Source organism: Zingiber officinale, chromosome 1B (genome assembly GCF_018446385.1).
Source record: "Zingiber officinale cultivar Zhangliang chromosome 1B, Zo_v1.1, whole genome shotgun sequence".
Lineage (NCBI taxonomy): Eukaryota > Viridiplantae > Streptophyta > Magnoliopsida > Zingiberales > Zingiberaceae > Zingiber > Zingiber officinale.
This window is the reverse complement of record NC_055986.1, coordinates 136,531,670-136,603,579: the sequence shown is the minus strand read 5'-3', so window position 1 is coordinate 136,603,579 and position 71,910 is coordinate 136,531,670. Positions and strand designations below refer to the sequence as shown.

Sequence of the window (71,910 nt, the reverse complement as noted above, 5' to 3'; positions counted from 1 at the left end):
TTATCAAAAATCTGCATTAATGCTTAACAGAAATCTGCATACTAGCTTATCAAAAATCTGCATAGTAGCTTAACAGAAATCTGCATACTAAGCTTATCAAAAATCTGCATCTTAATACTTTATAAAATCTACATTGATCAACATGTAAATCTCTTTTCTCATCTTCTAAACTAAACTTCTATTCTGAACTTTTTACTTGAATAACTAAATCACCCACATACTTCTCACCTTTAGACTAAACTAATCTCAATAATCAGTACAGGAATTATCTTCCTAAATATAGACTCCAAACTCACATCAATTGAAAGATTCAGAGAAGACTTCATACAGATTATTCTCATGGTATCACTTAACAGTTCATTTAAAATTCAAATAACTCTATCATCAAAGCATGTACTATTACTAATGCATCAATTCAACTCCTTCATCCAGATGTACATCAAGGACCACAAAGGACCACATAGAAGGGCAGCAATACGAATCTAGTAAGTTCCACTGCCAAGTTCAACTTCACCCTTATAACTCATGAACAACTCACAGGAAGGAAGGCAGGCTACCCCACTACATCACTACTGAACCTCACTGTTACAAAACTGAAATCACCAAACTACCTAGCTTAATTTAGCACACATTGGAAAACATCAACAACAAGATGTAGTATCAAATCCGGATTCTACTACAAACTGTCTAGCTTAAGCTATCACACATTGGAAAGAAAAGCATCAACAACCAAAACATAGAGTCAAATATAGGTTCAGCTACCACATCCCTCTTCCTTAACATAAATCAAACTAGAACTCGCTGAAATCATGGAACCGATATAACTTGTTTCGTTTGTTCAAAGCTATTACTTCTATTTTCTTTCAACTGCTATACCCAAAACTTAAAATTTCCTAGCAGCAAGCTTTAAAAATGCTAATACAGCAACAAGTCTCGGAGATCAACAGCAAGCTTCAAAAAACTCAATACAACAGCAAGCTTCGAAAATCAACAGCAAGCTTCAAAAAACTCAATACAACAGCAAGCTTCGGAAATCATGAACACAAAAAGATCCGAAAACTGAAACCACAAGAAAATTCATGCAAAGCTTCGGAAACAAGAAAAGAACACGGAATAAAACCTCGGAGCTATCCTACTGCAGGTGAGTGGCAACTTACATCGGATTCTTGGTCTTACAGCCGGAAGAGAGCCTTCTAGGGCTCGGAGAAGTGAAGATCTCGGCGGCTTCTTGGTGTTCCCGAGCTCCCCTCGTCGAGGTGGTTCACACACGGGTGGAGACCGGCCGGAAAAACCCTTCGCCGGCGCTGGAGATCGAGCCCTAACGCCTTCTTCTTCGTTTCCGCCGTGAGAGGAGAACGGCGTCGCGCCGCGAGAAGGAGGAAAAGGTTTCGGGTCGGGAGAAATTTAGGGCTCGGGATTTTACCTCCTCAACTTATCCCTCTTTATAATCTCCATATTCTGTTAACTTGTTAAATAAATTTTCCTACCTTTTCTAAACGGAACCATCCGCTAGAACAGTTGGTCAGCCAGGTTTTGACCAAATCACAGGTCTGGGCTTCGAATCCCTCAGCCGCGCACCTTTTTCCCAATTTATTTTAAATGTTCCAACTTCTGCTTAAATGGAATTCTTCTCCTTCTTTAATAAGAAACGATCGCTCGATCAGTTGGTTGGCCGCGTTCGGCTTAAGGCGCAACTCATGGGTTCGAATCCCGGTTGCAACTTATTTTCTTCCTATTATTTCTCGCTATTAACTTCTATTACTTAAATAAAATTCTTCCTTTATTAGATCAATTAATAACTGCTAGCCCAGTTGGTTAGTTGGGTTTTGCTCAGGTCAGGGGTTGCCGGTTCAAACCTCAGCTTGGATATTTTTTGTCGAAACTTCTTTCGTTTAGTAAAAATACCAAACGACCTCCAAAAATTGCATAAAAATATTCTATAAATTCCTAAAAATCTCTAGAATTTTTCTAAAGCATTTCTAGATTTTAATAAGGTCCTTTAGGACTCCAAATCGTGAAATTTGGGGTGTTACAAGGCAGGCACGTAGTAGAATGAAATCCAATATCATATCAAAAATCCATCAAAAAGGTATCACTCCATACAATATCCATAGGAAAAATCCAAAGACAATACTAAAACAAAGTCTGATATAAAAAAAGGCCAAATAAAAACAAATAACGAACTAGTAGAGAACTGGCTCTACGTGCAGATGGGGGGCCAGCAACTGGAACTGCTCCGGACAGCCTCAACCTGAAAATATCAACAATGGAGACGGGGTGAGTCCAACACTCAGCAGGTACAACTGATATGCATAATAAAATAAATAACAGACAACACTAATTATGCATACAGTCTCCTGAATACGAGAAGGAATAAATGCAACTGAAACGAAATCAGGAGATAACTGTACTAACCGGAATCAAGGTACAAAGGTAACAGGTCGTCAGACCGAAGAAATCATAATCCTGTATGCATGTCAATCAAATGCATCCATACAAATGCAGCATATAAGTGCAGCAATCACAACAATAAAATGCAATAAATGCATATGGTGACCGTGCACTCGGACATCACTGCTCCTGACAGTGACTGAGTGGACGGAATGCTGTCGGAGTACTCCTGTCCTTTGGCCCCAAATCATAAATGGGGGAGCTCAATGCTCTCATCTCCCGGTACACAATGACGGGGAGGAAAAATCTCTGTACCACGCTGAGTCTCCCGACCAACGGAGCCAAACAGAGTCCACCATCTGCCTACGCTGCTACACTAAATGCCAACGAGGCCAAACAGAATCGCTACCGGCTACCACGCCGAGTCACCCACCAATGAGCGGAACCGCCACACACCTGCCTGATATACCACTAATCCATGGGTGGTGGTGGTGTGTGCAGTACATGTAACTGGCGATGGGCTCAACCATAGTGGAGCCGACAATCGCACAGCATGCAAACATGATGCATGATACTAAGCATGGCAATCTCATGAATAGCATAGCAAGATCCATACATAAATAAAAGGTGTACCCCAAGTCAATGTATCGGATGGAAGGTACACAAACAGATAGGGTATCATATAAACCCTAGGTCCTGAACATGATGTATCACATGGTTGGGTCACTACCGAAAGCATGTATGGTCAGATAAATAATAACATGCAGTGCATAATAAATAAACAAACAACATGTAACAGATCATGTAGTGACCAACCGAATCAAATGGTAACACAATTCTTGCTATATGTTAGACACTTTATCATGCATATCAAAAGACATAAGTCAAAGTACCCGCCTCCAATAAAGTGGTCCAATCCGGTAATCAAGATACTCGTCGAGATACCGTCTCGCGTCAAAGTCCTGTGTCATAATATTTAGTTTAGTTAATTCTATCATGCATTCATTAACTAAACTAAATCCTAATCCATTGATCAATTAGGGTTAATGAAATTAACCCTAATCGTTCCACCTTCTAATTAGGACTTACTATAACATAATCCATCACAGATTCAACACAAAAACACATCTAAATCTGTATTTACCCACTGCTAGGGAAGGCTGCTGCCGGACCAAGAACACTCCACAGTAAAACAAACCCTATAACTCTTCGGTGGCAATACAACAGCGTGATCACCGCCCAAAAACCCTAGCAGCAGTGTTTCTTCCCTGCTCCAACAGTAAGACAACAAAATCAGTGACTTACCAAAATGAATTGTAAATCGGTTCATCACAGGAGCCCAAATCAAAATCCTACAGTGAACAACCCTACCCAAAATCTGCCTTACCTAATTCGGAGTTAGGCCACAGAAGGGAGGATTCCAACTAGGGCAGAGGGATCTGTGGTGTGTCTGTGCTGCTCCGTGCAATGACGATCTAGGGCAGAAGAGTTTGGTCGGTTGCCGACGCTCAACAAATGAGAAGGCCGACGGTAGGGCTGAGGAAGAGGTGATTGGCTTCGGGCAGAGAAGGCATCGGGAAGGAGTCGGCTAGGGCTCGCAGTAGCATGCAATCTGCGTTGGCGCGCAGGAAAGGAGGAGCCAGCGGTGGTGGCTTCGGTGTCGCGGCAGGGGAGAAGTGGTGCTCTTCCGTGGGGAGGAAGGGAGGCTCGGTCGCCGGCACAGAGAATCGGAGAGGTGCGGTGGCGCTAGGTTAAACCTAGTGGTCGGCGAGGTCTCGGGAAGAAGAAAGGAGGCGGCTAGGGTCGGCGTAGAGGAGATTAGGGCAAGGAGAGGCGCGGCGGTTTCGTGGAGAAGAAATGGAGGAAAACGGCGGAAAATAAAATAAAGAAAAAAAATAATAACAAAAAGAAAAGGAAAAAGGAAAAGAAAATAAATCTTTTCCTCATTAAAACAGGGTAACCTAAACAGGCTTTTCCGGACCCCGTTTTTATCCCCGTCAACTCGTCCGTACGAGCTCCGAAAAATTCCCGAAAAATCTCCAAAAATTCCGAAAAATTCCCTTATTAATATTTGCCTATTTTCCGGTATTTTACACTATGCATCTCACACCAATCTAAATTTTTGAATACACAAGCAAGGTAATCCTAGTGTGCTTGTGAGATGCTGGCTACCTAAAACTATAGGTGCATGCTTTCTAAGGGGAAAGCCTAGGCTAAGTCCATAAAAGTTTAAGTTTAAAAGCATAGCTTTAATCAAAAATAAGTTTTATAAAACATATGTTTTGAAATAGGAAGAAAAATGATTTTGAAAATATAGCAAGTTCTAGTCTATCATGCACATTCCTAATTTTCTTCATAAATTACTAAACCCAGATTTTGGTAGTGGTTTAGTGAAGATATTAGACTGGTTTAACTTGAACTCAATATAGTTGAGTTCAATGTCTCCTCTGACTATATGGTCTTCTGACAAAATTCCTAATTTCAATATGTTTTATTCATGAATGATGCACTAGATTTTTGATTTCATTCATGCTTGAAGTGACCCTTCTTGTTACATCCGAAGCACATGATGTTTGCCTTTGGGTTGTTGGAAGTTGACTTGATTATCTTCTGTAGGTTTTTCTTGATGAAGACCTTCTTTCTTCTAGTGAACATTCTTCTTACCATATTCACTAATTGTTCTTCATTTGATTCTAAATCTGACTCAAATTTTGTCTTGAGTTTGGTTTTGGTTTTTTTCTTTACCTCCTTGGTAGAGCCTACAAGAAATGTTATGTCTTTCTTGACTTGTTTTGAGTTAATATGTTCATGCAATTCTAACTCACAAAGTAGCTCATCTAATTTTAATTTTGATAAGTTCCTCGAAACTTTATAGACATCTACTATAAATGCCCATAGTGTATTTTGAGGAAATGAATTTAGGGCATACCTTATTACATCCTTGTTTTCCAACTGGTGGTCAATCAGATGAACTTCGTTGAGGATGTCCTTGATCCTCGCGTGAAATCGGGTTATTGTTTCTCCATCCTGCATTTTTATATTAAGTAAATTGTTAAATAATAAATGTTCTTAGTTACCTTGCCATTGTTTATGCCCTCATGCAACTTAATCAGCTTGTCTTAGAGCTCCTTTGAGTTGTTGAACAATCTGACCCAATTTAATTCCTCCTTTGTCATCCCATATTGGAGGGTGTTCAGTGCCTTTGAGTCAACTTGGGCCTACTTCTTGATTTCTGGGTTCCATTTTTGTGGGTCAAGTGGTACACCAGTTGCATCATCTCTTAGAGCCTTATACCTCGTAGAATGTTGAACCACTGATTGATGTATGTCTTCAAGCAGACTTCCATCCTCATCTTCCAATATAAAAAGTCATCTCTACTGAAGAGTGGGAGATGAGTGATGTTGGCTCCCTCATTTTGTACCATTTAGATTAATACTTGCAAAAAAAAAATCGAAAGCAAAGAATTGCCAAGACTACGTCTTGGATTAGTAGTGTGAGAGAAGAGTAATGCGAAAACCAAATTAACTTGAGTGGTGTTGCACCAACTTTGAGAAGAAAAAAATTATGAACAAAAAAATATCAGAAGGGGTGATTGCACTAAGTTTAATTGACAATGAAAAAATGAAAAAATATGCTCGAAAAGGTGGTTGCAACAATTCAAAGTGGCCCTGCTCTGATATCAATTATAGAATCGAAAAGCGCTAGAGGTGGGGTAAGGTAAATAGTGCACATTGCTTTTTCACTTTTTCATAAAATGGGAGTTAAATTAAAGCAACGAAAATAAGAGAAAGAGAAACAAAGCTAACACTTTTGTTTTTACTTGGTTCAAAGCCTTCGACAACTTCTACTCTAAGGTCTTTACTTGTTAAGTGCTTTCGTTAGAAAATTCACTATAAGCTCAATAAGAATACAAAGATTTAAGTATAAGATAATAAACAAATTATACCAATAATAAAGTAGAATAGTAGCTTAAGCGTTGGTTGTCGGAGTAGCATTTCGCTGTCGTAGAGAGCTTCTTGAAACAGTGCATGAATACGAAACTCGTAGGGAATGATTACCTAAAGTTTCTAGTTAAAGCTTCTTTTATAGGCCTTTCCAAGCACCTGGACCACCCCCGGGCACCTCCACTGATGTCTATCCTATCCATCTTCATTGCTGAGATTATCTATCTCTAGGCGCTTGGATCCCTTTTGGGCGCCTAGGTTGCTGATGTGGCTGTACCTTGGCGAAACTCTATCCAAGTCACCTCTATCCCTTCCTGGGTGCCTAGATTCCTTTCGGACGCCTGGAAGCTGATGTAAGCCAGCCAACCAGAGTTAGCCAACTCATCTGCTCGTAAAGCTGGATTCAAGTCATCTGGACACCTGGATCCTCCCTAGTGGCCTGGACGTCTAAGTGCCTGGATCCCTTTCGGGCACCTGGAATGCCCTAACTCCAACTTTAATTTCCTATATCACAGAGTTAGTAGAACAAGCATAATATGAAATATAAGTATTAAGACATTTAGACCCTACGTCAAACTGACACCTACTATTCCCTCAACGGGGAATGCGCCTTCACTAGATCTCGCTCCTCCAATGATTACCTTCACTTATCAATAGCAGACTTACTTGACTTTGATCTCTTGATCCACCAGGTCTTCCTGCCAAATGTCGCATCCAGACTTCAGCCAGTTGTCAGGTCTTGCAAACCCAACTGGACTTCCTGTCAGATATCAACCTATATAAACTTCATGCTAGTTATCAGGTCCTCCAGACCTAACTAGAGTTCACAGCTTGGTGTCAGGTCTCATCAAGTCTTTTAGTCCTACATACTTGGTAAATAAATTAGAATACACAACATCTAACTTTAACTTTTTGTCATTCATCAAAACTTGAGTTTGATTATTAGAGTTAACTACACCAAGATCTTCCTCATTGGCTTCAAATATAGAGACTTCTTCTTATTTCGGTGTCAATGAGCTCTCTCCCTCAATCCTTGAGGTGGTTGCTTCCTCGAATCTTGAGCACCTCTCAATCTCTGAATCCTCATGTTCTTGAATAAAAGAGTCTCCATTTTTGAATTTATCTTCACTTGGCATTGAGGTGAGATTTTCATGGAGCTTGGCCAATTTGCTCCATAATTTGTTTGCACTCTTGTAATCCCCTAATTTACACAATATATCATTAGGAACCAAATTAAGCAAAATTATGGTTGCCTTGTCATTTATCTCAAATTTTTAGAGTTGCTCCTCGGTCCACTTCTTCTTCTTGAGGAGTTTTCCTTTGCTATCCATAGGAGCTTCAAATCTCTCTATTAGAACAAACCATTGCTCTATGTTTATTATAAAGAAATTCTCAACCCTAGCCTTTCATTGGTCGAATCCTTTCAATCCAAAAGGTGAAGGTGTCTGAATGTCATATTTAAATCCATCTTGGGAATTCATTTGTGAAGTTGAGCTCCTTAATAATTTATCCTTTGACTTGTTGAAAATTAGGGCTCAAACTTTCAACTTTTTCTTCTTCTTCTTGTTGGGACCGAAAATGTAGCTAGAGGGGGAGGGGGGTGAATAGCTTGGCGCAATCTCGTGCTCGTCGTTGCTTGTTTCTTCAAGATGATAGCAGCGGAAAATACAAGAGACAACACAACAACGCTAACTCTGGGGATTTACTTGGTATCCACCTCAAGAAGAGGTGACTAGTCCAAGGATCCACACACTCATGCACCCTCCACTATGTAAACACTCCTTTTCGGTAACTATCGAAGGCGGAGAAGCCTTACAAGCTCTCAGTACAAGAAGAAAGGAAAGGGAAACAAAATACAATAAGATCTTACAAGTTTGCACAAGAAAACCTAACCCTAACTTCTTCCTCGCCTCTTGACTTGGACGTGCACCAACACAAGCTTCCAAGAATCTTCAAGAACTGGCGGTGAGAACTCTGTGGAGAAGCTGTGGAATCGTTGGTGTAGCTAGAGAAGAAGGTCGAGAGGTCTGTCAACGAAATCGCACACCAACGTCTTTATCTAGCGCCAACGGTCGAATCCCAATCGATTGGATTGCTCTCAATTGATTGGGGAGGCTTTGGATCGATCGGCCGATCGATCCAGAGGACGTCTGTGCTCTTGGGAATTGCCTGGATCGATCGGTCGATCGATCCAGGGCTTATCGTGTGAAATCGCAGCTCTCAATCGATCGGCTGATCGATTGGAGGCTCTGAATCGATCGACCGATCGATTCCAGAGCTATTTTGTGTGATCGTGAGCTTCTCCCAATCGATCCACTGATCGATTGGGAGGAGGCTTGTCGTGGAGACTCACCCAATCGATCAGCCGATCAATTGGGCATGAACTAATCGATCGGCTGATCGATCCAGCTCATGGTTTTTGCCCAAAACCAAGTCCAAAGTCTCCTAAACCAACATCCGGTCAACCATGACCTATTGGTACATCATGCCTAGTATCCGGTCACCCTCGACAGCTAGGACTCCCTCACCAAGTGTCCAATCAATTCTTTTGACCCACTTGGACTTTTCTCCTCGTGCCAAGTGTCCGGTCAATCCCTTTGGCCCACTTGGACTTATCTCCACCAGGTGTCCGATCAACCTTGATCCACCTGGATTTCCCGTGTCTGGCTTCACTCACCAGGACTTCCTTTCTGCCTAGCTTCACTCACTAGGACTTCTCATCTGCCTAGCTTCACTCATCAGGACTTTCCTTCTGCCTAGTTTCACTCACTAAGACTTTCCTTTTGCCTAACTTCACTCACCAGGACTTTCCTTCTGCCTAGCTTCACTCACTAGGACTTCTCATCTGCCTGGCTTCACTCACCAGGACTTTCCTTCTGCCTACCTTCACTCACTAGGACTTTCCTTCTGCCTAGCTTCACTCACCAGGACTTTCCTTCTGCCTAGCTTCACTCACTAAGACTTTCCATCTGTCTGGCTTCACTCACTAGGACTTCTCATCTGCCTGGCTTCACTCACCAGGACTTTCCTTTCTGCCTAGCTTCACTCACTAGGACTTTCCTTCTGCCTAGCTTCACTTACCAGAACTTTCCTTCTGCCTAGCTTCACTCACTAGGACTTTCCATCTGTCTGGCTTCACTCACCAGGACTTCTCATCTGCCTGGCTTCACTCACCAGGACTTTCCTTTCTACCTAGCTTCACTCACTAGGTCTTTCCTTCTGCCTAGCTTCACTCACTAGGACTTTCCATCTGCCTGACTTCACTCACCAGGACTTTCCAGTCAAGTATCCAGTCAACCTTGACCTACTTGACTCTCATTCACAATCTCCCCACATGAACAATTGCACCTGCAATCTTCATGTATTGTCTCAATGTATTGTCAAACATCGAAACCCAAACATCAAGACTCAAGCTTGAGCCAACTCAAGCTTAGTCAACTAGGTCAACCTTGACCTAGGGGTATTGCACCAACAATCTCCCCCTTTTTGATGTTTGATAATACCCTTAATTTAAGCTAATCTCATAGCCTCAACTTTCTTCATGTCAATGTATGAATGATGGTTTCCTTCATTCTTCCCCTTTCCTAGAGGGCAAACTCCCTCTTTAGGTAATGAAGGTCTAACTTAACCACGCATTCTCTCCCTATTGGCATACATAAAAAAAACTCTCCCCTTGAAGAGTTACCCAACGTTGTTCACAACTTCACTCGTTGCTCACAACACGATAATGAAAGTCTCATACCTTTCATTTTCCTTAATGCTCACCCTTGAGCATTACCACTAGAACAATGAAGATATCCACTCTCCATTGTATTCAAATGTCCAACCTTGAGCATTTTCATGAAAGAAGGTTAACCACCTTCCAAGGTGTATGAATAATAAATTTTCATGTCCTTAAAGAGTAACTCCCCTAAAGACATGCACGTAACTTCTGTCATTGCACCAACAATGAGTTGGAATCCCTAAACATATAGGAAACCCAAATTTAGAAGTTTTGAGGTTCATAAATTCAATATAGAAACCAAACCTCAACCTAAACCTCTAATTAGTCTTCCTTAACTAATACATCCTTGTTTTCATCATGAAAACTCCCCCTAAAGGTTTACAAATATTTTTGAGGGGTTAGGAATGGCTATATAGACAAAAATAAAATGCTGAAAATAAGATTTTCCAGCCAAAATCAGCACTTGAATCGATTGGAGTTGGGTCCCAATCAATTGAACCCTGCTGAATCGATCCACTGATCGATTCAGACTGTGTGGATTGATCAGTGGATCGATCCAGTGAGCTTCTGTTCACGAGAAGCTCACTCTCAATCGATCGCCCGATCGATTGAGACCCTTCAATCGATTGGGTGATCGATTGAAGGTCTGAAGTTGCTGAAATTTCATTTCAGTCAACTTCAGAAACCCCTAGAAAATTCAACAAAATTCCAAAAATCAGGAAAATCATTGTAGACATTATTTAGGGTATATATTATCATGGGAAAATAGTTTTCTATGAAAATACTTCCTATTTTCAAAGATTGACACAAACTTGGAAACTTGTAAAAGCTTTAGTGTTTTCTTCAAGTTTGTGTTTAACTATTCAATGATGATTACTATCAAAAGATAGCCTTCATCAAGGTTTTCCAAAGCATATTTAAAATCATTTTCAAAACCAATATCCAACCATATTCTTTGGGCTCAATGTACATGACTTGTACATTAGCTTTCCCAATGATTGGAAAACACATAACTATGTGTTTTGATGAACTTAAAACTCAAAAGAATGCACTAAATCAACATCTTGAGTTTTGTTCATCATCCTAACATCTCACTTGCATTTAATGTGTACGAAACCACATACGAGTCACCTTATAGTTCGTTGGTGAGATGTAAAATCTTGGTTTTGCCTTAAATTAAGGATCATGCATATCTATCTAGGCCTTTTTGAAACTATGAACATCCACCCAGGATGTTACTTGTTAGTGAATGTCATTAGTCCTTAATTACAAGAAATTAAACATTATGCATGATGATGTTATGACATACATCAAAAAGAAATAATTTTCAAAAGAAAATTTCTATAACTACATGATGTATGTATGGCATGACATGATATTTTTTGTATTTTTCATATGTAAACCATAAATGCAGAATTTGATGTCATGGCATATGATGGGTAAACAAAGCATGGTAAAATAGTATAAATAAAATATACCTAGATTATCTATCTAAGTATCCTAAAACCTTAGTTAACTTAACTTAAATCCTAGATTGCCCATAATTTCCCAAGAAGATGCCACAACCCAATTTGACATTTCTTTTGCTTTTATAAATTTTGTGCCAATTTAAATTAAGCATATTCCTCAAATTTTGGCACAATTTACTCTTTCAAAAGTAACCAAAAAATAAGGCTTAGATTTGCCTTTAACTTCTTAAGAACATACCACAATCCCAACTCGGTAGTTCTTATGATTTTCCCAAATGTGTCAATTGTATTTTAAAATCAAACTTCTCACATTATGGCACATCTTACTCTTTCCAAGAGTAAACCAATAATCCTTATCATTTTCAAAGGTTAACAATAACCTTGAAAATGCTCTTAGAGTGCCAACTTTATCATGATTGGGTTAACTATCCTTTCAATTTGAGTTGACACTCTCTAACTCATCTAAGGGGTAGAGAAAATACTCTTAGGAACCCAAAACCTATTGGTGCTCCTTGGATGCTCTAGGTACTCACTAGGGATAACCTCCCTAGATACTTTCCTAGTGACCTTGTTAGATTTCTTAGAAGCCTTGGTCGTATTTCCTAAGTCAACTATAGGAATTTCTTCTCTTGTGACCTTCTTTGTGACTTTCTTGGACTTCTTAGAAGTCTTAGTCATGTTTGTTGTAAAAATACTTTTAGGGATAACCTCCCTAGTATTTTTGACTTGACCATTTGACCTAGGGTTGGTTTCATAATTATATGGAACCATATGGTAAGAAGGCACATCCTTTTTGGTTTTAGGTTTGTATCCCAAACCCCTATGGCCCTTGGATGACCCTTGTTGTGCTAAACATAGGTTTTGCTCACTTTGCCCTTTTAGGATACTTTCCATCCTTTTTAGGATCTTTTCAATTTTATCAAGACTTGATTTTCTTCCCATAAATTCCTAGATTTCAATTTTCCCTTAAATCCTTGAGCATTTTTATTTCTAGGCTTATAACTATGGTCCTTAGTGTTATTGCCTAAACTTTTACCTACCTTCCTAACCCTAGGTGTGATAGTCTTAGCATGGAGAGTCATATGTTTTTTTTTACTGCTATCATGCTTCCTATTTTTATGGTAAATAGCATTAAAATGATAAAAATTGGAATTAGCATGATTTTTACCATTATTTAAAGGGGTAGGCTCAACAAATGATACCTTGTGTTTTACCTTAGAGGCTCCCTCTTGAGTTGTGCTTCCTCCTTGAGCCTTGACCGTTTTCTTCCCCTTGGGACATTGGCTCCGATAATGTCCTTTTTGGTTGTACAAAAAGCACACAATGTGCTCCTTGCTCTTCTTTGTTGTGGGAGCGGTCTCTTTGGGCTTCTCCTTGCCCTTTGGTGCCACTTGACTCTTCTTCTTGGCCAATTTAGGGCACTTGCTCTTGTAGTGCCTATATTCCCTACACTCAAAACATATAATGTGATTTTTATTTTTAATTGAATTAGTTATACCTTCATGTGTAGGGATGACACTTAATCCTCTTTTTGATCCGGAGGTAGATGCTTCCTCTTTGATCTGACAATGATGCTCCTCCAATATATTTGACTTGACTTGTGGAGGATGCATTGTCTTCTTCTCCACTTGACCCGGATGTAGAAACTCCTCCTTCTTCTTGATCTGATGTCAACAAAGGTCTCTCCCCCTCAATCCTAGAGGTGGAGACTTCATCATCTTCATCTTGTACATGGAACAAAGAGTATGCTCTCTCTTTGCTCTTTTCATTGCATTCCTTTGAAGATGAGGCTTCTTGGACTTCTTCTTCGGAAGTTGAGCATCTCTCAACTTTGGAGTCCTCTTCCTCTTCATCTTGACCCATGAAGTCGCCCTCTTTGGATTCTTCTTGAGTTGATATAGTGGAGGGGATTTCATGAATCGTTTCTAATTTGCTCCAAAGCTCTTTGGCATCTTTAAATTCTCCAATTTTCTCCAAAATGTGGCTAGGTAATAGATTGACCAAAAGCTTGGTCACTTTATCATTTGCCTCGCTCTTTGAATTTGTTCTTGGCTCCACTTGCTTCTCTTTAGAACTTTGCCCTTTGAACTTGTTGGAGCTTCGAAGCCTTCCATGAGAGCAAACCATTGCTCTATCTCCACTATCAAGAAATTTTCGATCCTTGATTTCAAAAGATCGAAGCTCATCATTGTGAACGGTGGAGGCACCCTTGTATTGAATCCAAGTCCATCTTGGAATTCCATTTGAAGTTGAGCTTCTTGAATGAAGTCTTCAACTTGTAGAATTGCTCCAACTTCTTCACCCTCTAGCTTTTTACCCCTTCCGGCGATGATTCTGGTGAAGAGCAACCTTGCTCTGATATCACTTGTTGGGACCGAAATGTAGCTAGAGGGGGTGAATAGCTCGGCGCGATCTCGTGCTCGTCGTTGCTTGTTTCTTCAAGATGATAGCAGCGAAAAATACAAGAGACAATACAACAATGCTAACTCTGGGGATTTACTTAGTATCCACCTCAAGAAGAGGTGACTAGTCCAAGGATCCACACACTCACGCACCCTCCACTATGTAAACACTCCTTTTCGGTAACTATCGAAGGCGGAGAAGCCTTACAAGCTCTCAGTACAAGAAGAAAGGAAAGGGAAACAAAATACAATAAGATCTTACAAGTTTGCACAAGAAAACCTAACCCTAACTTCTTCCTCGCCTCTTGACTTGGACGTGCACCAACACAAGCCTCCAAGAATCTTCAAGAACTGGCGGTGAAAACTCTATGGAGAAGCTGTGGAATCGTTGGTGTCGCTAGAGAAGAAGGTCGAGAGGTCTGTCAACGAAATCGCACGCCAACGTCTTTATCTAGCGCCAACGGTCGAATCCCAATCGATTGGATTGCTCTCAATTGATTGGGGAGGCTTTGGATCGATCGGCCGATCGATCCAGAGGACGTCTGTGCTCTTGGGAATTGCCTGGATCGATCGGTCGATCGATCTAGGGCTTATCGCGTGAAATCGCAGCTCCCAATCGATCGGCTGATCGATTGGAGTCTCTGAATCAATCGACCGATCGATTCCAGAGCTATTTTGTGTGATCGTGAGCTTCTCTCAATCGATCCACTGATCGATTGGGAGGAGGCTTGTCGTGGAGACTCACCCAATTGATCAGCCGATCAATTGGGCATGAACCAATCGATCGGCTGATCAATCCAGCTCATGGTTTTTGCCCAAAACCAAGTCCAAAGTCCCCTAAACCAATATCCGGTCAATCATGACCTGTTGGTACATCATGCCTAGCATCCAGTCACCCTCGACAGCTAGGACTCCCTCACCAAGTGTCAGGTCAATCTCTTTGACCCACTTGGACTTTTCTCCTCGTGCCAAGTGTCCGGTTAATCCCTTTGACCCACTTGGACTAATCTCCACCAGGTGTCCGACAAATCTTGATCCATCTGGATTTCCCGTGCCTGGCTTCACTTATCAGGACTTCCCTTCTGCCTAGCTTCACTCACTAGGACTTCTTATCTGCCTGGGTTCACTCACCAGGACTTTCCTTCTGCCTAGCTTTACTCACTAGGACTTTCCTTCTGCCTAGCTTCACTCACCAAGACTTTCCTTCTGCCTAGCTTCACTCACTAGGACTTCTCATCTGTCTGGCTTCATTCACCAGGACTTTCCTTCTGCCTACCTTCACTCACTAGGACTTTCCTTCTGCCTAGCTTCACTCACCAGGACTTTCCTTCTGCCTAGCTTCACTCACTAGGACTTTCCATTTGCCTGGCTTCACTCACCAGGACTTCTCATCTGCCTGGCTTCACTCATCAGGACTTTCCTTTCTGCCTAGCTTCACTCACTAGGACTTTCCTTCTGTCTAGCTTCACTCACTAGGACTTTCCATCTGTCTAACTTCACTCACCAGGACTTCTCATCTACATGGCTTCACTCACCAGGACTTTCCTTTCTACCTAGCTTCACTCACTAGGTCTTTCCTTTCTGCCTAGCTTCACTCACTAGGACTTCCCATCTACCTGGCTTCACTCACCAGGATTTTTCAGTCAAGTATCCAGTCAACCTTGACCTACTTGACTCTCCTTCAGAATCTTCCCACATGAACAATTGCACCTGCAATCTTCATATATTGTCTCAATGTATTGTCAAACATCGAAACTCAAACATCAAGACTCAAGCTTGAGTCAACTCAAGCTTAGTCAACCAGGTCAACCTTGACCTAGGGATATTGCACCAACACTTCTAGCTCTTTACTCATTTCAAAGATTAATCCGATAAAAAGTGGCCTTGTTTGATACCAGTTGTTAGGACATGTATGAGCTAGAGGAGGGTGAATAGCTCGCTTTGTTTCTTTAAACTTGATTTTGTCACGAAAAACTTGAAGCAGAGACTCCATAACGCTAACACTTGAATTTTAATTGGTATCTACCTCCTTGAGGTGATTAATCCAAAGGTCCACTCCTCACACTCATAGCTCCACTATAAATGTTTCCTTCCAGGAACCTTTTTGGAGGCGGAGAAGCCACGTATAAGCTATTCTTACAAGAACACAATAAGACAATGAGAATGCAAAGACAAATACAATTGAAAATGACTTTATAATAATGAACCTTGCTTTGTTTACTCTTTTCTTCCTTTGGATTACCTCTTAGTGGTACGAAATATAGCAACACTTGCCTCCCAAACCCTCAAGAATTGGCTCCTCGAAATGTCCACGAGAACCACTTTTATAGGGTTCCTTTCGGTTGGAAAATATCTCCCAAATGATTGGTCTTAGCCCCAATCAATTGTCATATCAGATCGATCGTTTAAAACATGCAGAACAACTCTTTTTCTCCTAACCAATTGATTGGTAAGTCATACGAATGGTTTGATAGTTTCCCCATCGATTGCGTGAATCGATTCTAAAGCCTTCTATTTTCGTGAGAAAACACTCCCAATCGATTATCCCAATTGATTGACCATGCTAAATCAATTACCCCAAATGATTCAGTACCTTTCTGTTTCCTCGTGAAAATTGTTTAATCGATTGGTGATGCCAGAATCGATTGCCCTAATCAATTTTGGTATCTTCTGTACTCCACAAAAAAACTCCCAATTGATTAGTCAATCAGCCTAACACTGCTCAATCGATCAGACTAATTAATCAATTCAAGCAGTAAACCCAAAATTCCAGGTTTAAGGTTTGTTAATTGATTCCACTTCCTAGCAATCAATTACTAACCCTAATTTCAGCCTTTTTGATGTTGAAATAACCTCTTGTCTAGTATCCGATTGACCTCAATCTACCAGGACTTCTATTGCCCAACATTCAGTTATCCGCGACCTATTGGGACTTCCCATTGCCTAGCATTCAGTCAACCTTGACCTGTTAGAGTTTCTTTACCAATTGTCTGGTCAACCTTTGACTTACTTGGACTTTTCATCTCGTACCAAATGTTGGGTCCTCCATGATCCACTTGAACTTACCGTCTCGTGTCAGGTGTCTAGTCCTTATTGACCTACTTGAACTTACGGTCTTGTGCAAAGTGTAGGGTCAACTTTTGGCCCACTTTGGATTTTTCCCTTGCCTAGCTCTGCTAGGTTTTCCATTTCCTAGTTCTTAATTAGGTCTTCCACTGCTTAGCCTTGTCAGGACTTTCTATTGTCTAATCTCCAGTTAGAAATTTTCAAGTCAAGTATCAGTCCTACATTGACCTACTTGATTTTTCTCTCATGCATTGTCAAATATCAAAACTCAAGTTGGGACCAACGCAAGCTTAGTCAAACTGGTCAACTTTAATTAAGGATGATTGCACCAATAATTTTCTTCTAGTGAGATTACAAACTAGTGAGAATTGTTGGGCTGCCAATTACGAGCACTTCCAAATTTACTATGATGATTAGTAAGAAACTTCCATGGAACTAGATTAGTCATCTCAAGATTAGTTGGTGCAGAGAACTAGACACCTAGTGTTAGCTAATATATATATATATATATATGGACAAACTCACGTGACATATCTTTCTCATTATTTCTTATCGCATTATCCTATTTTTCCTTATTTTCTTTTCCTCTCGTCGCCGTCGAAGCCTCGCGATCCTCCTCTCTCTCGCCGCGCCTGCTCTCTCTCTCGCCACAATGGATCAAAATTGTGCCCTAGCTCGCCACGAACACGACGGACTCGCGACCACGTGAGCCACCCTCTCTCGAGGTCCTCCCGGTGCGCCAAGACTCGCAGTGACAAGCTAACAGAGGCGCCATCGTGCCAGCCTCGCCGCCGGCCACCCGCCCATCGCCCACCACCGCCCATCCGTCCACCGCCGGCCGGATCGCATCCAAAATCCCAGCGACAATCCGATTGAAATCCGGCCGCAATCGCGATCGCTAGCGTGGCGGCCTGATCGCGTCGGATTTCGACTGGATTCCGGTTACAATCCATCCGTGAACCGGCCTATGTCTGACAATGATCGGATTCCAGTCACGATCGCGTCGAATTCAGGCCGCGATCAAGCCAGATCGCGCCTGGAATCCGGCGCGATCGAGCTGGAATCCATGCAGCGATCCCCCACCATGACAACCTCGCCGCACGCCACCCGTCGACCACCCGCCCACCGTGCCAGCCTCGTCGCCCGCCCACCGTGCTTAACTCGCTGGAATCCATCAGCAATCACGGTTGGAATCCATGTCGCGATCCTCCTAAGGGTTCACCTTCCCCCCATGATATATCATTGGGGTGGGTCTAGGCGGCCGGAGGCCTGAGGCGGTGGGCGACCGGGCGAGTGACTAGTGGGCGGAGTTGTGCGATGAGTTTAGGTAAGAACTAATTGTTTCAGCGAGAACGAAGGAAAAGAAAAAAAGTTACTTTTAAAAAATTAAAAAGAAAATGACATGACAAGATCCATAGCAATTGATAGGAAATAATCCATAGCATAATAATTTTATATATATATATATACACGTTCAGATTCGGATTCGGTTAGTGTCAACGCCCGAAAAACGCGGGTCTCCAGAAGGCCGGGCGAACGGAACTCGCGGATCGAGCTCAAACAAAACCATTCCCCTTGCCAAACGCGTGCGAACCATCGCGATTCACACGCATCGCTTCGAGGAGAGAGGTTCCCGCCTTGGTGGAAGACAGACACAAGGAGAAAGGTCGATACTCGGCTCCGACCCTAGGAAACGAAGTATGGAGAAAGAGCTGTTGACGAGGCTGGAGTCCGCCGTGGCTCGGCTGGAGGTGCTCTCCGTAGCGCCACCCGCCCCCAAGGCGTCGTCCAGAGGCATTTCCCACGAGGCGGTGCTGGATCCGTCCATCTCCGCGCTCGACGACCTCGTTTCGGGTTTCTTGGGACGGGTCTTGGAAGCCGCGGGTAAGATCGGTGGGGAGGTTCTCCACGCTACGAAGGTGGTGGAGGAGGCGTTCTCGGTGCTTAAGCTGCTCATCGTCGAGTCCAAGCACTGCCAGGTCGGTCAGCCTCCAACACAGTTTGTATTTAATGTTTCCTGATCGCGCTCCATTGCATTCCATTTTTCTTCGAGTGTGTATAAGTTATATATCTGTTCACTTTTCTTCATTTTTTTTTTTTGGGAAATTCGTATAATTTTATGCTCTTGTTGTTTTTGTTGAGTGATTACTCTTGTGCCATCAGGAACACTGGCAAGGGGAGATTTTTTTTTTTCAATAAAATGTGTGCAATAATAAATTGTGAACACCTTTCCTGAATAAAAATTGATTATATTGAAAATTCAAAATCGAATTTTTTTTTAAGGTCAATCGATCCCCACGTTCTTCCATATGCCTTCACCTCTGATAGTGAAACCTGAGGGGAGATTCTTTCTGTCCTGCTGAAATGGTACAACAAATTAGTCTATTTATTTTGTTTCCTCTGAATTGTTGAAGACAATCTAAGCAACATTATTTGCACATGATTTTCAATGTACATTTGCTTCAATGGCTTACAACAAACTAACTAGATCCAATTTTGACAATTTAAGTTATTGACTGGTGCTGCTATGTTTTTCTGTTGTAAAAGGTTCTTAGTTGCACAGTTTTACAGCTTGAAATGACTGAGAATGTAAATTCTAGTGTTATACAATTGAAATCTTTCTATTGGGAATCAAAGTGATATTGTACCAACAGTTTTTTTTCTTCTGTATACACTATATACTATTTCTACTACACTATATAATAACAACTTGAAATGACTGGGAGTGTGGGCTTTCTCCATAATCTATCTAGTTCCATGGAGCTTAGAAATTTCAGTTGATGCCTGTAGAATCCAGGTGTTGCCGGTATGGCAGCTTTTTTGAAGCCACTTAATAATGTGATCGCCAAAGCCAATTACCTCACTGAAGGAAAACGATCTGAATATTTCAATCATTTGAAGGCAGTTGCTGATGGTTTAACAGCTCTGGCTTGGATAGGTTACACAGGAAAAGACTGTGGTCAGTGTACTAGTATTCATTGTTCTTGTGGCGTATATACTAATTTCTCAACACATGATTCTTGACCAGTTTTTCTTTCAATCCTTAAATATGCAAACATCCAGGCATGAGAATGCCAATCACACATGTGGAAGAAAGCTGGCAGATGGCAGAATTCTACAGTAATAAGGTAAGAATAGAGCTGAAAACTTAGTGGTGTATATAGCAATCAGTGACAAAAAATTTTTAGATTAAGAATCAAGATTCATTTATTTCAGCGTTCTCCTTTTTCCTTTTCTGGTTAACATGGATAGTTGAAGATTGTTTGGGGATGGAAAATTTCTATGGATAAGCCATAAGCTAAAGCAGTTAGATTTGCACTTAAAGTCTTTTTTTATGAATAAAAAGGGATAGAACTATAGAAAGTCTACATTCATTTTGTGTTCTCTATTTCTCTTATTTTCAAGTATCCTACTACTATGATGGAGAAGCATATCAATGTGCTTTGTGATATATATATTACTTCCTTTTCTATGTAATCAATATCCATGCTATTTTAGTATGTGGTTGTTTATAGTCAACTGCGTATTTCTATCTTCATAATCTATTGAACCCCAATATTTGACAATCAAAGGTGGGTTTTAGAGACTGACAAAGGTGGCCAACAAGTGCTGTACCTTCTGCAATTAGAAAAATACACAACCAATTGTTCACATAAACCCTATTGATGACAACTTCTGATGGACTCTCCAATTTATTGCACCTCCCTTAGCTTTTGTATGCCACAACAGTCCTAAGGAAAACCAGCAATTTTGCACGACTGATGAGAACTAAATCCAGTATGTTATACTCTGCAAAGTAGTTTTGTTGAAGTCCTAACATTAAGTTTATTTAGTTCCTAACCTAGTTCAGGTGCATCAAGTCCTATAATTTACAATTATAATGTAATGCATGACTCAATATATTAGTCTATAAGTCATCGACTTAACAAATATAATACAACAAATTTATTTGTTTTTCTTTTTGATAAGGAAATTTATTTTCTCTTACTAATTTACCTCACTATAATCATTTTGTTATAGGCAATTTATCACCTAGTGGGTTTATTCATCAATTTCGTTAACTTCGAGTGAAATAATATCCCTTTTTGAATATTTAGATTCTTGTGGAGTATAAGAACAAGGAACCAGAACATATAAATTGGGCAAAATCATTGAAGGAGTTGTATTTACCTGGCTTGCGTGACTATGTAAAGAACTTCTACCCCTTGGGTCCTGCTTGGGGTACATCTGTGTCCGTGCTGCCATCATCTTCTTCAAGCTTAAAAGCTCCTACATCAAACAGCCCTAGTGCACCACCACCTCCAACAGGTCCACTTATTTCCCCAGGAACTGTACAATCACGTCCTAGAGAAGGAATGTCTGCTGTCTTTGAAGCAATCAGCTCAGGACAATCAGTAACTGCTGGTGCATTGTTTAAAGTCTCAGTTTTGTCTTTGTTTTTTATCTTTTTCCTTAACCTGGTGATAGCCCAATGTACTGATTTTGTTCTGTATTTCTTAGGCTTGAGAAAAGTTACAGATGACATGAAGAGTAAAAACCGAGTTGATAGAACTGGTGTAGTGGTGTCAGTTGAAAAAGGTACTCGTGCCAGTTCCATTACAAACACCAAAGTATCCTCCAAGTTGGAGCTCCAAATGGGACGCAAGTGAGGCTAGCTTCCACTTCCTAAAATTCTCAATCTTTTATAGCTTTACTAGTTTTCAGTTTCCTTGTCTTTCAATGTTCAACATTTTTCCATGGAGATTCTTGTTTTAAAAATATTTTGGGCAGATGGGCAGTTGAAAATCACATTGGAAATAAGAACTTGATTATTGAAGATTGCGACACAAAGCAGTCTGTATACATATACGGGTGCAAGGATTCAGTTTTACAAGTCAAAGGCAATTCTTCATTTTTTATCTTGAGTTTTGGTGTAATTTGCAATAATGTATACATATAGAACGTAATATGGTCCCATTTTGATATTTATTTATTTGCCCCCCTGATTGTGTTATGCAGGAAAAGTGAACAACATAACTGTTGATAAATGCACCAAGATGGGGGTCTTGTTCACGGTTAGTACAAAATATGCTTGTGCATAGACTTCCTCAATCACCTTGTATCAATACGACAATGAAGATATGGTGTTTATTTATTTTTTCTTCCTGCTTGTCTTTAGGAGGTTGTAGCTGCTTTTGAAATCGTGAATTGCAATGGTGTTGAAGTGCAATGTCAGGTACGATAACATTTTTTGTGTATATTTTTTTGGATTTCCAGAAGCTGGAATTATAAAAGTGTATTACAATGGGATCACTTCTGGAAAATTGGAGGTTGAATCAGAATAGTCAGACTGCATTTTATACTGATGGATTCATCAAACATAAATAAAAACATGTAAAATAAAAATTCAACAATAGCAAACATAAAATAAGAAACTAAAGCAAAACATCTGGGTTCTAGCTTGACGAGTGTCAGATAGGCTTTATACATGTTCCTAGATTAGAGGAGATGTTCCTCTTTCATATGGAGGGGTTATATTCAATATAATACCTATGACAATATTTCATCATTGATTGTCTGTATATTTTAGTAAGTGCAACTGCATATCCCATGTTTTAGTTTGCCAGTTCTAGAAATGACAAATTTCAAAGTTGTTTTGTTATTTCTTTTAGTGCTCTAGAAACTTGATCCATTCATCCTATATTTGAAACATACTGAGAAGAATGCATGTAGTAGAGTCAAGTTTTATGGTTTCATAATGAGAAAACCAATACATATAATTGACAATTGTAGCTGGAAGCTAATTGAGTAGATTTCTTAAACGTTTGCACTGTAGATCCCTTCCTGACTGTCTTTAGTTCTCTAGTTTACTAGTATTGTTACATTGTCGCTTTTCTGAATTATGCTTGTGTTTCCAGTGTTCTGCACCAACTATATCGATAGACAATACTTCGGGCTGCCAATTGTATCTGAGCAGTGACTCACTTGGAGCTTCTATAACTACAGCTAAGTCAAGTGACATTAATGTATTGGTCCCAGGCGCTGGTCCTGATAATGACTGGGTAAGATTCTTCAATTTCTTAATGTTCCAGTTATTCCAATGTAATTATAATTTTGTTCTACTTTACTACCTGTTTGTTTATTGAGTTTCAGTTGTAAGTTTGAAAAATTGAATTTAAATTCAATACCAAATTGGTTTCCCAAACACCCGTATAGTATCCCCCAATATTCTGCTTAATTTTAGAAATAATTAAGACATCTCCTGTAAAAAAAACATATTGGTCAAATTATGTTCTCCTTGTACGACAGTGAGAAGTTTCCTTTTTCTTCAATAAGAGCGTGTTTCTTACTTGGTCATATTCATTGTTAATGGGAGCTCATAAAGAATCAGGATTTTATATAGGACTTCCTTTAGCAATTTATTCTGATTTAGATATTTATTTGAAATCTTACCTAGCAAGTGGTATCTATATTAGCATCATCATAATTCTTGTACCAAGGATTATTTAGTTCATCGGTTGTATTTGTTGGGTTCCGTAGCAAATTTAAATATAAAACACAGCGGAATAGGGAACCCATTAGAGATTCATATGAGTTCTAATTACATCATTGGTACAAGATTTTACCTCTTGATGCATAAAACTGTTGCGAACATGGAGAGTCAGGCCGATCTAAGTGTGATCAGTATGTTCGCGCCTCTAGTCGTATCCACATGAACATAGCCGTCACACGTCTCACAAGTACAATTGGAGTCTTTCAAAAATCACATGCTCATAATGCTAGCTACCGTGTATATAAGTTAAGATAAACCCTAAGATAAGGCATGTTCAGCGCCACTAAATCTTATCTAATAAGATTTTTTAAAACGTGATCAAGTCGTATTTATTAAGACTTTATAAAATGTGGTCAAGTTTTATTTAATTAGACTTTATCTAATAACGTGGTCAAATCTTTTCTACTAAAGCATTATCTAATAATGTGGGTTTCATTTGTTTTAGATTTATTTGAAAAACCTAAATAAATATTAGATTAACTATTAATCCAATAAGTTTAAGATACAATTAGATTAACTCATTAATCCAATAAGATTCAATTAGATTAAAGTGGGGCTTTAATTATATTCTCAACAATGTTCTCCTCAAACGAGGATCGCTATTAATCTAACAAGTTTAAAATCCAAAGCTAATTTCAGACTTAAAATTTAGGCATACTTTATTTTAGTTATACTAAAATAAAACAAACTTCAAAATTGATACACTCTTGTGACCCAATAGATTCTTGTAACATTAGCAGTGACTCTAAAAATCACATTTTAAAGACACAAGCAATGAGCGGCATCTAGCAATGCATCATTACTACCCAAGTGACGAAAATGTCATAGATTCAACCTAATCTGTCTATGACTATTTTATTGTATAACTTAGTCCTTTCGTCCATGATATCTAAATTGATTTACGAGGCATAGATCGTATTATCCTCTTATCAATCTATGTATTTCTTAATCTCTAAGTAAATTTACTTAACCAAATAAGTTCAATATCACATATTGACTTATTTGAGCTTGGACATGCATTTCAGTAGTCCTACTTAATCAAGGGACACACAGATATCACTACTGTTATATGGAAGAGACAAATTCCATCTACATCACTCACATCCCTTCTCATAACTCATTACATAGCCCGTGAATGACTTTATAATCGACATTGTTGCGACGTTTATTGATACTAAAGTATGCAACTCCTTATGTAGGAAACCGTAGTGACTTTATGTCAAACGACTATATATACTAATAGTCACTATAAGAATGTTTATGGCACTCATATAACAATTCATGAAACGTTCTCATAGGGTCAATTCAATATATATTCTTTAATATATACTCATGTGTTAACTTGATATCTTATATCCATGGCTTATGAGATTAAATTATCAGTTAGCGTACATGCTAGTCTCAATGCATTAATATTGCCCTTGTATATTAATACTTGACAAGGAATAATTGAGAGTAGTATTCGATATATATCTATAGTCTCTCACAATCAATTCAACTAATTCATGTGTTATAAAATAGAACCTACCACTCTAGGGCATTATTATATTTATTTAAAATTGCACAAATATAAATAAATATAATAAACATAAAATATCGTCTTTTATTAAAATATGATACAATAGTCCCATATCAATCATCTCATCACAATCTCCCACTAGCACTAGAGTCAATCACTGAAGTATCTAATACCTAAGGACCTAGTGTGACCATCATGCTTCCTCTATGTCAAAGTCTTCGTTAGTGGGACTACAATGTTTTCAGTACTATGCATATTTTCACATCTCCTCTATCGGTAATCTCGCTAATGAGATGGAACCGCCGAAGTATGTATTTGGATCATTGATGAGACCTAAGTTCCTTAGCCTGAGCAATAACCCCGTTATTATCACAATAGAAGTATATTGGATTAACTATGCTAGGACTAGACCAAGTTCTGTAATGAACTTCCTGATCCAAACAACCTTTTTTGCTACATTAGAAGCAACAATATACTCAGCTTCTGTGGTAGAATCAGCAACTGTGTCTTCAACTCATAGCACCATCATTTAAGCAAAACATATACCTTGACTACGATCTTGAATCATCTTTATCAGTTCGGAAGCTGACATTGTTGTAACCCTTTATAACGAGCTCCTCATCTCCTCCATATATCTAGAAATAATCTTGAGTTCTTCCCAAGTACTTAAGAATATTCTTAACGACTGTCTAATGGCTTTCATCCAGATCAGACTAGTATCTGCTTGTTATGCTTAATGCATACAAGACATCAAGACGAGTACAAAACATGACATACATGATAGACTCAATAGTAGATGCATAAGGAATCTTATCCATATAATCCTTCTCCTCTTTAGAAGAGGGGTATTGAGCCTTAGAAAGGCTCACTCCATGTGACATTGGCAAGAATCCTCTCTTAGAATATTGGATGGCAAACACTTTGTCAATATATATAGTCTGACTTATGCCAAGCAATCTCTTAGATCTATCTTAGCAATCTCTTAGTTCTATCTTTTTTAGATTTTAATACCTAAAATATAGGCAGTTTCACCTAAGTCTTTTATTGAGAAACAATTTCCAAAACAAGTCTTTACATACTATAGGACAGGAACATCATTTCCAATAAGTATGTCTTCCACATACAAAATGAGAAAGATAATTGTACTTCTACTAATTCTTTTGTGGACACAAGGTTCATCTTTGTTCTTAATAAAACCAAATTCTTTGATCGCATCATCAAATCAAAGATTTCGGCTTCTAGATGTTTGTTTTAATCCATAAATGAACTTATGCAACTTACATACCTTTCTGTCATTCTTTAGATCAACAAAACCCCATGTTGTGTCATGTATGTTAGAACCAAAAGATTTCAGATATCTCCACAATAGTATGATATTGTCCACTTTAGGCCTAAGCCTTCATGGATTTATTTTTGTGCTCTACCCAAAAGGTCTCATACCAATGGAGATATCTTTATCTTATAAATCCATGATCTTTTTAATTATTTTCAATGTGGGACTTTGATTGCATTCCCAACAATCCTTCTCTCAAACGAAGCACCATCATTATTCTTATGGTTCGGGCCTCCCCTCAAGCATCGAGTCACTTTTGATTTGCTTAGGACCTCTCCTCAACCATCAGGTCACTGACCTACTCAGGGTCTCCCCTATTTCGTTCAAGGTTCCACCCACATGGTTCGATCTGGATCATGACTCTGGCTCGTGCTTCTTCTGACGGTTGGTCAGGTGAAGAGTGACCTTGCTTTTATATCAATTGTTATGACCAAAAGGGCAAGGTCGCTCTTCACCAGACTAACCGTCGGAAGAAGCACGAGCTATTGTCATGATCCATATCGAACCATGTGGGTGGAACCTTGAACGAAGTAGGGGAGACTCTAAGCAAGTCAATGACCTGATGTTTGAGGAGAGGCCTGAGTAAGTTAAGAGTGACTCGATGCTCGAGAGGAGGCCCGAATAATGGTGGTCTTTCATTTGAGGGGAGGATTGTTGGGAATACAATCAAAGTCTCAAATTGTAAATACATGAAAAAGGGCATGGATTTATAAGATATCTCTATTGATATGAGACCTTTTGGGTAAAGCCAAATAAATCCATAAGAGTTTAGGTCCAAAGTCGGCAATATCATACTATTATGGAGATATCTGAAATCTTTTGATTCTAACAATTGGTATCAGAGTCAGACTACTAGAAGGTCTAACCGCTGACTGTGCACAAGAGTCATTGTGGAGATATCTAAATCCCTTTTGCTCCTAACAATGTATACATCCTCGAGTAGATTCCCATTAAGGAATATAATTTTGACATCCATTTGTCAGATCTCATAATCATGATAAGATGCAATAGCAAACAAGATCCGAATGGATTTAAGCATCACGTGAAAATGCTTCATTATAGTTTATACCATGAATTTTCTTGAACCCTTTACTACCAATTGCCCTTTAAAGGTATGCACATTATGATCTATGTTAGTTTTCTTTTTAAGAACTCATTTGCACCCAATGAGATTTATTCCTTCAAGTGGGTCAACCAAAGTCCATACTTGGTTTATATACATGGATTTTCATGACCTTTAGTTATTTCTCAGAATCTGAGCTCATTCTAACCTACTGATAGGATGTAGACTCGTTTAGATCGATAAGTATTACATCATAGTGGGCATACAAGAGAAGAGAATATGTAGATTTGGCGATGTGTCCTATCAAATCTACATAGAGTTTATTCTACTTGAATAAGTTGTTCCATAATTTCTTGTGATGCAATGAGTTCATGATCCACAACATCTTGTGGTGCATCTTCAGGTTCCATCAAAGTATCAGTGCTAATTTGTGTATCTCAAATTTCTTCGAAATCTACTTTTCTTCCACTAGTTGTGTAGAAATAAATTCTCTTTCTAGAAAAATATTATTTCTAGCAACAAATACTTTGCCTTGTGTAGAATTGTAAAAGTAATATCCCTTTGTTTCTTTGAGATATCCTATAAAGTAGCACTTATCATATTTGGGTCATTTTCTTTAAGACTTGGCGTCTAACGTAAACTTCACAACCTCAAATCTTCATAAAAGATATTTTGGTACCCTTTCCAGTCCATATCTCATATGGCGTATTTGTAACTGCTTTAGATGGAACATGGTTCATTGTGAAAGCAGCAGTCTCTAGAGCATGTCTCCAAAAAGAAGAAGAAAGATTTGCATGACTTATCATTGATCGTACCATATTTAATAAAGTGTGATTCATCCTTTCTGATACACTATTCCATTATGATGTTCCAAGTGGAGTGAGTTGGGATATAATTACAAACTCAACTATATGATCATGAAATTCTTAACTTAGGTATTCACTAGCTCGATCTGATTGAAGTATTTTAATACCTCTTCTAAATTAATTTTGTACTTTATTCTTGAATTTTTTTTATTTTGATTTGTGTTTCATTAAATACACATAATTATATCTACTGAAATCATAGTAAAAGTAATGAAATACTGGTAACCTCCTCTAGCTGTTGTATTAAAAGGGTCATATACATCACTATGTATAAGTCTAACTTTATGCCTTAAGTTCTCAATTTGCTTGAGATAACCTAGTTAAGTCACACCAAATGTTTGACAAGTTGGATATCACAATTATCTAATGGCATTCTACTAAGATACATAGAGACACTTTATTTTGATAAACTTGTCTACTATTGATCAAGGCAGTAATGAAATTAAATTTTGGTAGGCAACGTAAGTGACTTAATTTTAATAAAATTACTAAATTAACATGCATTACATACATCACATACATCATATAAGCATGACATATATCTGTTAGGATCCTTTGTTCGCGGCTAGAGAGGGGGGGTGTGAATAGCCGACCCCAATCTTTCTCGTTTCTTCCTACGATTAGGTTAGCGCAGCGGAAAATAAAACAAAGAAACGAAAGCGGAAAGATCAAACCTCAAACTCGTCGATGTAACGAGGTTCGGAGATGAAACTCCTACTCCTCGGCGTGTCCGTAAGGTGGACGAAGCCTATCAATCCGTCGGTGGATGAGTCCCCGGAAAACCGGCTAAATCAAACTCCTTCTGGGTGGAGAAACCTCGCCACAATGTCTTGCAACAGCAAGATAAACAGAAGTACAAGAATACAGCAAGAAAACTAAGTACAATACAAGAATGTAATAACCCTAGCTTGCCTTCTTGTCGACTGGATGAAGCAACAGCTCCAAGCGCCTACAACAGCAGGTGATCCAGCCGGAAGCTCACGCGAAGCTTTGGACGAGCTCAACAAAGCTCAAGCACAGCAGCACTTAGCAACAGGAAGGAGGAAGAAGAAGACTAAGAAACAGGCTCGCAGCAGCAGCTCTCCTTTTATAACCTGCGAAGAAAGCGAAGAAAACACAGAAGAAATCTAGCCGTTGTGTCGCAACGGCTAGTGCTGATCGATCCGTGGACCGATCAGGCCCATGTGGATCGGTCCACAGATCGATCCATTCCTCCCTGTTCGGTCGATCGGTCCATGGACCGATCAGAAGTCCGATCGGTGGTATGGACCGATCAGGGAACCTCCGATCGGTCCGTAGACCGATCGCTTCTCTCCCGAACTTCTTGCGCCTCGATCGTTGTCTCGATCGGCCGCATCGATCAGAACTAACTGATCGGTCACCGACCGATCAAGAATCAACAGAGCTTATCCGATCGGTCACCGCACCGATCGTAGCAAACAGATCATCCGATCGGTCCGGTGACCGATCCGAGTTTGGTTTTTGCCCAAACCAAGTCCCAAGACTTCCAAACCAATATCCGTCAACCTTGACCTATTGGTACTTCATCCCTAACATCCGGTCACCCTTGACTGCTAGAACTCCTCGCCAAGTGTCCGGTCAATCCTTTGACCTACTTGGACTTTCCAACACCAAGTCCGATCATCCCCGATCCATCTGGATTTTCCTTGCCCGGCTTCACTCACGGGACTTTCACCGGCTTCACTCACCAGGATTTCCACATTGCCTAACATCCAGCTTAGGACTTTCCCACCGCCTGCTTCACTCACGGGACTTTCCACACCGCCTCGGCTTCACTCACCAGGACTTTCCACACCGCCAACATCCCGCTTAGGACTTTCTCATTCACCTAGCTTCACTCACTAGGATTTTCACCGGCTTCACTCACCAGGATTTTCCACACCGCCTAACATCCCAGCTTAGGACTTCCCATTCACCTAGCTTCACTCACTAGGATTTTCACCGCCTTCACTCACCAGGATTTTCCCAATGCCCGGCTTCACTCACCGGGACTTTCACCTTCACCTAGCTTCACTCACTAGGATTTTCACCTGATTCACTCACCAGGATTTCCCGCCGGCTTCACTCACTGGACTTTTCCCGTGCCAAACTCCTGCTTGGACTTTCCGTCCAAGTCTCCATACTTGGACTTTTCGCGTCAAGCTCCCTGCTTGACTTTTCCGTGCCAAGTCCCCATACTTGGACTTTTCCAGGCAAGCTCCCTGCTTGACTTTTCCGTGCCAAGTCTCCATACTTGGACTTTTCCTGAATCAGGTCAACGGTCGACCTTGACCTACGGTTGCACCAATAATCTCCCAAACATCTATTCTTGTCCCACATCAAGAATAGAACTCTCTCACGAGTGTCAAACATCAACATGCAACACAACTAGGTCAACCTTGACCTAAGGTTGCACCGACAATCTTCCCAAGTCAAACATCAAAATACAACTCGAGTCACGTCAACTCGAGTCGGGTCAACCAGGTCAACCTTGACCTAAGGTTGCACCAACAATCTCCCCCTTTTTGATGTTTGACAAAACCATAATCAAGTTAGGTTAACCCGATAACCTAACTTAGGTTTTCCAACCATCTTCCAATGTCCAATGTTCTTTCCTTGAACATTCTCTAGACATTCTCCCCTTAGGTTAACCTGATAACCTAACTTGGGTTCTCTAATAATTCTCCCCCTTTTTGACACACATCAAAAAGTATTCCAATGTTCTTCCTCGAACATTCCTTGACAATCTTCCCCTAGCTTAGGTTAAACCGATAACCTAACTTGGGTTCTCCAATAATTCTCCAATGAACACTCTCCCCTTTTTGACACACATCAAAAAGAATAAGGAGGGTATCAAGGTCAAGAGTTTCTTCCTAATGAAAGTCCCATACCTTTCATTGAAACTCTTATTTTCCCCTTGATACTAAGCTCAACAGTCCACTTAGTGATAATCCCATATCACTAATCCTCAAAGAGTAAAAACTCCCCCTAAAAGTCAACTCCCCTTGACTAATAGTTAAAACTCCCCCTAAAGGCCAACTCCCCCTTGACCATTGCACCAACAATGTCTTGGAGAGTTTCAAACCTTTAGAAATCTAAAAACCAACTTTCAGCCGAAATTTCAGACATGCAGTCGAATTTCAGCACATTGGCACGCTATCAGACCTCACTGGATCGGTCACCAGACCGATCCACAGCACTCTGGATCGGTCCAGTGACCGATCCAGCCCTCCCTGGATCGGTCCAGCGACCGATCCAGACACTGATCACAGGGATTTCTGATTTTTCCTCTCCCGAAATTCAGAAACCCCTAATAAATTCCAGAAAATTTCAAAAATTATGAAACTTTGAGGATACACTCCTCATAACATATACAATCATGGAAAAATAGTTTTCTATGAAAATAACTTCCATTTTTCAATCTTGATACAAAGTTCAAAAACTTTGAAATAGTTCAAGTTTTAACTCAACTTTGTATCACAATGTTCAATGATGAATGCAATCACTAAGATGGCTTCATCAAGGTTTTCCAAATCAATTTCAAAATGATTTTAAACCTTTTAATTTAGGACCACAATCTTAGGGCTAAATGTACATGACTTGTACACAAGCTTTCCCTATGATCCCCAATTTCTTGAATTAGGCTCATCTAGGTACAAGAACTATGCACCTTGATCCTAACTCATGATCCTAATATCTCACACACATCTAAGGTGTATCAAACCACATTCAAGTCAATTTGATGTGAGATATGGGTTAAGGTCAACTTAGGCTAAGTTCTCATGCATTTTCTAAACTACACTTTGATCTCAATATCAAAATGTGTTTTTATCCTTAAATCAATTTCATTGATTATTAATGCAAGAGATGATGACATGTCATAAATGATATCATAAGTAAAAACATGTGCCAATGTCATGATGTCATGGCATAAAGCTTGAAAACTTAAATAAAGCATGACATATAATAACCTAAGCATTATCATGACATTTCAAATGATCATAAATTAAATATGGTGTCATGACATGGCAAATGGCAAACAACCATGGTAAGTTAACACAAATAAAATACCTAGATTACCTATCTAAGTATCCTTAATCACTTAGCTAACTTAAATTCTAATCCTAGATTGCCCAAAGTGCTCCAAGAAAATGTCAAAACCCAAGTTGGCATTTCTTGATCTCTTGTTTGATTTATACCATTTAAAATTCTACAAGAGTAGCACTTCTAAGTTAAGGCCCGGATTGCCTTGATTACCTAAGAGAATATCAAAATCCCAATTTGATATTTCTCTAGGTTTTTCAAAATTGTGTCAATTTAAAGTAAGATTAATATATTCTCACTTTGGCACAACTTACTCTTCCAAGGAGTGAATGACAAAGATTATTCCATTTCATTTTCAAAGGTTCCCAAACACCTTGAAAATGTTCCTTGAGTGTCAATTTCCTCAAAGTTGGGTTAACTACCCTTCTTATTGGAGTTGACACTCTCTAACCCATCTATGGGGTAGAGAAAATGCTCCTAGGAACCCAATACCTACTTGAGCTCATTGGGTTCACTAAAAATTCACTAGGGATGACTTCCCTAGCAACCCTCCTAATGACCCTCTTAGGCTTTAAAGCCTTGGTCATTTAGGTCTCATCAAGGTCAACTATAGGGGACTCCTTGTGACCTTGGTAATGGTCTTCCTAGCCTTAGGTTTTGTTCCATAATCGAATGGAACATTATGATAGGTGGGCTTGACCATTTGGGACTTAGGTTTGTGACCCAAACCCTTTTTGTCCTTGGACATTGGTTTTTGACCCTTAAACCCTAGAGATGACTTCTCCAAGTTTTTAAGAGCCTTTTCCAAAGTATCAAGTCTTGACCTCAAGACTTGATTCTCCTTCTCTAATACCTCAATTTTTGATTTGTCATTCTTCTTTGAGGCATTCCTAGGCATGTGTCTAGTTGATTTGGGGTTTCTACCTAGGTTTTCCTTAACCTTAGAAGTGTTAATCCTAGGGTTAGCATTCCTAGTAGTATCCCTATCTAGGTTGACATGTTTAGCACCTAAGCACATGTATTGATTTCTAGTGTTAACATGCTTATCATTATTGACTAATGCAATAAAATTACTAGCATGTATCCTACTAGACTTGCACGAATGAGCCTTAAAAGATACCTTAGGGTTTGCCTTAGCTCCCCCTATCGATGTGCCCGGTCTCTTGCCCTTGTGAGGTTGCCTCCCCCTCGGACAATGGCTCCTATAGTGTCCCCGTTGCTTGCATTGAAAGCACACCACGTGCTTCTTGCCTTTGCGTGTTGGGACTCCGGCTACCTTGACCTTTGGCGCCGGTGGAGTCTTCCTAACTCTCTTTGGACATTTGCTCTTGTAATGTCCATACTCCCTACACTCAAAGCATAATATATGTAATTTATTTGAAACTAAAATGCTTGAGTTACCTAGGGTTTGGGAAGGATGACTCTCTCCTTCATCCCTTCCGGAGGTAGAATCTTCTTCTTGCTCCGATCTTGAACAAGAGGAACTCTCCTCCTCTTCTTCCTTGGATGTTGAGTAGCCCTCAACTCCCAATTCGCTCCCTCCATGATGTGAGCTACTTAGCTCACTAGGCTCCTCTTCATGGCTTGAAGTGGAGCTCTCCTCATGGTACTTGGCCAAGTTATCCCATAATTCCTTGGCATTGTTGTAACCTATCTTACACAAGATGTTAGTAGGCAATGAAAATTCAATTATTCTCGTTACCTCTTCGTTGATTTCGGATTTGTGAATTTGTTCTCTTGTCCACTCCTCCTTCTCAAGTGGTTTTCCTTCCTTATCCACCGGAGGAGTAAAACCTTCTTGTACACAAAACCAATTCATTATGTTAGTCATAAGAAAGTACTTCATCCTTACCTTCCAATACGCGAAGTCGCCGCATTCGTAGAAGGGTGGAATGGTGATGTCTTCTCCATAGAGATCCATCTCTAGCCCTTGCTCCCCCGGGTGTTGATCCGTCGAAGAGCGGCCTCGCTCTGATACCACTTGTTAGGATCCTTTGTTCGCGGCTAGAGAGGGGGGGTGTGAATAGCCGACCCCAATCTTTCTCGTTTCTTCCTACGATTAGGTTAGCGCAGCGGAAAATAAAACAAAGAAACGAAAGCGGAAAGATCAAACCTCAAACTCGTCGATGTAACGAGGTTCGGAGATGAAACTCCTACTCCTCGGCGTGTCCGTAAGGTGGACGAAGCCTATCAATCCGTCGGTGGATGAGTCCCCGGAAAACCGGCTAAATCAAACTCCTTCTGGGTGGAGAAACCTCGCCACAATGTCTTGCAACAGCAAGATAAACAGAAGTACAAGAATACAGCAAGAAAACTAAGTACAATACAAGAATGTAATAACCCTAGCTTGCCTTCTTGTCGACTGGATGAAGCAACAGCTCCAAGCGCCTACAACAGCAGGTGACCCAGCCGAAAGCTCACGCGAAGCTTTGGACGAGCTCAACAAAGCTCAAGCACAGCAGCACTTAGCAATCGGAAGGAGGAAGAAGAAGAAGTAGGCTCGCAGCAGCAGCCCTCCTTTTATAACCTGCGAAGAAAGCGAAGAAAACACAGAAGAAATCTAGCCGTTGTGTCGCAACGGCTAGTGCCTGGATCGGTCTGTGGACCGATCAGGCTCCATGTGGATCGGTCCACAGACCGATCCATTCCCTAACTTCGCTTCTGTTCCGTCTCTGATCGGTCCATGGACCGATCAGGGAAGCTCCTGATCGGTCCACAGACCGATCAGGGAACCTCCTGATCGGTCCGTAGACCGATCAGGCTTCTCTTCTCCCGAACTTCTTTGCGCCTCTGATCGTTCCGATCGGCGCGCATCGATCAGAACTAACTCGATCGGTCACCGCATCGATCAAGAATCGAACAGAGCTTGTTGATCCGATCACCACCGCACCGATCGAGCAACAGAGATCACCGATCGGTCCGGTGACCGATCCGAGTTTGGTTTTGCCCAAACCAAGTCCCAAGACTTCAAACCAATATCCGGTCAACCTTGACCTATTGGTACTTCATCCCTAACATCCGGTCACCCTTGACTGCTAGAACTCCTCGCCAAGTGTCCGGTCAATCCTTTGACCTACTTGGACTTTCCAACACCGAAGTCCGATCATCCCCGATCCATCTGGATTTTCCTTGCCTCGCTTCACTCACCGGACTTTCACCGGCTTCACTCACGATTTCCACATTGCCTAACATCCCGCTTAGGACTTTCCCACCGCCTGCTTCACTCACGGGACTTTCCACCTTCACTCACCAGGACTTTCCACACCGCCTAACATCCCACTTAGGACTTTCTCATTCACCTAGCTTCACTCACTAGGATTTTCACCGCTTCACTCACCATGACACCGCCTAACATCCCAGTTAGGACTTCCCATTCACCTAGCTTCACTCACTAGGATTTTCACCGCTTCACTCACCAGGATTTTCCCGAATGCCCGGCTTCACTCACCGGGACTTTCACCTTCACCTAGCTTCACTCACTAGGATTTTCACCGAGTTCACCAGGATTTCCACCGCCTGGCTTCACTCACTGGGACTTTTCCCGTGCAAACTCCCTGTTTGACTTTCCCGTGCCAAGTCTCCATACTTGGACTTTTCGCGTGCCAAGCTCCCTGCTTGGACTTTTCCGTGCCAAGTCCCCATACTTGGACTTTTCCAGGGCCAAGCTCCCTGCTTGGACTTTTCCGTGCCAAGTCTCCATACTTGGACTTTTCCCGAATCAGGTCAACCAGGTCAGCCTTGACCTACGGTTGCACCAATAATCTCCCAAACATCTATTCTTGTCCCACATCAAGAATAGAACTCTCTCACGAGTGTCAAACATCAACATGCAACACAACTAGGTCAACCTTGACCTAAGGTTGCACCGACAATCTTCCCAAGTCAAACATCAAAATACAACTCGAGTCACGTCAACTCGAGTCGGGTCAACCAGGTCAACCTTGACCTAAGGTTGCACCAACAATATCAACACAGATCACACAAGAAGAAATAAATATAACATGGTTATCACTCATCTAACCACATACATCATATAAGCATGACATATATCAACACAGATCACACAAGAAAAAATAAATATAACATGGTTATCACTCATCTAATACACACTTCTCAAGCCAATGAGAGAATTGAAAAGTCAACCTAAGAGAATTGCATTTTTTCCAAGTGCTTCCTCGGTTATCGACCTAAGGGAATTGCATCTTAGTGCTTCCTCAGATGTTATGTGTTGTTGATCTCCTCCTTAATTATAACCCATCAATCTTGTACTATAAGAGCACTATTCTAATTTGTACATTACACAATTAGAAAAAAATCTCGAGTTAAATTCGAGGGGAGTTAGATGAGAAGAGAAATTTTACAAATAAAGATATGGAGATAAAAGGCACAACATACAAGCCGTATTAATTTTACAACATACACATACAATCCAATCATATTAGGGCCAATCATATTAGGATAAAGAGTCATAACCATACAACATGTCATACGTCACATGTATCAATTTTATATCATTTTTATTATGATTTCAATTAATGATTTATGTGATAAAACCATACAAGGTTCTAGAGGCAGTGCCCTTGGTGGGGTCCAAGGGGCAGTGCTCCCCGGTGAGGTCCAAGGGGCAGCAGCCCTAGTGGCAGTACAACTTTTGTTAACTCGTTAAATGAGTTGCTGACGTAGTTCCCTTTGATATCAACAATCAAATTTCATAAAATGTTCATAACATATTATCCATTATTGGAATCAAATCACAATTTCGATTATTAATATCTCACAATTCATTCACAAACAATTATCACAAAGATATTAATTATCATAAAACCACCATTGTTTGATTAATTAGTTGAATGGAATCAAATTATAGCATTTATATTATCGAATTAACATGAAGTTACAATCACTATTGTTTTATACCAGATTAATTAAAACACCCATTAAAACCACTCATAAAATCAAAGCACCCATAAATCATTCGTATAATGATAATAAACAGGTTCATTTATATCAAATATAAAATGAACAATAAAACGATGTAATTGAATTCGCAAGTGGCTCTGATACCACTCATTTGTATGACACAAGTGATAGTGCCAGAGATATGTTTATTTAAATCATTGAATTTTAATTTTTTTGTATTTTTATTATATACTGAGTTTTCAAGGTCTAGAACATAGAGTCCATTTATTAAATATGCACTACAATATAACATATCATTTAAATAAATAAAATAATATTTGTTCTTTATTATAAATGAAAAATCTTTCTTGTCCAAACAAGAAATAAAAATAATATTTCTAGTTAAAGCAGATACATAATAACAATTCTCAAGTTTTTAAATAATGCCAGTAGGCAAAGTTAAAAATTAGGATCCTATAATCATAACAGCAACTCTTGCACCATTGTCAGCTCGTAGGTCCACCCACTTCACCCTTTGTCATTCTCACATTAGTACAAATGTGAGAGCATATTCGGTATCTAATACTCATGATGAAGTAGATAAATTGACTTCTATAACATAAATACTTGAGGTGGAAGTCTCACTTTCCTTTTTTTTTTTATTTCTGTAAGTATACTTTGCAGTTCCTCTTCCAGCCTTTGGGTTTCAATGTAGAAGACTTTGCCTTTCCTTTGGTTTGAATCTTGACCTTTGGGCTTGCATTTTCCTTTGCCCTTTTGCACCATTAATATGGTATTGGACTTGGTCTTCTTAAGATTCAGTTCGACAGTTCTTAACATGCTTAACATCTCAGGCAACGACTTGTCAATTTCATTTATATTGTAATTCATGACAAATTTACTATACAATTGCAGAAGTAAGCTAGTGACCAACTCTTGGCCTAATGGGAAGCCCAACCTATTAAGGTTCTCAACATATCCAATTAGCTTAAGAACATGAGTTCTTGCAAGGCTTCCTTCTGTCATCTTGCATAAGAATAAGACTTTTGATACTTCAATCCTCTCATGCCTTGCTTGCTCTTAATATAGTCGCTTTTGATGTTCAACCATATCATAAACATCCATGTTCTCGTGTTGCTTCTGAAGTTTAGAGTTTATGGTCATAAGCATAAGACATGATACATCTAATGCATCATCTTGATACTTTTTATAAACATCCTTATCAGCACGAGAGGCAATAGAAGCAGGTGGTTCAGAAATGGATTGCTCTTGGACATATAGTTTTCTTTTTTGCTTGAGGACAATTCTCAAATTTTGATACCAGTACAGGAAATTAACTCCATTGAGCTTATCTTTCTCAAGGATAGATCGCAATAATAGGGTATTTGATGTATTTACAAACATGATAATATACAACCATAATAAGTGCAACAATAAGTATCATAAAATAGATTCATTTAATTAGGTCTTTAATTAAATAATTTTTCCATTAAATTGTAAGGCTGGGTAGGAACAAGTCATAAATGTAGGCAAATATAGTTTACCCACACTATTAGCTCCAAACTCAATAGAGATTAGTAGCAAGTCATGGATGTGGGCAAACATAGTGTTCCCACACTACTAGCCCCAAACTCAATAGTATTTACATTTTAGTGTGCCGAGATTCATATTTTACCTTATCTCGGTTATTTAGGTGGATAACATTTACCAATTGCATTGAATGTAACTCTTGGATAATTAGATGAACAATACAATTTATTCTTTGCCCAGTGTATTTCCTAACTTTATGCCTCTAAGTTCTCAATCTTATTGAGATAACCTAGTTAAGTCACACCCAATGTTTGACAAGCTGGATATCACAATTATCCTATCGCATTCTACCAAGATAAATAGAGACATTTTACTTTGGTAAACCTGTTTACTATTGATCAAGACAATAATGAGTATCAAATTTTGGTAGGCATACAGTCATACATCGCACCAGCAGAAAATAAACGTGATATGGTTATGACCCATCTAATTTGAACTTCTCAAACTAATGAGAGGATCGAATGGTCAACCTAAGGGAATTGCATCTTCTCCAAGTGCTTCCTCGGTTGTCAACCTAAGGAAATTGCATCTTCTCCGAGTTCTTCTTTGGATGTTGTGTTGTTGGCCTCCTTCTCCTCAACTATAACCCTTCCATCTTGTACTATAATAGCACTATTCTAATTTGTACATTATACAACTAGAAGAAATCTCAAGTTACATTCGAGGGGAGTTAGATGAGAAGAGAAATTTTACAACTAGAGATGAGGAGATAAAAGACACGACACGCAGGTCGTATTAATTTTACAATAAACACACACAATCCAATTATATTGGGGTAAAGGATCATAACCATACTCCATGCCATACATCACATGTATCAATTTTATAACATCATTTTTATTATGATTTCAATTAATGATTTATGTGGCGAAACCATATGGGATTCAAGGAAATGCCGCTGGCAGGTCCAAGAGATAGCACCCTTGCCGACGGTATAATTTTCCTTAACTTGTTAAATGAGTTGTTGTCATAGTTCCCTTTGATATTAACAATCGAATTTCACAAACTGTTCAAAATAGATTGATCCATTATTGTAATCAAAACACAATTTCGCTTATTAACATAACAATTAATATCTCGCGATCTGTTCACAACAGATTACCGCAAAGATATCAATTGTCATAAACCCACCATGAATTAACATAAAGATACAATCACTACTATTTTATACCAGATTAATCAAAACACTCATCAAAACCACCCATAAAATCAAAGCACCCATAAATCATTTGTATAATCATAATAAAGATGTTCGTTTATATCAGATATAAAACAAACCGTAAAATGATGTAATCGAATTCGCAAGTGGCTCTGATACCACTGTTGGGTTTCATAACAAAATTAAATATAAAACACAACATAATAGGGAACCCACCAAAGATCCATGCGAGTTCTAATTATATCATTGGTATAGTATTTTACCTCTTGATGCGTAAAACCATTGCGAATCCGAAGAGTCAGGCCAATCTGAGCGTGATCAAAACTTTCGCGCCTCTAGTGGTATCCACACGAGCACAACAGCAATTGGAGTATCTTAAAAATCATATGCCGTAGTACTAGCTACCATGTATATTTATAAGTTAAGATAAAACCCTAGCTTTTAGGGTTATCTTATTAGATAAGATATATTCGTTGCCACTAAGTCTTATTTAATAAGTTTGTTTTTAAAACGTGGACAAATCTTATCTAATAAGACTTTATAAAATATGGTCAAGTCTTATCGGATAAGACTTTATCTAATAACGTGGTCAAATCTTATCTACTAAAACATTATCTAATAACATGGGCTTCATTTAGTTTGGGTTTATTTGAAAAATTAAGTTTAAGATCCAATTTGATTAACTTTTTAATTCAATTTGATTAAAGTGAGATTTTGATTATATTCCCAACAAGATCCAAATCATCTCTAACTGATTGGCATAGTTCATACACAAGCGGTAGTCATGATAAATTTTAAAAAGCCCCCACGGGCTCAGCTGAAGTGGTAAGTGTTTGATGGTTGGCCACTTCAGGTCATGAGGTCGAACCTCGGGGGCTGGTAGGACGTAAATCTCTGTACCTCGGACAACTCACTCACCCGCCCACTTATTACTTCAGTTATCATGATTTACCTCCCTCGTGTTGGTCCTGGGGTGGATTGACGGAGGTGCTGGGGTGAGCGAATCATCTTTTTGCCATATGATAAATCTTAAAAAATCAATAGCCATAAACAATGTGAAAGATTGCTCTACCACTATAATTTTTTATATATAATTTTATGTTAGTGCTATAGTTGTAGGTATGATTTTCTCATACTTATTCAAGTCTTAAAATCAATAGCTAAGTTTCAGTGAGATGAAGCATTTTGCATGTGCAAATGCGTCTATAATCACTTCTGGAACATCTCAGAAATGGCACAACCAGATTGATTTGTAAAACATTTTTTGACGCCTGAGAGAATTGTTATAAACCATTAGCACTAATTCTGATTTGATCTGTAACTCATAGTCTAGAGTCGAATCAACATTAATTTATTCATAACAATTAAACCCTTAAGTCATATTCCTTAATCATAAATTTGATCACATTAAATTATTTAATTGATGACATTAGATATTTATAATTATAATTATGGTCCCAAAATTCTAACACTGTAGTTGTAGGTATGATTTTCTCATACTTATACAAGTCTTAAAATCAATAGCTAAGTTTCAGTGAGATGAAGCATTTTGCATGTGCAAATGCGTCTATAATCACTTCTGAAACATCTCAGAAGTGGTACAACCAGATTGATTTGTAAAACATTTTTTGACGCCTGAGAGAATTGTTATAAACCATTAACACTAATTCTGATTTGATCTGTAACTCATAGTCTAGAGTCGAATCAACATTAATTTATTCATAACAATTAAACCCTTAAGTCATATTCCTTAATCATAAATTTGATCACATTAAATTATGACTTATTTAATTGATGACATTAGACATTTATAATTATAATTATGGTCCCAAAATTCTAACACTGTAGTTGTAGGTATGATTTTCTCATACTTATACAAGTCTTAAATCGATAGCTAAGTTTTAGTGAGATGAAGCATTTTGCATGTGCAAATGCGTCTATAATCACTTCTGAAACATCTCAGAAGTGGCACAACCAGATTGATTTGTAAAACATTTTTTGACAACTGAGAGAATTGTTATAAACTATTAGCACTTATTTTGATTTGAGCTGTAACTCATAGTCTAGAGTTGAATCAACTCAGTCATCTCATTGAATATTTTCATATACTCCGAAGAAGATTAGAAGATGAACACTGTGTTTCATTCATACCTGTATTTCTAATATTCTCCTAATGATTGTAGGTAGAGCACCCATTGCCCCAGCAGTTTATCCACGCTCACAAAGATGGCCAGTTCACAACATCACCAGTCTGTCATTCTGGAGCTTGAACATTTTTTTTACTACGCCCCTCGAAAATAACACGTATTCTGGATTTGTTGGGAGTTCAATATTGTTGGTTGATAAAGCATGACATGTCATTTTGTTTACGATCTACTCTTGTTTTTTTTTCTCTCTCCGTGAAGGAGAATTCGTCTATGTTTCATGACGAGTATACCAGTCACTGGACTTTCTCAAAGCTTCTCTGTTCCCATTTTGGCATTTTATTGTTCTGTTTTAATGGTTGAAGGTGTCAAATACGTCTTACATTAGACTTAGCAGAACATGAATGCTACTGGGACTTTCGGGAAAAGGCCGCCTCCTAGTGACTAAATATGGCAAACCCAACCCAAAGCCGTTCCATCTCCCACTTCCACTATGCCATTTCCGTTCCGCCTCGGCTCTCGTCGCAGCAGAAACTACCCCTTTTGCCGTCTCAATCTCCATGCTCTCCACTTCAAATCCCTCTTTTCTTCCTCCTCTTCGCTTCCCAATCCCCCTTCCCGAATCCAACCTCAACCGGAACAAGAACTCGAGTTCCCCTCCCTCGTCGTCCGCCTCATCCTCGCCCATTCCGGCGACCACATCACCTTGTCCAACCGCCTCCCCACCTCCCCATGGCCGCCCCACCTCGTCGACCGTGTCCTCAAGCTTCTCTGGAACGACGGTCCCCGCGCCCTCCTCTTCTTCCGCGCCCTCCTCCAACTCCGCTCCTTTCGCCCCGCCGCCTCCTCCTTCGACCACGCCGTAGACCTCGCCGCGCGCCTTCGCGACCGGCGAGCCGTAGCCTCCATCCTCTCCCACCGTGACCGCTTCGCTATCCCCCCTTCGCCACGGACTTTCGCCATCCTCTTCGAGCGCCATGTCGGCGCCGGCAAGCCCGAACTCGCCGTGCGCACCTTCCTCTCCATGCACCACCAAGGGTGCCCCCAGGACCTTTCCTCCTTCAACACGCTCCTCGACGTCCTCTGCAAGTCCCGCCGCGTCGAGAAGGCCGCCTCCCTTCTCAAGGTCTTCCGCGGCCGGTTTCGCCCTGACGCCGTGACCTACAACATCATCGCCGACGGATGGTGTCGGATCAAGCGCACTCCCAAAGCGCTCGAGGTGCTGCGTCAGATGGTGGACTCCGGGATCGAGCCGACGAAGAACACTTACAACATTCTGCTTAAGGGGTTCTTCAGGATAGGGCAGGTGAATGAGGCGCTGCAATTCTTCAAGCAGATGAAGAAGAGAGGACGGAGGGGTGGTCCTGGTGATTTGGAATGCCGACCTGATGTCGTCTCGTACACCACGATGGTGCACGGGCTCGGCCTTGCCGGGCTGCTACAAAAAGCTCGGAAGGTATTCGATGAAATGATTTCCGAGGGCTGCTTGCCTTCAGTGGCAACCTACAATGCGTTGATCCAGGTAAACTGCATAAAGGGTTGTGTTAAAGATGCCATCTTGCTGTTTGATGAATTGACGAGGAAGGGTTACACTCCTAATACAATTACTTACAATCTGCTGATTCGAGGGCTTTGCCACGCCGGGGAGATGAATGAAGCGATGGATTTTTTCCGAAGGATGAAGCTCGACAACTGCGAGCCAAATGTGCAGACGTTTAACCTTTTAATAAGGCATTGGCTTGAGGAGGGCAAGTTTGAGAAAGGCTTGGAGCTGTTTGGGAGAATGCACGAGAAGGAGAGCTGTTTGCCAAATCTGGACACTTATAATGTGATTATAAGTGCAATGTTCTCGAGGAGACGGTCTGAGGACATGCTAGTAGCTGGGAAGATGGTGATGGAGATGGTGGAGAGGGGTCATTTGCCAAGGAAGTTCATGTTCAATCGTGTCTTGAATGGTCTGTTAGTGACCGGGAATCAGGAGTTCGCGAAAGGTCTTTTGAGATTGCAGGAGAAACATAAATGTCTTGGTCGGCGTATTAGATTGTGATATTGTCATATTCAAACATAAATGTCTTGATCGGCACATGCCTCTTCAATATTTCAGCCTTGACAAATCGGCACAATACCCCCTCTCTCTCTCTTTAACCGCAACCCAAAAACAAAAACCAAATCGGCAAACTAGCAGATCGCAAGGAGGTGCAATAAATCTACATCAATATCTACCAAACACCACCCAAAAGAATTCAATCAGTTAATTATGTAGACACCCAGGCGAATTTCAATTTTCAATCAAGCCAGAAGCCAGAAATCTTTATGCCGTTTGGTGGTGATCAAGTAGCCACCGCCTCTCCTGCTCTTCCTCCTCACCGCCACCGCCATGCACGTCGCGTTCTGCACGCAGTAGTCAGCGACGCTGCCGGAGATCTTGTTGCCGGCCCAGAGCATGACCAGTCTCCACGTGAAGGACCTCTTCTTCTGCCCCATTACCAGGAGGGAGGCCCCTTGCTTTCTCGCCTCTTCCAGGATGGCCGCCCCTCGCTCCGTCGCTTCCACCACGGATACCTCCACAACAACCTGACACACATTAACGTTCTCATCATCGACAGAGATGGTCACTCCGCGTCTGTTAAAGCATGTTGCCTTTGGCTTTCTAAAATCAATGTATTTTCCAGCTTGTGTCATGCTGCTACTCATTTATATCGAGTATTTACAGTTATTTGTGGACTGATTCTTTAGTTAATTATTTACAAAATCTATTAAAAAAAAAGTTGTTATCTAACATTTTCCTCAAAAGAATGCACTCTGCTTTTCCAGAAACTATAATGATCATGTTAATTCCCTTCTTGTAATCCTTTCTGTGAAGCAAATTCAAACGGTTTGACATCAGGTTAACTGCTGAATTTTTAGTAGCATGATAAAGAACAGAGTGTTTTTAGTTATTCAGGAACTAACCTCTGGTTTTTTGGCTTGGCAAATGTTTTTCATGGAATGGAGGAGCTCACGAGACTTGGAATCTCTCGATCGATCGCCTGCCATCACAAAACATCGTAGATTTTGGTTACTCCCGTGCTCGCTTCAATTCTCATGGAATCCACCTCTCACCGTGCTTGGAGGATGGTCTGACGGCGTTGACGAGGACGACGCAGTCGCTGGTCTGCACCGCGTGGGAGAGCGCCCAGAGCATCGCCGTTTTGGATTCCGGGCTGGTGTCCACCACGATCATGATCCTCCTCCGCCCGATCGACGCGACCTCAGCCTCTTCTTCCGCGGGGTTGGGCTCCACCGCATTGTCGGCTGGAGGAGGAGGAGGAGGCTTCCTCTCGCTGGGCGGCGGGGAGCGGACCCTGACCCGAGCGGCGATGCGGTTGAAGCAGAAGCTGGGCAGGCGGGGGCTGGTCCTGCTGCTGCCGCCCATCGTCGCGGATGCCCGTTTGGGTGAATGAGGAAGGAGGGAGGGATGCGATCAGAGAGGGAGGAAAAAGGGAAAGGGAGCAGGTGGGGCGATGGTCCACCTCGAAGCTGCTTTGGGCATGGCTGGCCGGTCATGGTGTCGCTTAAGCGAGGCTCTGCCTCGTCGCTTTTTTCTTGATGCTCATCATTATGAATCTCCCCCGTCTAAACGGCCACCGGATTCGGGTCATGATTTTATAGTGTCACCCGAATCCTAACTAGTAGCGGTAAAAAGGAGAGCCCCACTTAAAATGGAATTGAGATCCTCTCTTCCGAAAATAATATGTCCTTTTATTGATTGGACGAATTAAATTATATCTCAAAGATGTAATGTAAAGAATATCATGATCGTCTGAATCAACAAGAAGATACGGAGACATATTATTTTTGGGACAGAAGATCTCAACTACTTACAATGTCCCATGTGATTTGAAATAGACATTGCTAATGCCCTTTGCATGAGGTCGACCCAATATATTTTACATACGTTAAAATTCGATATGAACATCATCTATAAATCTTGTTGGCCAGAATCTGACTAGCTAGAGAAAGGCCCAATAAATCTTATTGGTCAGAATCTGGCCAGCTAGAATTCTCTATCGTCCAATCATAATACATGTATGTACATGCATGTAATTAATATATGCATATGATATTACTAAAATACTCTTATACATGTATGCATGTATAAATTCTGATTAACCAAATTTTAACCATTTAACATTACCCATATCAATATGTCCGGTGAAATCCTAATCACTAGCATTTAAAGAGATGGAAGAGCATGTATACCTTCAAAATGTATCTTTTTTTTAATAATATTTAAAATTTGCAATAAATTACACGACTAAGATTCATGGTAGCATTAATAATGTCCCTGAGATCCATTATTTGTCGGTGTTGATAAAAGATAGACATTGATTTGACTCCATCCCTTCAATTAAGGAAAAACAAACAGTTCACATTCCACACTCGTGTACTCTTGCCGGATTAGGAAAAATAAATTACGCAAACGTGGAGGCATTTCTCTTTAATTCGATTTAAAAATCTACAACCATGAGTTCCCGGTGAGACCGCAAATAGCCGAAGGATTTTTTTTTTCTTTTTTCCATAGTTTCTCTCATCTCCATCGGTAATTCGGTACTCGCTCTCCCAAGTGTCTTTCATTCCACACTGACATAGAAAAAAATAAACCGAGCTTTATTGGCCCTAACAGAGCAACGCGTTTTATTAAAAGGCAAATATTAAAAGTATCTAAAATTATATAAATAATTTTTAAAAAAAATTAAAAAATAAAAAAATAAAAAAACACCCGTTAGATATTTTGTTTTAAAAATATTTTTGCTTTCATGTTGTTATAATAATTACTATTAAATGCTACAATGTAACCGTTACAGTAATTTTCCTTACTCTCAGCACTATTAAAATAGCAACAATTAATTGTTATGGTAGTATTGTAATAAAGACATTACTAGATACTCAGAATCTATCCGTCAGAATAAAAAATTTTATATTTATTTTTTAGTTGACATATATTAATTAAGATTACGTATAATAATAAAATATTTTTTATTCAGATTCTAAATTCTGACTGTCTAAATTTTGGTCATGAGATTTACCGTTATAATAATAATTATTTAATCAACTACTATAATTATTTTAAAATAATTTTAATCAATTTAAAATAATTTAATTGATAAAAAAATATTTTTATATTATTTAGAATTTAAAAGAGTCTTCTTTTCTAGAAAATACATATAAAAATTATCAAACAGATAATATTTTTTATTTTATAAAAAAATAAAATAAAAAACAAATTATAAACTAAATGCCACCTAAGATTTTAAAGTTCAATAATTAATTTTTTAACGGAGCCCTAAATCATATATTTTATAACAAATATGACGTGACGTCTTTGACTTTTTTTTTTAAAAAAAATCCTTTCACGATTTACTCCCTTTAATTTGAGGGTAATACTAAATGGTACAAATTCTAGGCAACAAAATTTACGTTAATTTTACCCTTTGTTAAGACACTATGACGCTAAGTCCAACGAATCTTCCGAAGTGCTCCCGGAATTATGCCCGTACAACGGTAAGATATTTTTACAGTTAATCAAATATTCATGGATAGATTTTTAGCGACGGCAGATTAATTTTCTTTAGTGTCAAAATAATATTGAAAGTTACGAACTGACGGATTGTTCCTGTTTCAGTAGGTCGGCCAATGATATTATTTTATAGATGAATTATATAAAAAAAATAAATGTTAAATTTGAATTTAAATGAAAAATATTAGAAAAAAAAATTAATTTATATAATATATGAAATTTAAGTCTGTTAATATCATATATAATGAGATAATTATTAAGATATGAGATGACGAGTTGTCTGAAATAGAGATATTTAGATATTTAAGATTATTTTTTCAAAATGATCGAGGGATTGAGAATGATGTCTTATATAAATTATAAACATCATGATTAAAATTAATGAAAATGTCAGTGTTTTTTATGACTATAAAATATTTTTAAAATTTAAAGAAAAATTTATAAAATCGTAGTTAGACCTCCTATGTTATATGGAGCTGAATATTGGACTATGACTCGAGCACATGAGCAAAAAATAGAGTTGTAGAGATGAAAACGTTAAGGTGAATATGTGGACAAATAAACAAAATAAAAAATGTGAGCATTAAAGAGAAAGTCGGAGTTGCATTTATTGAGGAAAAACTTCGAAATACATATTTAAAATGGTACAAGTATATACTTAGATGATCAATAAATGTTTCAATAATGTGAAATATAACAAATACAAAAAGAGTAATAAAAAATAAACTTGATTAGCAATAATAAAATTTATTTAAATATAAATGATAATATAATAAGAGATAGAGTTTAATAACGTAAAAAATCCATACCCCATCAATAAAATAAGATTTGGCTGTCATCGTGTCATCATCTAATGTTAGTAGTTTTTAAAAATCAAGTAAAAAGAAAAGAAAAACATTAAAGAAAACAAATATTTTTCTAAACTGGTTATTACTATTTCCGACTCATATTGTTTTACTTGGGTTCTAACTTTTGTGAAAGGTAAAAGGTTTGCTCCCAATGTCAATAGATCTCACGGTCAACACAAAAAAGATAAATTAAAAAATTATATATAATTTTTATAGGGTTCCAAGGGAGATGCTATTAGTAGAGTGGCCATGAAATCAACATTGTTGCAATTTTAAGATCGGTTTGATTTAGATTATGATAAGGAAAGGAATGATTTTTTTTTTTTAAAGAAATCCATATGTAATTTAGTAATTTAAAAAATAAAAATATGTGATTTAAATATTTTAAAAATTTAGGTACCCGTGCTCATCTAATAATTGATTTAAGTAAATTATGACAATTAGTATAATTATTACCTTCCATCTTAAAAAAAAAAAAAAAAAAAAAAATTGATAGAGACGAATATTTATTATAAAATTAATCAAGTGATCATCGTAAAAATTCATAGCCCACGTATTTTGCGAAGGCGGTTGTTTTAAAAATAAAAGAAGAAAGGAAATTAAAAAATCGCGGCTACAGAACTCATTAGTCATCGGCGTCGGAGACTCGGAGCAAAACCACAGAAACCCTAACGACTCGTGCACACTCGAGCAGAAGGCGGAAGAAAGTTAACGTCGTCCGCGAAATAGCAGGCGATGCTATGGCTCTATCGTCCTCCTACCCAAATGTGATCGGAAATCCGGCGACCTGCTCCCCCACACGGCCGCCACTCAGCGACTTCTTTGGTACGCGCTCTCATCCAATCCCGAGTGACTATCTCATCATGTTTCCAGGGTTCTTGGATGCTTTGGTGTAATTTCTTATTTCACACTTAACGTGATCGGGTTTCGAACTTTCCCACTTCGCATTCAGCCTGGATTGTTATTATTTTAGAGTTCCTGCAAGATGAATTACTTTGACTTGTATGGTTATGGTCATTGCTGTTTGTGATTTAGTGTGGAGGGAGTTCTTGTGGGGAGCATTGGCCGGTGGATTTGGTGAGGGTATGATGCACCCAGTCGACACCCTGAAAACAAGAATCCAGAGCCAGGCCGTTATTTCTGGCAATCAGGTATGGATATGTAGATGTTTGTAGGTGAGCTTCACAACGGATTTTCTTGTAGAATATGCCTTGTTCCTGATTTTTATTGTTTAATCTAATCAGGCCCAGAAGAATATCATGCAGATGGCCAGAACTGTGTGGGTGTCCGATGGACTAAGAGGTATATAATTCTTGCATACTTTTCATCACTATGAAATTGATTTTCTTTTTGTTATTATCATAAGATTCTCTTTTGCAGTCAATGATCCCAATTACATATAGTTCTTTGGTTTGTCAAGTTAAACCATGGCTTATCTAAGATATAGATACTTGGATAAGTTTACTTGTGTGTCCATACCAGTTGGATATTTATGATACCCTCAATGAAATAGCCTATAGAGCATTGAAGTTGCACCTTTCTTCAGCCCTTTGTTTTCTTCAATCTTCACATAATATACGGAAGACAGTTGACGAACTATATATTTCTCGCATCATTTTTTAACTTAAATAGATGCAATATTTAAGCTCTTCACAGGATGTGTGTTTGATAGATTCTTCTGAAATATGTGTTGAAATGCTAGATGAGTGTGCACAACAAGTCAGACATTTTTTATGATTTAGTTTCCGTCTTGCAAAGAATCAAATTGACATGTGTGGAATTGTGTGCTGAGAAAATCTTAGGATGCATTTGTTTTGAAATTTTTTCTTAGTTTTTCAGTTTGTGAAATTGTGTTTGCTTAAAATTTTCCAACAAAGAAAATACATGCTTTCTGATGATTTGTGTTTTTTATCTTTATGGAATTTTGGTCTTCTTTGTATAAAATATTTTTTTTAGAGAAGAAGCAAAAGGTGGTGGAAAACATGTCCATATTTCTCTTTTCACTTTGCAGATTCTCTTTTTCCTAGAACGGGGGAAAAAATTCTTTACAAGGCAAAAACTATCTTGCAGATTGATTAATATATGCCTGCATAAAATATATACTCACCTTTCCCCAGGGTTTTATAGAGGGGTCACTCCAGGTGTAAGTGGATCATTAGCAACCGGTGCCACTTACTTTGGTGTGATAGAATCTACAAAAAATTGGTTGGAAGAAGTAAGTCCCAGACTTAGCACTCATTGGTCTCACTTCATTTCTGGGGCAATTGGTAAGTAATGTTGACATTTCATTCAAAACGAGCAATATTAAGAATTGTTTCTGCATTTACATTTCCTTTTATTATTGGTTTTATAATACCTAGTACATAGATGATATCTCGATAGAAAAAGAAAATACCTGTATTATGTTTCTCATTTTTATATCGTTTTCATTACAGAGAATATTAATTTCTGCAAAATTATATCAAATGGGATTCAGTGAAACTTGAAATTGCTAAAATTAATTTGGATATTTTAAAAGCTAGTGAAACTGTATGGAATATCTGGCATGTATGTTTGCTTCTCCTTGGTGTTTCTGTTCATGGTTAGAATTGCTTGTTTTATAATTCAATTGTCTCTTTGTTAATTACTGTTTATGTCAGTTCAGCTCATTCTCAGTTTGTGTAATTCTGCTACTAGGTATGCATCAATATTGACATCAGGATATTTGCTTCCAGCAATCTGAATAGTGTGATTAATTAACAACTAGCAGAAAATATCCATTTTTGAGAAATACCTGAAGCTTAGTTGTTACATTGGTGTACTTCGTGCTCAACAAGGAAGAAAAACTTTTGGATGATTTATTGTGATTTCCCATAACTAGCTATGTATTCACAATTGACTTTCAATAAGTTTGAAGAGTATTTTATTATTTTACCTAGCAACATAGTCGATGTAGACATGGATAATTACTTTGGAATACAACTTCATGATCATTCCTTTCTATTCCAGGAGACACACTTGGTTCTTTTGTTTATGTACCATGTGAGGTCATAAAACAGCGCATGCAGGTACAAGGTACCAGCAAATCTTGGGCATTATCTATAACTAAAGAAAACATCCAACACAAATCAGGGGAGAGAATGTATGGTTATTATACTGGAATGTTTCAAGCAGGCCATTCAATTTGGAAGCAACATGGACTAAAAGGTTTATATGCAGGGTATGATGTTTACTTTTTAATTTTCATTTCAATGCCGATCCCATTTCCATAGATAATTTTTGTTTTTTTTGTGCGTGTATTTATACATGTGTGTAGTAATACACATATTGGCCATGCTTATGTAGTTTAGCCAAAATTATTTATTTGTTTTTTGAGTAGATTCTTTGGATTTAAATTATATTCATTCTTCATCTTTATTATTATTTATATTTTTGCGTGCACCTATTTATCATGTTAAGCCACACTTTTTTGGTCACATGTTTTACACTGAATTCCTTTTTTATGCCCTTCTCATTGTTTCTATAGGTATTGGTCTACACTTGCAAGGGATGTGCCTTTTGCTGGTCTAATGGTAGGTGACATGATTGCCATGTTTTTGCTTTTGGTTTGGTTCTTCAATGTATTTATTTGGTTTTAGCATATGTCTTTATTTCTTTTGACATACTTTGGTTGGAATAGACTTTTTGTTTTTTTTTCAGCTTTTCTTCTATACGATGCTCTTGTCCAATGAATAATTATGTTTGTATCTACCCTGTCTTTGGATCTTTCTCTTCCTTTGTCATCTTGATTCTTATTATTTGTTCTTGCTAGAGATATTTATTATGAAGGGGAGCCTTAGAACAATGGTAAAGTTGTTGTCGTGTGATTTGGAGGTGACGGGTTCAAGTCTCGAAAACAGATCGTGTATAATAGACCCTTCCTCAGAACCCTGTATTGGCGGGAGCTTCGTGCACCGAGCTGCCCTATTATAAAAAGGAGTCTTGGCGCAATTGTAAAGTTGTTGCCATGTGACTTAGAGTTCATGAGTTTGAGTCTTCAAAACCATCTCTTGCAAAGCAAGGCAAGGCCTCGTACAATAGACCCTTCCCCGAACCCCGCATTGGCGGGAGTTTCGTGCACGGACTGCCCTTTTAGAGACATGAGATATATGATCTAACAATTGGTTGTCAGATTTTTGTACTTAGTGATACTTTAATTGTTGCGTGGGACCCACCTTGCGGCTTCACTTCTGACCTATCTTTCCCTTAAATTCCAATTTTTTCTCTTAATATTTTTTTTTTCTGTATTTGCCCCATTTATTGTAAACCTGAATCCAATCATCCAGGTATGAGGTTATTCCGTTACCCATTTATCATATAACATTTACAAAGGTTGTAATTTCTATTTTTTTTTCTAGAATGAAGCATTTTTAAGCATATTTTTCCAAACAGTTTCCAATTAGACGTAGGCAATGCCAATTATAGCATCTAAGCTATGCTATAATAACAACGTTATAGAATTTCAATGTAAATTCTTGTTTAGAGTTTCTTTTGTGTGAACTACACAAAGGTATGCTTGGTTCTAGAATTTGAGATCTTATGTTAATTGTTTTTTTCAAATCTATAACTATTTCTCTCAAGAACATTTTTGTATTATCAAACTTTGAAATCCTAATAAGCTGCAGCATAGTTGGACAAATTATGATCTATTATTGTAATCAAATGAGTTGGAAAGTTCAGATATTTGCCTTATGCTACCATTTGGCTTTGCTACGTGGCCATATATGTTAACCAATTAATTTCAACAATATTCCATATTTGGCTTTCCCTTGTGATGTTCTTGCTTTCTTCCCTTCTCTATAACACCCTAGTATTCAAACCCAAGCAGTGTTGTTCACTGCCAATCAGTTCTTTTTCTACCTCCTCTCTTCTTAACCCTGCTTTTATTATTCTCTTGTCTTGATCTTCCCTCATTTTGCTACACAAGGTCTTATACTAAAGAACACGAAGTTTTTGAGTTACTTTGATGTGTGCAAAGACGGATCAACATGTACCTGACAATTTAGACTCTATGGTGTTAACAGGCACAAGAGTATCATGTAATACTTAAGAAGTGCCTCTCCTTTTACCACCTATCATGTTTATACTATTGATGATATCTTCATTAAAGCCCTCTTTCTAAATTTTAGTTTAGAAGTTTTAACCTTCTGGTATGTGGATATTAGTTCAAGCATATAGTAAAACTTGCATTCTTCTTTTTCATTCATGATGACAATTTCTGGGTCTACTGAGCATATTCATTTTGCCACCTGCAGGTAATGTTTTATGAAGCTTTGAAAGACATGACAGAGTATGGAAAGCAGAGGTTTCTTTCCAATAGCAACCTTCATCTTGGCAGTTCTTTTGAAGGTCTAGTTTTAGGTGGATTAGCTGGTGGTAAGCTATTATTATTTATTGTGTATAATTCAATGAAACACCTTACTAAGAAAACCCTATTTTCCCTAAAATGTGCACATTTCTGTGAGCTTGTGTGAAGTTCCATATGTAATTTATTTTTTTTGCAGGATTTAGTGCATACCTTACAACTCCTTTAGATGTGATCAAGACAAGATTGCAAGTACAAGGATCAGCCATAAGGTGGAATACTTGGTTTGTTACTCTTTAGGTCACATTAGCTAGCTATTACTAAGACCTTTGGCCAATAGTTTGCTGTCTTAGCTAACACTAAGACCTGCAGGTAACTAACAGTATGACTTTCTAATACTAAGACCTTGAGGTAACTAACAGTATAACTTTATCAGCTAAACATACACTCACAGTTTATATGTTGATGGCAATCTCAAGAAATTCATTCCAATCCTTGTCAGTTTTTCTTTTCTCATGAGCATTGTTGATTTTTTTTTTATTCTGGTAATAAATGTCGTTGCATAAAAAAAAGCGATAATAGCTGATTTGTGCACCAGTATAAATATCTTTCAACTCCATGCAACCTATTTCTTGAAACCTTTACATTTACCCTTGTGCCACTTCTTCAATCTGTAACATTTGAAGGAAACACTGACTACATCAAACAATTATTGCTGTTTTTAATTTCTCAAGTATTTATTTTCTTCTGAGCATCAAGACGTTGAACTACAATTTCATATCTGTGCTTCAATAGCTAATTATAAAGGATAATATTTTTTGGAAATTAAAATTTCTTTAATTAAATTAGCTTTTCATGAGGTTCTTCTTCACATGATATGGCACTTCTCAGGTACAACGGATGGTCGGATGCTTTAAAAAGAATATGGGTAGCTGAAGGCCTTGGTGGTATGTTTAAAGGTAGCATACCCAGAATAATGTGGTATTTCCCTGCCTCTGCCTTCACTTTTATGGCAGTGGAGTTCCTTAGAGAGAATTTTAATGAGAAGATGGATGATGATCACAAAGTCACTACTTTATCAATGGACCAAAGCTCAACCATACAAGAAGAATCATCTTGCACTCCTTGATTATATCTCATCCACAATCTTGCATGCAAGATGTAGAACCAATAGAATGCAACTCTAACAAAGGTACTTACTCGAGTGGCGTGCAGTTCATACAACAGTTTCCTTTGTCATTGCTCGCAGGATACTTTTTTGGAACTGGGAGCAATTCACTTCGGCCCAACTGTGAGCTAGGATTGTATGTATTGCGTGCAAAGTCGATGCGCAATTTGAATGTTGCATGTTATTCTTTGTCTTCGTAACAATGTTGTGTAGGACTTGATATTTCAAGGTTCATTGGTGAAATGATCCATACTGATTGATAACCTTGCTGTTATCAAATTCTGTCGATCATGCTGTTGATATGAATGTCTCTGGGACCTGCGTGACCATGGCTCAGGCTATGCTCTTTCCGACTATTAATGCCTGAAGTGATACTTAATAGCGACTTTGTTCTCTTGTAGTCTTGTTCTTAAGTCAAGACATGGCCAACTTATTGTGGCAACTTGCATCATTGATAAGCTTTGTAAATGTAAAAAAAGATAACTTGGTGTCAAATTGCTTGTGTTGTTGTACGTAATGAAATAATTGTTCAAAAGAAAAAAGAAATTACAATTAATTTATGAAGGAATTTTCGTTCCTCTCTAAAATTACATTATTTATTTAATTATTGTATGTTGCAATACGTCAGCTATAAACTATATATTTATATGTTTTAATTTATTTTGCCATATATAATTTTGAATATATTATATTATATGAAGATTTTATGCAATTCAAAAAAAAATTTCTTTGACATATTTAATATGTTTATTGACCTAGATAAAATGTATTATGCATATTAAAATCTAAATTGTTTGATTCTTGAGTCAATTATTTGATTTATGATTATTTTAATATTCTTATTTAATTTATAATTTTTAAAGCTATTTAAATTAATTATGAATAATTTTTCATGTCTATTAATTTTAACGAAATGTATATGTAGTAATTTTAATAAAATGAGAATAATTTTACTTTATATTATAATAATTATTATTATACTCATTACACTAGTATTAAAATAATTTTATTTTTTTAAAAAAATAAGGCTTGATTGTTTTTTCTCAAAATGTAACACCTTTAATGATAACAAAAATAAAGGATATTTTTACCCTATAAATTTTTTGGAGTGCTATTGATATTATTATTTTACTTAAGAAAAAATTTACATTATGAGACACATCATATGTCCATCACTATCAATTAATTGAATTAATGATACTAATGATTAATGAGAGAACGAATAAAATTTTAAAACTTTTTGAAGATATTTTAATAATTTTAAAATTCTAAAATGGACGTTTGAAAAAAAAAAGTTAATTTTAAAGGGATGAAAAAAAAATCCCAGTAAACTAGATAAAAGCACGATGGCTTAACGCGTAAACGGCCAATCCGTGTGCGCGAATCTGAAAGCAGCTTCCGAAGTGATGGTTTCTTGCCACGTTTTCGGTGGAGCAAATCTTCGCCCTAATTATTCCTACAGTAAACCTAAATCTCTCATTTAAATATATTTTAAATGGAGCGGCTATCCACACGCCATTAGGCCACTAAATATATTTTAATTTTTTTTTCTCAAAAATATCCTTAGATAAAAAATCTAAAACACCCTTTTTTTTTATTTTATATCTCTCTCCCCTCTTACTCCTTCCTCCACCCTTCTTTTTTATTTTTTTATCTCTTTATCTAAACCCTAATAATCTAATATTTTCCAAAACTTTATTTTTGAACAAATAAAAAATACGATCAACCATGAAAATCCAATTCCCATGAAACACGTGATCTAATATCTTCTAAAACTTTATTTTTGTAACAAATCAAAAACACGACGGACCATAAAAGCCCAATTCCCAAATGAGTGGAGTTCTATTTCAGAAGATCGAAATCATCCAAGCGAATGAAGCTGGAGCTGAAAACCTGGACAGATGTGAGCACAACTGAAGAAGGAGGTCGGGACCAAAAATCAGCAAAGGGCTGATTTTTGGCCCCCGGGGTGCTCGAATCAGTCCGGGGGCGCCTGAACAGTCAGGGCGCCCCGACCAGTCTGGGGCACCCGGGCCAGTCTGAGGCGCCCGGGCCAGTCCGGGGCGCCCGGACTCCGGGCCCTCGGAACCCGAATTTTATCCACAGCAACTTGGCATTGGGATGTTGCATTGGGGATATATTTCTATCTCATTTCATACGCCTGGAACCTTCCAGGTGCTCCGAGCAAGGCTATATAAGTAGCCCCCTGCTCCGAGAAGCTAACTACAACAAGAAATATTCAAACAACACTTGTTGACTCTTTCATTTCTGTTTAGCTTCATCTTTTCTGTACTTTCATTGCTGTAAAGAGGTTTCTCCGCCTGAAGGAGAAATTAGTGCGACTTCACTGTCTTGGATTAACAACTTCCCCGGTTGTAACCAAGTAAATCCGTGTGCCTCTATCTTTCAATCATTTTTGTATTTCTTATATGCAAGCGTTCTTTTAATCAAGCTATTTGTCTGAGAAAGGTTGTGTTTGCTTAATTCCTACAGGGGCTATTCATCCTCCTCTAGTCGGCCGCCAAGGGTCCCAACAAATATCTCTTCATATCAGGCCCAATGTGGACCTGATGTCTCCATATCATGCCTAATGTGGGCTTGATTTAGGAAGATATCAGACCCAACAATAGAAAAAAAGGAAAAACAAAGAGTGATTTTTTTTTTTTCAAAACCTCCATATCAAGCCCAACACAAATAGACAAAAAAAAAAAAAAAAAAAAAGGCAGAAAGAGAGCTCTCTGTTCGCGCGAGTATGCTTCTCAGTCGATCGACTGATCAATTGGGAATCTAATCGATCAACTGATCGATTCAAGAACGCTTTATTCACACTAGTATACTTCTCAATCGATCGGCTGATCAATTGAGAATCTTATCGATTAACTGATCAATTCGAGAGTACTTTGTTCGTGCGAGTATGCTTTTCAATCGATTGACTAATCAATTGATTGATCGTTTTTCAATTGATTAGTCAATCGATTGATACATTCTTTTGTTGACGAGGCTTAGCTTTTAGCTCATCTATCGTTGACAAACTTACCAATCAATCTCGTTCGACAAACATATTCATATTTACAAACTCTAAATAATAATTCTTTCCAACAAACATACTTCATATCAAACTACTCCAAAAATATATCCAAAATAGTTATACATGCAAAATCACATCAAAATATATCCAAGATAATTATACATGCATTTTAAAACCCCATAATAGTGATGGATCATGTGGACCACCTGGAAATGGTTCGCGTAATATTTCATTATCTTCATTGTTCCCTCTAACGAGATCGTGCTCTCCTTTACCCTCATTCATTCCTAAAGGAAAATTTTCTTGTGACTGTATCTCTTCATGCACATCTTCTTGTAGTGGTACTTGTAGTGGTACCTCTTCATGCACATCTTGTTGTGATACCTCTTCTTGGGGTACTTGTGTTATTGTACCTCTTCTTGTAATGATTGTATCTCTTGTGCAAGTTTCTCTTATTGACTCTTTCTATCAAAAGTCGTTGGCTCCCTGAAAGTGTTTTCAATATTTTTACTGCACATAAGAAACAAGTGAATTAGATATACAACCAACATGTATTGAAAAGAAACAGAGATGTTTGGCCACTCAAAATGGAACAAAACATAATGTGTTCGGCAACACACAACCGAACAAATCTGTCGGTGTTCAACTGCTCGAGGTCGAACGTTTAGTGTTTCGTTTGATGTTTATTGATCAAACACATTGTGTTGCATTCGGTAGACCATGGCTGAACAGATCCTGGTGTGTTCGGCAGATTGTAGATGAACAAGCGACAAACCAGGGAAGAACGACGCACGACTGAAATTCGAGAGATTTTCATGAATACTTGAAACCTAAACACAAAATCTAACAAAAACAATATAATGATTTGAATGAGCACTAATAGTGTTTGATTCCGCTGGAAATTGAGTTGCGCAAGTGGAGAGATGAAAGGGAGAGACGACAAAAATGATGAAGGCGGCGAAAATGGCACAGATAGGAGCGACAACGAAAATCACAGGTAAGAAGATGATGCTAAGGTTTTGCCTAAATTTTAGGATTTTTAGAAAGGATAATATAGGATTTTTATTGGGTCTATTTAGAAAGAATTATGATAAAATATTTTTTTTTTTAGAAAATTGGGTGTGTTTAGTAATCCACGGAGTGTGGATAGCCCTCCCTTAAACCAATTCTAGTCCACTCCTAGTTTAATAGCGTCACGACGACTCAAATCTCTCTCCACCCCTTCCTTTCCGCCGACGATTTCGAGCTCCAGATCCTGCAAAATGTCGGTGAGTATCGCCGGATCCACTGCTCCTACATTCTTTCTCCTTTATTGATTCTTCCTCTAGTTCCGGAATCTGGATCTCTCTTTTTCCCTTCTTGCTTTCTTCGTTTAGTTGTTCCTGGTGAAAATAATCAGATGTTTCTTGTCTTGGATCTGAAGTCCGGATTGTTCATGTCTGAATTTTGTCAAAGATTTTAACTTTGATAGTGCGAATCTATGGCTGAAGTTTCGCTTGCGACTTCTTTCGGACACGCTACGATTCCTTTCCACTGATTCGGTGTGCTTTTATCCGGTTGGATTGAAAAAATTGATTTTGGTTCATGATGTTGAAATTGCGTGAATGTAGACATGATTTTTCTAGATCCCAGGGTTCGTTTCTTTCTGTACCTGTAATGGAGTAATGCGTCTTGGTTCATGATGTTGAAATTGCGTGAATGTAGATATGATTTTTGTAGATCCCAGGGTTCGTTTCTTGCTGTGTTTCTTGCTGTACCTGTAATGGCGTAATGTGGTTCATCGATGAACTAGTCGATCATTTGCTCTCATTGAGCTCCCTTTAATTTAGTGTGGTGTTTATGCTTTGCCAAATCTGAGGCAGAAGTTGAAGTTTGTACGCTTCTGCTACTCGTTTGGCTCCCAATTACTCAAATTCTTTTCTGGTAGTTGCTTATTAAGTTTAGCATGCTAAAAAGGTCAGCCTGTGTATGAAACTGCCAAAACTTAAGCCAATGTGGGGTCCCGAGAAAGGGTCGGGATTTATTGTACATAATCTTATCTTGCATTGTAAAAGATTATTTTCGCGAATTAAATTCATATTCGTGACAACAAAGTCACACGGCAGCAACTTATTAAGTTTGGCATGCTAATATACAAAATATAATTCCACCCTAGTTTACAGAGAGTGATTGTTACTTCTCATTCTGGCATTGAATAGGGGCATTGAATAGGAACGTTATATTACATATCTGGGAGAGGACATTCTATTTGAGAAACTTGAGAAGACGGTAGATTTTTAATACCTGTTGGTTGATTCTAGAAAGTGCTAGATGCTCATACGTAATTACTAAGAAGAGAAAGCTACATGGTTGCATAAGTGTGCCATCATCTTCACAGACATTTGGTCTTGTGGATGTCTTATTGATTATAAATTGTTTTGTGGATTCTGTTTCATGCTCTTGTATCTCTTATCGAATTCTGTTAATATATTGGTAGTATAGACTTTGAATTGCAGGTTACAGTTAGTGATGCAGAATGATTAATTTTTTTTTCGGAATGATTAGTATTAATTGGTTACTGTCTTCTTTTTCTTCCAAGTGGTGGGTTTTAGAAAACTTATTTATAGTTCAAACTCATTAGTTTCTTTCTTTCATGTGATGTTGTCTTCTTGTTAAATTTGATTATATATTTATTAAACTATGGAATTGATAAGGCTTTTTCTGTTTAAAACTGAACATTGAACCCTTCTTTTCACCTTCTCCGCAAGCAAAGACAGTGAAAATAAACAACATTTCTTTGTTAGCATCTCAAAGGGATGTACAAGAATTCTTTTCCTTCTCTGGGGAAATTGATTATGTCGAGTTGCAAAGGTAATTTTTATATCCGTTGTTAGAACCTTTTTGGTATCTGTGAACGATGTGGCGAAACGAGAGATTTCTTTTTGCAGTGAATCAGAAAATACTCAATGTGCATACGTCACTTTCAAAGAGTCACAGGGAGCAGAAACTGCAGTTCTTCTTACGGTGAATTAAACTCTCGATATAAACTCCTGCTTGTTTCTCCAATATCTTAAAAGGATGCTTTACGTTTTCTTTTCCCAATTGAAACAACAAGATAGTAAATCTGTTTCTGCTCTATAATTACAGGGAGCAACCATTGTTGATCGTGCTGTCGCAGTTACACCGGCTCCAAATTACAAGTTGCCTCCTGAAGCTTTCAGGCATTCACTAGTAAGCTTGGTGTCTTTGTTACTCTTTGCTCTTTGCTCTTTGTCGTTTTTCTAATCGGCTGTCTTTTATGCTTGAAAGGATGGAAATCCTTCAGCTACGAGTGTGGCTGTGCAGAAGGCAGAAGATGTGGTAAGTAGCATGTTGGCCAAGGGTTTTGTTCTGAGCAAGGATGCACTCCAGAAAGCCAAATCCTTTGATGAGCAGCACCAGCTTCTGTCGACTGCCTCTGCTACTGTCGCATCTCTGGACAAGAGGATTGGTCTGAGTGAGAAGCTAAGCACAGGTATGGCCATGGTCAGTGGCAAGGTCAGGGAGGTGGATGAGCGATTCCAGGTATCGGGGATCACAAGGTCAGCCCTTGCTACTGCTGAGCAAACGGCCACGAATGCTGGATCAGCTATTTTGAGCAACCCCTATGTCTCAAATGGTGCATCCTGGTTCTCCTCTGCACTTGGCAAAGTAATGAAGGCAGCTGAAGATGTTAGCATGATGACTAGGGAGAAGGTTGAGAAGGCCGAAGAAGATAGGAAAGAAATGTTCTGGAATGAGAAAGGTGGGATGGTGAGCCAGTATGCAAGGGTCCACCTTGATGAGCCATTGCTGAGTGAACCTGCGATTGTGCCAGTATATTCCATGGATGAGGAAGAGAAGCTGCAGACGTTGTGAGTTGTGTACATTTGATAAATTTGTGTCATTGTCCCTTCTTTGTTTTGTACAGCCATTCTTTTGATGTTTGTACAATCCTTTGGCATTGCTGGGGAACTTGCACACGACATTTGTGTTTTCAATTCAATAGTCAATGTTAAACCATTACGTCGCTGTTCTTCTCTAGTTAATCCAGAAGTGTTCAAGGGATCAACTATCAACTGCCTTGCACCCATACCATCGGTCATTTTAAACACCCAAAGTACTCAAATATGGTATCCCTGAAATAGTTCCCAGTTCAGGCCTTTTCTGTAGTTTTTTTTGTACTCCATCTAAAAAAAGACATCTTAATGTGGTAGGTAAATTTCCTAGTTACATTCTGGTCAAACATTGATTCATCTAACGGACCAAATTTCTTAAGATTATTTTTTAAAAGAAAAATAGATCGATTTTGTTAATTAAAAAATTATTATTCTTAATATATTATGTCAAATTAATATTTGAAAATATAAATATAATTTGAAGAACTAGTATCATTCTGAATTCTGTAGATCTATCAATCGATTTCAACCATAATCGACTGATATACCTAAAGAGTCGGGAATGACTTGAAATCAAATTATATGTATTTGTCTAGTTCTCCTAATTATATCTATGTCCTCAAATATCAATTTGACATAATATATTGAGAGCAATGATTTTTTAAACTTAAATCGATCTTTTAAAAAAATCAATCTATTTAAAAAGTAATAATTTAATCTGAATCGATTGATCCTACAGTGTGGATGAACAGTATGCTGAATTAATTTCTATATTGTAAAAAATACATAGAACTTGATTTCATATCATTCCGAACTTTATAGGTCCATCTACTGATTTTGTTCAAAATCGATCAAAACTTACTTATGGGCTTAAAGAGCTCAAAATGACATGAAATCAAGTTTATGTGTTCGCCTAGTTCTCTTGATTATATCCATGCCCTTCAAATATCAATTTGACACACTATAGTGAGAGCAATAATTTTTTGAACACAAATTAGATTTTTCGGACATATTCGTATTAAAAAATCATTCTCTTAATATAGTATGTCAAATTGATATTTGTATTAGGATATCTTGGGATATATGGTACATAAATCTTTTGTATATATTTCCTCTTTTATCTTTATCTCTTTATGAGGTATATAAATATAGTTTATATCATTATTCTTGAATATAGAAAATATATTCTTTTATATCTTTTACATGGTATTAGAGCTTTAGGCCTACGCAACAAACCCTAACTCTAGCCATGCCTAGCCGTTGTTGTCGTTGCCGTTGTCGTTGTCGTCGCCATCATCGTCACTGTCGCCGCCATCGTTGTCGCTGTCGCCGTCATCGTTGTTGTTGTCTCGTTGCCGCCACCTACCCTCTCTCAAATAGTTGCTCCTATGGCTGCACCTACGACCGCCCCGATCTCCTTCAATGTTGCTGCTCATGCGCCCTTAGCTTGAAGAGAACTTCCTCTAACTCTCATGGCGTCTACAATTCACGACCCTCTTCACTGGTCATGATTTGCTTGGCTTTGTTGATGGTTCTCACCCTTGTCTGGACAAACTACATACTGTTGACGATGCTTAGACTCCTAATCTTACATATCATGCCTGGATATGCCAAGATCAACTCATACTGAATGTTATTATTGGATCTCTTTCTCCATCCTTAATTTTGTTTATTGCTACTGCTCGCACATCTCGTGATGCCTAGAACACTATTGCTCTCACTTATGGCACACCCTTCCATGGTCACATTATACAACTCAAAATACAATTTCACAATCCAGTCAAAGGTTCTCAATCTATCACTGAATTTATCAGTTTATCAAATTCAAATCTAATAAACTGGCGATCATGAATGCTCCTCTTGACATTGAAGACCTCACCATCAAAGTCCATCATGGTCTTGATGATGACTATAAGGAACTTGCACATGTCATTCAAGCTTAGGACACTACAATCTCGTTTGAGAAACTACATGAGAAGCTCCTTAATCATGAAGCTAATCTTGTCGCTCATAGGGATACACAAATCATTCTTCCATCAATTACCCACTTTGTTTTTCGATTGGTTGCCTCCTCACGTCGACTCCCTTATCCACCTGTCGCAGCTTATCCACCCGACGATGCTCGACCCATTAGTCCATGGTCCTCCTGGCCACGGCAGTAGCCGCACTCTCCAGCACAGGGCAAACGTGTCTCACGCTTATATCTTGGACGTTGTCAGTTGTGCATTCGTCAAGGTCATTATGCTCAGCACTGCCCTGATTTTTCGTATCAGCTTGCTCCTACTCCTATACCTCCCCACTAGCTCGTCTCGTGTTGTCTATGAACTGCCTACTTCGTCGGTTGTTGCCTACACTATGACATCACCCTCTTTGTCTGATTGGATCATTGATTCTGGCACCGCCTATCATGTGACGTCTAACCTCTCCAATCTCACTTTGCATGCTCCATATATTGGTTCTTGTTATTGTCGGTGATGGTTGTCGGTGATGGCGTTGGACTTCCCATTACTCACATATGTTGTCTCTTACAACCTTTTACCCCTTCTTTTTTGAAGTTTCCTAATGCCCTTTGTGTTCATCAATTAATTGTTGGATTGCAAAGTTGCAAACAAAGTCCCACATTGAAAACACACGGGAAAGATCATGGGTTTATAAGGAAAAGATATCTCGATTGGTATGAGGCATTTTGGATAGAGCTCAAAAATAAAACCATGAGGACTTAGGCCCAAAGTGGACAATATCATACTATTGTAGAGATATCTGAAATATTTTGATCCTAACATTAATAAGAACCTTTTGTCCATCTCCCAACTCTATAAAACTAATGATGTTATTGCTATTTTCTCTTCCTCTGCTTTTTAGGTGAAGGATCTTCGCATGAGGATTATTCTCCATCAAGGTCTACTTAAAGACGGTGTCTACTCTTGGTCTGCGCGTCCATTTCTTCTATACCACTGGTGCTTTCTTCTTTTGTTATGTCTCTCCCTATCTGGCATAATCATCTGGGTCACCCGTCTACTTGAGTCTTATGTCAGTTAGTCGTGTCTAAGTTGTTGTCTTGCTATGCTTCTTTAGTTCATCATTTTTCTTGTAATTCTTGTTCATGGAATAAAAGTCATAAATTACATTTTCATGACTCATCACTCTCTTCGCAATTTCCCCTTGATCTAATATTTTCTGATGTTTGGACTTCTCTGATTCTTTAATGTGATGGATATAAATATTATATTATATTTGTTGATCATCATAGTAAATATATTTGGTTATATCCCTTAATATGCAAATTGGATGTCCTTTCTGTTTTTCGATGCTTTAAGTCTCTTGTCGAGAAACAGTTTAATCATCCTATCTTCATCTTATATACTGACAATGGTGGAGAGTTTCTTGCACTCAAAGAATTTCTTAGTTTGCATGGAATCACTCACCTGACCACTTCTCATACTCTTGAAAATATAATAGTTTCTCTAAACACCGTCACTGTCATATTATCGAAACTAGTCTTGTGCTTCTTCATCAGGCGTCTATTCCTACTCAGTTTTGGCCCTTTGCCTTTGCCACTGCCACCTATCTTATTAATCAACTATCCAAACACAAATCTTTTCTACAAATCTTCCTTTAAGTGTCTCTTTGTCTCCCTGCCAAATCTCTCCAAACTTCATATTTTTGGTTGTCTCTGCTATCATGGCTTTGTCTCTATGTTTTTCATAAACTTGCACAGCGATCTTCATCCTGTGTCTTCCTTGGTGACTCTCTTATGCACAGTGTCTATCTATGCTATGAGTCCTCTTCTGAAAAAATTTGTCTCTCGTCATATTATTTTTTTCATCTGAGTTTCCTTTTATCAATGATGGTTCTAGTGCTGGACCCTTTCCTAGAGCACTGTCTAGTATGCCTATGGAGGATTCACATGCTATTGATTCTTCACATATTTACTCTTTTAACTCATATCTCATACACTGGTTGTTCACCAACCAATCCCTGTCGAGCCTCCACCTGCTGAACCTCTCCTTGCCAAGCCTCCTCCTGTCGTGCCAGTCGCAGCAGTAGCTCCACCCTCACCTACTCCTCCACTTCAGCATGCTTCTAGCACCAACACCCATCCTATAGTAACCCGTTCCAAAAACAATGTCTTCATGCCTCATCCTCGGTTTGGTCTCACCGCTATTACTGACACTAATCCGTTTAAACCTACAACACATATTGTGACTCTGAAGGATCCCTGCTGGCGTGTAGCTATGTCTAAGGAGTCAATGCTCTCCTCCTTAATGGCACTTGGGATCTTGTCCCATTTGATACCTCTCAGAATGTTGTTGGTTGCAAGTGGGTGTTTCGACTTAAGCGAAAGTCTGATGGCTCTGTTGACCGCTACAAGTCTCGTCTAGTTGCTAACGGATTTCATCAACACTCAAGTCTTGACTATACTGACACTTTCAGTCCTGTAGCAAAGCCTACTATTGTTCACCTTCTCTTGTCTCGTGTTGTTTCTAAAGGATGGTCTCTTCGTCAGATGAATGTGAATAAATTATTTCTTCAGGGTCAATTGGATGACTGTGTTTATATGACTCAGTCGTCTGGGTTTGTTGACTTTGATTTTTCATCTTATATCTGCAAGTTAAATAAAGCAATTTATGGTCTTAAGCAAGCGCCACACGCTTGGTACACTATGCTTCATCATTTTTTTAATCATTGTTGGCTTCACGATCTCTCTTGCTGATAAGCTGTTATTTATTTTTCGCTCTAGAGGTATCACTATGTATCTACTTGTCTATATCGATGATATGATTCTTACAGGGAATAATGCTAGTGCCCTTTAGGGATTCATCAATCAGTTGGGTGCTCGGTTCTCATTAAAAATTTGAAAACCTTATCTTATTTTCTAGGTGTTGAAATTGTTTCCTCTCAACGGGGCCTTTGTCACTCTTAGAAAAAATATCTTCTTGATATTTTTACCAAAACCAGCATGGCGGACTCGAAACCTATTCAAACGCCCATTGCCACGTCTACATCTCTGCACCTCTCGAGGGCCCCTCCTATGGATGCTACTTTGTATTGGCAAACAGTTGGTAGTCTACAATATCTCTCTTTTACTCGACCAGATATTATCTTTGCTGTTAACAAATTGTTTCAGTTTATGCATGCTCCCTCATTTCTCCACTAAAGGGTTGTTAAGCGTCTATTGCGCTATCTTAATGGTACATGCTCTTATAGTCTGATTCTTCAACGACACTCCTCTCCCACCTTGCATGTCTACTGTAATACAAATTGGGCTAGTGATATTGATGATCATGTTGGTTGCTACTCGGAAAGCCTAGAGGTTCCACTGTACAAAAATTTTGTACAAAGGTCTGAACCTTTTCCTAGCTACCATGTGTTCTTTTAAATTAAATTTTGGATCGCCTGCGGAACTTAACACGTTTGATCCAAAACTTAATCTATTTGTTCTTTTAGGTTTTGACTTGGATCTCCTGCGGAACTTAACACGTTCGACCCAAATCACCTTAAGTTATTAATTCCATTAAATATTAATTTCCATAATCGGTTCCCAGTACTGACGTGGCGAGGCACATGACCTTCTTGGATATGGGAGCAACCACCACCGACTAGACAAAACCTTTTATAGAAATCTAATATTTAATTTCCTAAAATAACTTTAGATTAACCGAAAGGAACAATCAAATCACAAGGAAAAGAAAAAATAAAAGAACACAACATCGAAAAACATATTCGAAATTCTAGAATCGTAAGCCTCTTGTATTTGGTATTATTTCCATAAATAACTAGTATGATGCGGAAAGGAAAAATTACTAGTTATACCTTCTAAAAAGACCTCTTGATCTTCTATCGTATTCCTCTTCTAACCTCGGACGTTGTGTGGGCAACGATCTTCCGAGATGAGAACCACCTTTCCACCTTCCTTCTTTCTTCTAGATTTCGGCCACAATAAACTCCTCCAAGGATGAAGAATTTCGGCCACCACCAATGCTCCAAGGGATGCTAGAGACGAGGCTTGCTTTCTCTCATTCTTCTCCTTCCTTGATCCGGCCACAAACAAAAGCTCCACCAAGAGATGAGTTTCGGCCAACAAGAGGAGAGGAGAGAAATAGGGCCGGCCACCAAAACCAAAGAGGAGAGGAAATAAAAAGAATAGAAGTTCATCAATTGAAGGCTCCTCTACCTCCTCTTTTATAATCCTTGGTTTTGGCAAATAAGGAAACTTTAATAAAAACTTCATTAATTCCTTTGCCATGAAAAAAAAAATTTAATTAATTAAAATCAAATTCCTCTTCTTAATCAACATGGTCGGCCACACAACAAACCTCCAATCAAAGGAAATTTAATTCAATCAAGAATTAAAACCTTCCTAATTTGTTTCCGGAAATTTATAAAAATTTCTCCAATAATTTAATCCCTTCATGATTGGTTTATAAAAAGGAAATTTAATAAATTAAAATCTTTCTTTTAAACATGTGGATAAAAAGAAAATTATCTCTAAAAATTAAAATCTCTTTTAATCTACAAATAAGGAAAGATATCAAATCTTTTCTTAATCTTTTGTAGAAACTAATAAAAGAGAATTAATTTTTTAAACTTTCTTTTAAATCATGAACATGGTTAAAAAGGAAAGTTTTTACTAAAAATTAAAATCAACCTTTTAATCTACAAATAAGGAAAGAGATTTAGCTCTTCTCTTAATCTTTTATAGAATCTTATAAAAGGAAAGATTTAAAATTTTAAACTCTCTTTTAAAACATGTTATCCACATAAGAAAAATTTTAAAAAATAAAAATCATTTTTATTTTAATTTGGGCCGGCCACACCAAGCTTGAACCTAAGCTAGGGCCGACCACCTTGAAGCACCCATGAACCAAACTTTGGCCGGCCCTAGCTTGGTCTCCAAGCTAGCTTGGCCGGCCCCTTATGGGATGGGTAAGAAGGTGGGTATAGGTGAGTATAGTACTCTATAATTAAGAGGCTACAATAGGGACCGAGAGGAGGAATTAGTTTTGGTCTCCCGATAAAATTAAGCATCCCGTGTTTGCCCCGAACACACAACTTAATTTTATCAATAATAATTCATTCCACTAAAGAACTATTATTGAACTACCGCACCAATCCCAAATTACATTTTGGGCTCCTTCTTATTATGAGTGTGTTAGTCTCCCTGTGTTTAAGATAACAAATGTCCACTAATTTAGTAAGTTACTGACAACTCACTTAATTAATATCTTGCTCCAAGAGTAGTACCACTCAACTTCATCGTCATGTCGGACTAAGTCCACCTGCAGGGTTTAACATGACAATCTTTATGAGCTCATCTTGGGGACATTATCAACCTAGATTACTAGGACACAGTTTCCTTCTATAATCAACAACACACACTATAAGTAATATCATTTCCCAACTTATCGAGCTTATTGATTCATCGAACTAAATCTCACCCATTGATAAATTAAAGAAATAAATATCAAATATATGTGCTTGTTATTATATTAGGATTAAGAGCACACACTTCCATAATAACTGAGGTATTTGTTCCTTTATAAATACAGTATAAAAGAAACGACCTCAAATGATCTTACTCAATACACTCTAAGTGTACTAGTGTAATTATATAGTCAAGATAAACTAACTTCTAATTACACTATGACCTTCCAATGATTTGTTCCTTTCCATTTTGGTCATGAGCTACTGTTTATAATTTATAAGGTACTGATAACATGATCTTCTGTGTGTGACACCACACACCATGTTATCTACAATATAAATTAATTGAACAACTACATTTATCACAAATGTAGACATTTGACCAATGTGATTCTTATTTCTAAATAAATGTTTTATACCAAAAGCTAGGCTTTTAGTATACATCCTAACAGATCACACGTCCACTGGTGCTTATACTGTACTCTTGGGTTCCAACCCAATTTCTTATAGCTCCAAAAAGCAGGGTTTTGTTGCTCGCTCATCTACTGAGGCCGAATATTGTTTCACTAGCTCTACTGCTATGGAGGTACAATGGGTTCAATCTCTTCTTGATGAACTAGGCGTGGACACTATAGCCTCTACAACCTCTATCTATTGTGATAACATTGGAGCTACTTATCTCTGCATAAATCCTGTGTTTCACTCACGCATGAAACACATTGCTTTGGATTGTCATTTTCTTCGTGAATTGGTTTAGAGTAGTAAAGTCCATATCTCTCATGTTTTGTTGTTTGAAAAGTTAGCTGATGCTTTAACGAAACCATTTCCTAGTGCTCGACTTTGCCCTCTCTGTTCCAAGATTGGTGTCTCTACGAGCTCATCATCTTGAGGGGCTTATTTAGATATCTTGGAATATATGGTACATAAATCTTTTGTATATATTTCTTCTTTATCTGTATCTCTTTAGTCTTTATAATGTATATAAATACATCTTGTATCATTATTATTGAATATAAAAAATATTTTTTTTTCAATAGCTTTTATAGTTTGAGATATATATATAATCAAGAGAACTAGACAAACATATAGAATATGATTTCATATCATTTTGAACCTTTTAGCTCTATCAACCAATTTTGACCGATTTCGAATAAAATAAATAAATGGACCTAGAAAGCTCAGAATGATATGAAATCAGATTTTACATATTCGTTTAGCACTCCTGATTATATTCATGCCTTTAATATTAATTTCACACACTATATTGAGAATAATAATTTTATTTCACACACTATATTGAGAATAATAATTTTTTTAACATGAATTAAATTTTTCAAATATATTTGTGTTCAAAAAATCACTTCTCTTAATATATAGTATAAAATTGATGTTTGAGGACATAAATATAATTAAGAGAGCTAGACAAACACATAAAATATAATTTTATATCATTCTTTAACTTTTTAAGTCCATCAGTCGATTTTGATTGAAACCAACTGATGAATTTAGAGAACTCAAAATAACATGAAACTAAATTCTTTGTGCTCGTCTAGTTCTCCCTACTATATTGAGAATAGTTATTTTTTAAAACTCAAATAGATTTTTTTTTAAAAAAATGGCATATTTAAAAAAATAAACCCCAATTGATTACTACAGTCTGTAACAATTGATTGGAGTAAATGCAAAAAGGTAAAATGACTATGAGATACATAATTTGATAATTTTAAAAATTTAATATGTGATTTAGATGTCCAAGAAACTTAGCTACACGGTTCCATAATTTACCGTTGATCTAAAGAACGTCGCAGCATAACATTTAACAAGAAATAGTAAAGTTACAATCTGCAGAGAAGTCAAACAGATCAACTCAAGTACATTGCATAGCTTTCATATTAATGCGTCAACCGTCAACTTATATGTCCCACGGTTCCCGTGTCTACACGCCATATCAAAGTTTAGTTGCCCTGAGTTGGCAGTCCATATCTATATGGATATTGACTCCCATATATCTCGGCGGTAATTTTCAAGGGATATAAAATATTTTGTTGGATGTCTGTTATCACGTTAGGATAAAATACCCTTCGTCATTTATTCCTGTATCTTACCGTGAGGTCGAAAATATAGGACCACTTGAGCCTTGAGGTGAGCCTTTGCTCCAAAAGTTTTGTTGTCTCATCTCGACAATCATACAACTATTTTTGATTGCTTAAAAATTACACAGACATGACTAAGAGCCACTTACTGATGCGATATAGCTCGAATCAACAACCATAACGGTCCATTTTTGGTGAAAACACTGTCAACTGTAACAATCTGGAGACGAAACCATTTTTGTTATTCCGTAAAGAAAGAAAATGCTTGAATAAAATGATTACAAATAGCATCAAAAGAAACCCTGCGTAGAGTGCTTGTATACTTTGGACTTGGTAATAGAAATCACTAACTTTAGCTAACTCCTTGAATGGAGAAAGTAAATTATGTGCTTAGCTTGTCCACCGAATAACAAAAATGTAGTTT

At 38.3% G+C, this 71,910-nt stretch overlaps 6 protein-coding genes across 8 annotated transcripts in view; 4 read left to right on the top strand and 2 right to left on the bottom strand.

Annotated features, from left to right (window-relative positions):
• Positions 1-18,569: 18,569 nt before the first annotated feature.
• Positions 18,570-42,518, top strand: LOC121981239 (cyclase-associated protein 1-like). Its single transcript, XM_042533671.1, has 10 exons — positions 18,570-18,975; positions 19,787-19,955; positions 20,060-20,124; positions 21,094-21,400; positions 21,497-21,641; positions 21,767-21,876; positions 21,995-22,050; positions 22,155-22,211; positions 22,894-23,037; positions 42,185-42,518. Exons 1-10 carry the CDS (start codon positions 18,697-18,699, stop codon positions 42,269-42,271), a joined length of 1,419 nt encoding a protein of 472 aa, XP_042389605.1. The 5' UTR covers positions 18,570-18,696; the 3' UTR covers positions 42,272-42,518.
• Positions 42,519-42,532: 14 nt separating this feature from the next.
• On the top strand, positions 42,533-44,243 carry LOC121981226 (pentatricopeptide repeat-containing protein At1g74900, mitochondrial-like). 2 transcript variants are annotated; one of them, XM_042533657.1, is made up of 2 exons: positions 42,533-43,667; positions 43,774-43,934. In XM_042533657.1, exons 1-2 carry the CDS (start codon positions 42,639-42,641, stop codon positions 43,795-43,797), a joined length of 1,053 nt encoding a protein of 350 aa, XP_042389591.1. In that variant the 5' UTR covers positions 42,533-42,638; the 3' UTR covers positions 43,798-43,934. The 2 variants fall into 2 exon arrangements, with proteins under 2 accessions (XP_042389591.1, XP_042389584.1); XM_042533650.1 differs by having other exon boundaries at positions 42,533-44,243.
• On the bottom strand, positions 43,823-45,764 carry LOC121981263. The gene is made up of 3 exons (XM_042533706.1): positions 45,248-45,764; positions 45,098-45,174; positions 43,823-44,719 (listed from the first exon to the last, which is right to left on the bottom strand). The coding sequence occupies exons 1-3, from the start codon at positions 45,558-45,560 to the stop codon at positions 44,435-44,437; spliced, it is 675 nt and encodes a 224-aa protein (XP_042389640.1). The 5' UTR covers positions 45,561-45,764; the 3' UTR covers positions 43,823-44,434.
• A 3,380-nt stretch (positions 45,765-49,144) lies between these two features.
• LOC121981249 (S-adenosylmethionine mitochondrial carrier protein-like) lies at positions 49,145-55,514 on the top strand. The gene is made up of 9 exons (XM_042533682.1): positions 49,145-49,378; positions 49,589-49,704; positions 49,798-49,855; positions 50,671-50,820; positions 51,542-51,752; positions 52,059-52,104; positions 53,827-53,947; positions 54,076-54,148; positions 54,768-55,514. The coding sequence occupies exons 1-9, from the start codon at positions 49,294-49,296 to the stop codon at positions 55,003-55,005; spliced, it is 1,098 nt and encodes a 365-aa protein (XP_042389616.1). The 5' UTR covers positions 49,145-49,293; the 3' UTR covers positions 55,006-55,514.
• A 3,717-nt stretch (positions 55,515-59,231) lies between these two features.
• On the top strand, positions 59,232-62,095 carry LOC121981255 (binding partner of ACD11 1-like). The gene is made up of 5 exons (XM_042533694.1): positions 59,232-59,340; positions 60,825-60,922; positions 61,000-61,075; positions 61,199-61,282; positions 61,361-62,095. Exons 1-5 carry the CDS (start codon positions 59,335-59,337, stop codon positions 61,946-61,948), a joined length of 852 nt encoding a protein of 283 aa, XP_042389628.1. The 5' UTR covers positions 59,232-59,334; the 3' UTR covers positions 61,949-62,095.
• Positions 62,096-71,069: 8,974 nt separating this feature from the next.
• LOC121981213 overlaps positions 71,070-71,910 on the bottom strand; it is a 3,267-nt gene continuing 2,426 nt past the window's right edge. Inside the window, exon 6 of one of the 2 annotated variants that reach the window (XM_042533629.1) lies at positions 71,070-71,706. The gene's annotated coding sequence lies outside the window, so the exon portion shown is untranslated. The other variant, XM_042533637.1, reaches the window with a different exon arrangement.

Excerpts from the sequence above, each read along its gene's own strand:
- LOC121981255 (XM_042533694.1), top strand. Across the intron at positions 60,923-60,999 it reads GATTATGTCGAGTTGCAAAG|TGAATCAGAAAATACTCAAT; the intron begins GTAATTTTTATA and ends TTCTTTTTGCAG. Across the intron at positions 61,283-61,360 it reads AAGCTTTCAGGCATTCACTA|GATGGAAATCCTTCAGCTAC; the intron begins GTAAGCTTGGTG and ends TATGCTTGAAAG.
- LOC121981226 (XM_042533650.1), top strand. The coding sequence starts at position 42,639 with ATGCCATTTCCGTTCCGCCTCGGCTCTCGTCGCAGCAGAAACTACCCC.
- LOC121981249 (XM_042533682.1), top strand. The coding sequence starts at position 49,294 with ATGGCTCTATCGTCCTCCTACCCAAATGTGATCGGAAATCCGGCGACC. Across the intron at positions 50,821-51,541 it reads CTTCATTTCTGGGGCAATTG|GAGACACACTTGGTTCTTTT; the intron begins GTAAGTAATGTT and ends TTTCTATTCCAG. Across the intron at positions 51,753-52,058 it reads CTAAAAGGTTTATATGCAGG|GTATTGGTCTACACTTGCAA; the intron begins GTATGATGTTTA and ends TTGTTTCTATAG.
- LOC121981263 (XM_042533706.1), bottom strand. The coding sequence starts at position 45,560 with ATGGGCGGCAGCAGCAGGACCAGCCCCCGCCTGCCCAGCTTCTGCTTC. Across the intron at positions 45,175-45,247 it reads CAGACCATCCTCCAAGCACG|GCGATCGATCGAGAGATTCC; the intron begins GTGAGAGGTGGA and ends TTGTGATGGCAG. Across the intron at positions 44,720-45,097 it reads GCCAAGCCAAAAAACCAGAG|GTTGTTGTGGAGGTATCCGT; the intron begins GTTAGTTCCTGA and ends AATGTGTGTCAG.
- LOC121981239 (XM_042533671.1), top strand. The coding sequence starts at position 18,697 with ATGGAGAAAGAGCTGTTGACGAGGCTGGAGTCCGCCGTGGCTCGGCTG. Across the intron at positions 21,401-21,496 it reads AGGACAATCAGTAACTGCTG|GCTTGAGAAAAGTTACAGAT; the intron begins GTGCATTGTTTA and ends TGTATTTCTTAG. Across the intron at positions 21,877-21,994 it reads TTCAGTTTTACAAGTCAAAG|GAAAAGTGAACAACATAACT; the intron begins GCAATTCTTCAT and ends TGTGTTATGCAG.